This window comes from Humulus lupulus, chromosome 2 (genome assembly GCF_963169125.1).
Source record: "Humulus lupulus chromosome 2, drHumLupu1.1, whole genome shotgun sequence".
Lineage (NCBI taxonomy): Eukaryota > Viridiplantae > Streptophyta > Magnoliopsida > Rosales > Cannabaceae > Humulus > Humulus lupulus.
In genome coordinates this window covers 291,962,267-292,034,355 of record NC_084794.1, presented here as the reverse complement: position 1 = coordinate 292,034,355, position 72,089 = coordinate 291,962,267, and the positions used below count along the sequence as shown (strand labels likewise).

At 30.8% G+C, this 72,089-nt stretch overlaps 4 protein-coding genes and 1 non-coding gene across 6 annotated transcripts in view; 2 read left to right on the top strand and 3 right to left on the bottom strand.

Moving 5' to 3' along the window:
• LOC133819786 (protein disulfide isomerase pTAC5, chloroplastic) overlaps positions 1-2,921 on the top strand; it is a 3,362-nt gene extending 441 nt beyond the window's left edge. The window contains exons 1-7 of one of the 2 annotated variants that reach the window (XM_062253123.1): positions 1-204; positions 435-530; positions 724-831; positions 1,255-1,501; positions 1,627-1,664; positions 1,757-1,858; positions 2,585-2,921. The exon at positions 1-204 is cut by the window's left edge and continues 433 nt beyond it. In XM_062253123.1, the coding sequence (XP_062109107.1) occupies positions 1-204; positions 435-530; positions 724-831; positions 1,255-1,501; positions 1,627-1,664; positions 1,757-1,858 (795 nt within the window). In that variant the 3' untranslated portion in view covers positions 2,585-2,921. The remainder of the gene's footprint in view (positions 205-434; positions 531-723; positions 832-1,254; positions 1,502-1,626; positions 1,665-1,756; positions 1,859-2,584) is intronic. The other variant, XM_062253124.1, reaches the window with a different exon arrangement.
• A 1,907-nt stretch (positions 2,922-4,828) lies between these two features.
• Positions 4,829-13,914, bottom strand: LOC133819785 (glutathione reductase, chloroplastic). Its single transcript, XM_062253122.1, has 17 exons — positions 13,727-13,914; positions 13,009-13,149; positions 12,291-12,355; positions 12,082-12,151; positions 11,041-11,112; positions 9,936-10,139; positions 9,247-9,320; positions 9,042-9,125; positions 8,429-8,516; positions 8,229-8,310; positions 7,571-7,644; positions 7,363-7,470; positions 7,194-7,258; positions 6,660-6,773; positions 5,952-6,051; positions 5,250-5,303; positions 4,829-5,167 (listed from the first exon to the last, which is right to left on the bottom strand). Exons 2-17 carry the CDS (start codon positions 13,147-13,149, stop codon positions 5,072-5,074), a joined length of 1,491 nt encoding a protein of 496 aa, XP_062109106.1. The 5' UTR covers positions 13,727-13,914; the 3' UTR covers positions 4,829-5,071.
• Positions 13,915-37,487: 23,573 nt separating this feature from the next.
• Positions 37,488-47,316, bottom strand: LOC133819784 (uncharacterized). Its single transcript, XM_062253121.1, has 18 exons — positions 46,585-47,316; positions 45,569-45,679; positions 45,375-45,431; positions 45,158-45,234; positions 44,964-45,063; positions 44,358-44,428; positions 44,154-44,254; positions 43,968-44,071; positions 43,445-43,498; positions 43,294-43,349; positions 43,150-43,188; positions 41,737-41,878; positions 40,961-41,145; positions 40,639-40,706; positions 40,401-40,473; positions 39,537-39,598; positions 38,229-39,405; positions 37,488-38,037 (listed from the first exon to the last, which is right to left on the bottom strand). Exons 1-18 carry the CDS (start codon positions 46,663-46,665, stop codon positions 37,767-37,769), a joined length of 2,829 nt encoding a protein of 942 aa, XP_062109105.1. The 5' UTR covers positions 46,666-47,316; the 3' UTR covers positions 37,488-37,766.
• A 14,798-nt stretch (positions 47,317-62,114) lies between these two features.
• On the top strand, positions 62,115-64,501 carry LOC133819783 (uncharacterized). Its single transcript, XM_062253120.1, has 5 exons — positions 62,115-62,352; positions 62,455-62,554; positions 62,820-63,042; positions 64,128-64,250; positions 64,367-64,501. Exons 1-5 carry the CDS (start codon positions 62,270-62,272, stop codon positions 64,489-64,491), a joined length of 654 nt encoding a protein of 217 aa, XP_062109104.1. The 5' UTR covers positions 62,115-62,269; the 3' UTR covers positions 64,492-64,501.
• Positions 64,502-65,004: 503 nt separating this feature from the next.
• On the bottom strand, positions 65,005-65,091 carry TRNAM-CAU (transfer RNA methionine (anticodon CAU)). Its single transcript is given in 2 exon segments — positions 65,005-65,040; positions 65,054-65,091. It is a non-coding gene; the product is annotated as a tRNA-Met (tRNA).
• Between the last annotated feature and the right edge of the window lie 6,998 nt (positions 65,092-72,089).

Here is a 72,089-nt window from a genome sequence, read left to right as displayed (position 1 = left end):
ATTTTGAAGGAGAAGAATCGAATCGCGGAGACGGGGTCGAGTGCGACTCCGATGGTGTTGGAGGAGAATAAGAGCGTGGAGAAGGAGGAGGTGGTGGTGGAGCGAGTAATTAGAGTTGTGGAGGAAGAGAGTAAGAAGATGAAGGAGAAGAAGAGGAGTACTTTGAGGATGGGATCGGAAGGAGAAGAAGTTCAAGCTATGCAGGTCTGCTTTTGCAATCTGAAATCAAATTAGAAAGGCGAGTGTTTAATTTATTTATTATTTTGAAAAAATATATTTGTGCCTAATTTTTCTTGTTCGCGTATAGATGTAGCTTTAACAATTCTAAGACATTTATATATATATATATATATATATTATATACACATTCGAGTTCAGGTGTATTGAATTTTGAATTTGACTTGGTTTTCTTTCTTAACATGAAACGATGACAGGAAGCATTGGGAAACTTAGGATTTTACTCTGGTGAGGAAGACATTGAATTCTCAAGCTTTTCAACTGGGACTGAGCGAGCTGTGAAGACATGGCAAGTAAGTGGCAAGTTTCTTTATATGTGGCTTTTTATGAACACATTGAAGTAATGGCAGTTAATTTAATCGTAATTAATAAGATGAGAAAAAAAGAAGCTATAGAGTAGATTTTCTTGAATGAAAAAAAAAAGCCATAGAATTGGTCCAATGTAGATATAGTGGCCATTATTGAGTTCATGCTCTTGCGTGACAGTCCACTTTTGGTGCTCCTGAAGATGGGATTATGACTGCCGAGCTTCTTGAAAGACTCTATGAGGAGATAATTCAGGGTCCTGAGTCAAGCATCAATGCGAAGCCAAAGGTCTGTTTCCATTACAATGTCTCCCAACGGTACAAATATGTAGTTTAGTAATATTGCATTACTTTAGAATACACTTAAAGCTTCTTGAAAAAACATTGTCAAAGACGCTAAGCTTCAAAACCCCAAAAACTGGTACATAGAACATCCACTCCATCAGAAAACTGTATCCAATACAAACACCACAACAGAAAATTTCACATAGCACAATTCAAGCTACTCTGCAGTTCTGCACATTAATGTTTCTGCGTGACTTTCCAACCTAGATGTCGATAGAGATGGACTAATTAGATCCTTGTTTTTAGTTTTATACACCCTTGTTGGGGTTGCCTTAATGACTAATATAAGCCTTGCTTTAACACCACTTTAGAGTAATAGTCATAGAGGTCTATTAAACTCCTAACTGGGTTTTTTCTTTCTTTCTAGGAAGGTGAAAATGGAGCTCCAGTTTCATCTGTAACAGAAGTTTCAAACATTCAGCAAACAGTAGTGAAAGAAGAAGGCATTAACAAAGCAGAGGTAACACGGAACCGAGTTTTTCTTCTCGGAGAAAACCGTTGGGAAGATTCTTCTAGACTCATTGGAATCAATAAAAAGGACAGTGAGAGCAAGACCAATGAAGCCACAACCAAGTGTATCACTTGCCGTGGGGAGGGTCGTTTATTGTGTTTAGGTACACTCAGTTCTTGCTCCCCATTTGTCTTTATAGAATTAATTTGAAACCTTGATCAACTTATAGTATTAGTATATACGCGTTACGGGAAAAAAACTTAGAAATAGCTTCTACTTTGTTTACAGAATGTGATGGTACAGGGGAGCCGAATGTTGAACCTCAGGTGAGAATTTTTCTCACTTAGCACACGAGTAAGTAGTGGATAAGCTCATAAACAAGAAATATAAATACCAATGTTTTGATTTGACTATGCAGTTCTTGGAATGGGTGGGTGGTGAGGAGAATGCAAAATGTCCATACTGTGAAGGGCTTGGGTATACAATTTGCGATGTATGCGATGGAAAGACAGTGGTATAGGTAGGTATTATTTATTAGGGTCTCTTGTCAAAAATGACATTATTTTGCCTTCTAGTCTAATTTTAATAATTATTTTTAAAATATTTTTTTATAATTTAGACATTTAGTCGAAAATTTGAGAGAATTGGTAAAAAATTGTAGATAACTACTAGAATTTCACATAGATGTTATTTTGCAAAAAAAATATTAAAAGTAGACCAGATCACAGTATCACTTAAAAAAAAATATCAATTTTACTAATTTCTCTATTTATTATTTTATTTATGAGTGTATAATGCATACTATAATTCTTCTTACTTGGTACACGTAAGTATTAGGATTGTATGGTATACTTTATTTTTGTACACGAAATAAGATCATCTAGGTGTTATTTATTAGAGTTCCTTGTCAAAATAACGTCATAATATTGCACTATAGTTTAGTTTTAATAATTATTTTGAAAACGATTTTTTATAATTTAGATAGTTATTTAAACAATTACTAAAATTTTAGATTGGTATTATTTTACAAAAAATTATGAAAAATAACTAGGGTTCAAAATCACTTATAAAAAAAAAGTAATTTTCACTAATTTCTCAATTTTTTAGTTTACTTATGAGTGCATACTGCATACTGTACTTCTTCTTACTTAGTACACGTAAGTATTAGGATTGTATGGTATACCTTCTTTTTGTACACGAAATAAGATCATCCAGTGATTTTTTTTTTTTTTTTTTTTTTTGATAGAAATGCCGTGCAGCCCTTTTTTTTCCCTCTAATATATATCTTTGACGTGAGAGCCTAGCCAATGCCAATCAGTAACTCCCTCCGCTTCTAGTACTAGTAAGCTGGTTTTCTGCTTTACACTGTTCGTTTTTTTTAAATAAATAAAAATGCCAATTGTTTTATATTTATTTTAGAGTAAATGTAATGATTAGTTCACTTAAAATTTGTGATGTAATTTTTAATTATTTATATATTACTAGGTGAGAGTTTATAGTATATTTATAAACATGAGATACAATCTCCCACAAATTTATTCAGTTTTATTTATAGAATTTATTAATTATTTTTATTAAATTTATATTATTGTCATATAAATTTTAAATAAATAAACAATATTATATATAAAAGAATTATATTAAATAAAAAATTAAAACAAAATATTGTTTATAATTTTTTTTAAAAATATATATTTTTTTATAAAAATTTAGATTATGTATTATATATATTATTATAATGATGCTTCATAATATTTAAATTTATACTAATATAATTATTATAATATTTGAATTCATATTAATATAATTAGTAAAATAATAAGATTATATATTATTATCATATTAATATTTTACAATATTTAAATTTTTATTAATATAATTATTAAATATTTAATTTCGTATTATATATTATTATAATAATATATAATAATGTAATTTTACAACATTTGAATTTGTTTAATAAATATGTATTTTTAATTAGTTTTAAAAATATAATTCATTAAATAATTAAAATAGTTTCTTCAAGTTAATAAAACAAATTGTTAAAATAAAAAAATTCATTATTTACACACTTTTTATAAATATAATATATGATTGAAAAATGTTATATTAAGATTGAGGGCAATACTTGTATGTAAATTTGATGTCTCCGCAATTTCTTGATTTATGTTTTATCTCACCATTCCAGTATTTTTTCTTTTCTTTTTTCAAGGTGAGCTGAAAATTACTACACATTCTTGAAAAATTGGTTCCCAAAATAGCATCAGTCTGCCCGTAGCATCATGAAAGTTTTCAATTTTCAGTAATTAAAATTTGATTTTTTTCCTCCAATTCGATAAATCAAAGAAATGTTTATAGGACTGAGCGTGCGCTTTTTTAAAAAATAAAATTAAAAATTAGTGATTGTATTAGATTGAAATGACGAAAAACAGAATAGAACTAAGCTTTGATTGTAAAGAAGTGATAAATTGGTAGAGTAACAAAGATCTTGTGAATCTAATTTGATTGCCGACTACGTTCTTTTTTTATTTTTTAATACACTGCCCAGGTTAATTTCGTTTCATAAATATTCTTTCCTAACAAGTAAAGAATTTGGTTTTTTTTTAAAAAAAACTATATACATCGTCTTTACACTCTAATACTTGTGAAAATGCTAGATTCTGTGTTTGTTTATTCATTTAACAATAACAATTGATGCGAAAAAGAATACTGAAAGAAAAATGGGTTGTATTTTGGTATTGTTTTTTTGTTTTTAAAATTGTGTTTTAAAAAATAAGAACAGAATATAGTTTTTGTAGTTTTTAAAAAGTATGTATTTGATTAATATTTTCTAAAAATAATATTTTAGTTTTATTTTAAAAAAAATTAATAAATATATTTATAAAGATAAATTTTTTTAAAAAATTTATAATAAATAATGAGATAAAATAATATAAAAGAAAAAATGATGAAAAATAAAAAAAGAAAAAAGAAATACAAATTTTTTTTAAAAATAAAACAAAAGAGAAATTGATGTAAAAAACATAATAAGATAATAAGTGATGAGAAAGAAAATGATATTAAAGAAAGTGAAGAGAGATAAATTAATATGAGAAAAAATGATGTAAGATAATAATAATAAATAAAAAATTATGTGAAAAAAAAATTAAGAACTAAAAATAATTTTTTATCCTCACAATTTTTTGTTTTATGTAACTTTATTTTTAAAATTTGTTTTCCGAAAAAATGACAAACAACCTAGTTATTTTCAGAAAATAATTTATAGATTTTAAAAGCAAAAAACATTTTTTTTTAAGTAAGAGCCAATCACGCTAGTAAGTTCGACTTTGACCCCTACACATATAGATTTTTAAAAACCGCCCTACGTAGAAAATCCTACTTTTATAAATATTATATATAAACATATGATATGAAAGTGAAACAAAACAAAAACAAGAATACACGAAAGAAGAGGATAAACAACGAAATTCTTACTCGAATGTACAGATCATCACAGAAGAGAAATAATTATATATATATTAAGTTGAAATACCTGATCAAATGATGAGATAACAAATAAGAGAACAATATTGCAGCATCGCCTATACACTGCAATGCAGTAATTATAATAATATGATAACAACCTTTCGCTGCAAAATTAAATAAACAATATTTAACTTTTGCTTTCCTGATTATTACGCAATGTGCATGCCACTACCGTGAGATTGTCTGTCTCTCAACATAATCTCTGTTCTTACAAATTTGTTTTCGGCTTCTTCGCCCCCGCAACACGTCTCGACACTGATCGCATGGTTACAAATTCCTCAGCAGCAGAAGGGTGAATTCCCACCTGTAAAAGTGAATTCAAATATAATTTCCTTCCTGAATTCGGGATGTTACCAACCGAGCGCTAACCAAACAGAAGAACTTACCGTGCTGTCGAATTGTTTTTTGGTAGCTCCGCACTTGAGTGCAATACCAATGCCCTGTGAGATAAAACCAACAATGAGAGTTATTGCAAAGGTAGCACATATTTCGAAAAAAATATCTCAGCACCTACGATTCTTGACTAGATGAATTATAAGTGAAGATGTTGAGACTAGGGAAGTATATAAAGATATGCTCCGACCCGCCCTGATAAGGCATTTGATGGTCGGGTCAAACTCGTCCCGGATGTGAAGGAGCGGGTTAGACCCGACCCAGTAAGGTTTTTTTTTTTTTTTAATAAAAGAAAGACTAAATTTTTAAAATATGTTGCAATATAAAAATAAATGACAAAAAAAGCTCATTTTTTAAAATATGAACTAACTAAATATTTTTATAAATGGGCTTGCGTACTAAAATTAAAATAAATTAATATACTTCAAAACAAAACATCAATTTTTTCATCTATCTCTCTTAAATGTACTTCGTGGATTATCCTAAATAGTGGTAGTAATTAGTTTTAAAAAACGGGTCAGGTCGTGATTTGACTCGTTTCAATTGTTAGCGAGTCGGATCTCGACCCACCCATTTTTGTCCTGGTTATAATTGGATCAGGGGCTTCGACCCGGCCCGATCCGCCGGGTTTTTTTGCCATCGAGACCGTGATGGAATAGAGATTATTATTCTCAAGTTGGAGCAAGAAATGATACCTGCATAATTTCAGCAGCGTCTGGTCCACACATGGATGCTCCAAGAACTTTATCAGTCTCGGCATCAACAACAAGCTTCATAACTGTCTTTTCTTGTCGTCTAAAGAGAAAGAAAAATATAGAAAAGTCGAGTTAATCAATGCAGTAACAGAAAAGAAAAATCGAATGTAGCGACATGATCGAAAGATAAAAGGCATGATGGCAATTCCAATAACAACACAATTACAAATTAACAAAAGAAAAGAAACAATCTTAATAAGTGAATCTCAAGTCTCATCATAACTTGGAAGATACTTTCGCCTCTAGAAAGCTAAGCTGCTCTTATTCTTCATAAATCATGTATTTCAAAACATTAAATAAAAACAAATGAAAATGAAAGGGTTGCGTGGGTTAGCTAATAAGAAGTGTGTATACTGAGAATTGAGATATAAAAAAGGTCACTTTTAACTTGATAAATACCAATAGCTATGTGTTATTATTTTTATTTCCTGATCAAACAAGGCCTAATAGGGGTGAAAAAAATCAAATGAAGAAGTACTCTCTAAGTAGAGTTGGAAGCCCAGTCAATAAATTCCAAATAAAAAGGTTTAATTCCAGTATTATGAATTTTATGATGTTATTTAAATATGGAATATATAGTACTCAATATCATTGGTCATAATTTATAAACATATTTAAAACAATATGATATCAAATTACTAAGATTACCCAGAAACTGTGTTCTTCATAGGATTGAAGTTTGATGTGAAAACCAAAATATCACCATCTGACTGCTCTATTGCTTCCTCTTCACTGAGGCCCACAACAGAAAGAGGTGGTATGCTGCAAATAAGCAGAACACACAAGCTCATCATGCACAAAGAAAGTCCAAATTAAAGAAGCAGAACTTTAGTAAATCTCAAACATGGGAATAAAAAAGGAACATTACTACGGCACCACTATGTCGGTGTGAGTTTTCTAACATGAGAAATGGTCCCAGGTAGCAAAGACCACTACTTTATAGGTTATACCACCAATCTAATTTAATTTTGTGGTTCATTAAATGACAATAATTTATCATCTAGTGCTCCGGTGTTCTTAAAGTACGTTTTAGATTGAAGTTATTGCCCGAACGATTATTTGAGATGGAATATACTGAAACAAACCCCACCACAATCATATTTGCAGAAACAGCTAACTTTGTCGCAAATTTAACAAATAACTAATGATCCCCCTGTTTAAAAAAGGGAAAGAAAACGTTACCTAAACACTGCACAGGGTATATCCTTGTAATCTGCTTTCGTAGGTTCCCCACCAAAAACAGTTTTCTGTACACATTGAGAAGACAAATATTTAATAAAAAAGGACACATTTAATGAAGATAATTTTAAAAAAGAGGGGAAAAAAAAGACTGTGGAAAGCGGACACATACAGCAAAAGATGTCCCCTCCATCAAGGCCACAGGGGTAAGATTCACTCGATTTGTAACATCACCAATAGCCCATATGCTAGGAATATTTGTACGTGAGAACTCATCCACCTAGAAGAGAAAAAAGAAACAAAGATCAATGTCATTAAGGCATCAGATAACATACAATTTAATTGTATGATTGTGAATAATTCCTTGCAAGAGAAATCACCTTCACAGCTCCAGCTTTATCAAGTTCAACACCAACGGCATCCAAATTCAGCCTCTTTGAGTTGGGAGCCCGGCCTATAGTCAACAAAATAATACTGATATGAGTAAAACAAATATCACAAGTATCAGTCAGATGTTTGCAAGTAGAAGCTCAGTAGCTCCTTGTTTTGAGAACAATTAACAATTTGCACTATGTTATATACTAAGGCGATTTAATTAACGATTAACTCGCACCTTAACTTCAAGTCAGAAAGTGTGCAAGTCTCAGTGTTTCTGTGTGTGTGTGTCACATAGAGAGACAGAGAAAAACCGAGAGACAGAAAGAGAGAGCGATTGATGTGAATGTTATGAGAAGGAAGAATGGGGACGTTGTGAAGAATTTCACGGTGAAAAGGATCTACTTCACAGAAAACAAAATGAAGCAATGACAAACCAAAGGAAAAAATGTGAAACTGTCAATACTAAAACAAAGAAGATCTCCTTTGACTGTATATTTCGTTATTTTCAAAAGCATATGAAAAATAGAATTAATACACACAGTTATGCTTAAATATCCAAGAATCACCAAGTTCTCTGACTAACCCAGCTTAGTTACAATTAACCTAAAAACTTAACTCCAAATATAAAACCATTATATCTAGGACAGATTCGTTAAATACCAGTGGCAAACAATACAGCATCAGCTATCAACTCTTCACCATGATCAGTAATAACTTTTACACCATCCTCAGTTTTTATCACCTGAATTCACAAAGAAAAGTGTTCATGAAGATAAGCATTTATCAGAAAGTAATGAAAAAACGATACACATATTTATTCAAGATAACTCTGCACAAGCCCTAGGGAACATAAAAAGTACCTCTGTCAAACTTGTCCTTGGATGTAAATTAACTCCCCTAGCTTCTAGATTTCTTGCAACGGCTGCCCTCATTTCATCATCGAAACCTCTATAGAAGAAAATTTTCAAGACAAACATTAGCAACCAAACTTGAAACTAGTTAAATGAAAGTATAAACAGATAACAAGTAAACAATTTCCGAACTGTACTAAATTAAATGTATCTAATATCCACAATTGCGCAAACTCTTGGTCATATAAAAGTTAGCACTACCGACCTAAGTGATTTTAGTATCCCTTATGTCTCCCCTTTTCTTTTTTTGTTTACAGTACACAGCAGGAACCAATAAGGTCCACAGTTAAAATAGAAATGTATAACAGTTACAGTTTTAAAGTCTCATTTTTTGAGGATCCAAAATCTGCAAATTTAAAATTTTGCATCCAAATTAAAAGTATGAGCGAGAAGAGCATGCTAAATATCAAGACACAGAAAATCCTGAGATTTAAAGCTTGAACCTCCCAAAAGGAGACCATTAAATAGTTACAAATATTCTGAAGAGGATAGAGAAATTCCCATCTCATCTAGAAATTCAACAGCCAAGCAATCTAGATGCAAAAATAATGACCACGTATACCTCAGTGGAAGTTCCCTCCTGAAGCAAAGGTCGACAGTAACACCCATTCCACGCCATATTGAAGCAAACTCAACTGCAATGTACCTAAATAAACAAGATGATGATAAGTCTCTAGAAAAAAAAAGTAGACAAGAGGATAATCGTGTGCAGTGATGAGTACGCATAGCAGCTAACAAGTAAAGCTAAAAGACAGATTGAAACAAACCCTCCTCCAAGCACCACAACACGTTTAGGAAGCTCCTCTAAACTCAGTGCTTCATCAGAGGTTATACCGAATTCCTGGCAAAAGAAAGGAGAAAAAGAATAAAAAATAAAGATACTGCAGGTATAATCCAAGTCCACAATAGGCACATGGAATTTGGTTTTCTGTAAATTTAGATAGTGCAAAAACTTCCAAGAAAACAACATTGAATTTGGACTGAGAATTGAAAGAAGATGACTCCCCATAGAATTGCCACAGAAGGTAAACATAAACCAAAAAAGATGTATTAAAATTCCATTGTTTTCATAATTGCCACATTACTACAATGGAAATAAACGCCGGGTAGAAACTACCAGTTTCCATCCTACCCACAATATTTTATTTATGTACACTACAAACCTAAGACATCGTCTTAGACAAAAGGCATTAACTAGGAATGAGTAAGTATATCAATAATAAACAAGAGCTTATAGTTCCCTGTTTTGGGCTGGGAACAGGTAGACTAAACATATCATTAACAGATATCCCTTTCATGAAACATTAATGATTAAATGAAATTTTAGAGATTTAAAGGCTGATGTAAAATTAAAAACTACAACAAGAATATAGAAGCTATCAATATCTTATGAATTATAAAACAGCACAACAAGGATAATTAAAAAAAGACTATTCCAAACATGCAGAATTTTTACCTGGCCGGGAATTGGAGGGCGTTGTGCCCTACTTCCAGTTGCAATCAAGATATGCTTTGCTGAATAACTCAATTTTGTGCCATCCAGCTGAGTCACCTCAACTTCATTAGGCCCAACTAGCTTCCCCTCTCCCTCAAACAATTTTACTCCAGCATTCGACAATAACCTCTTGTATATTCCATTCAACCTGTGTATTTCCTCAGTCTGCAGTTTCCAGAAAAACAATAACAAAAAAAGAGGAAAATTACACAAACTATGTAACCAAGTAACCAAATCTTCTTCTATTTGGATGCTCAGCATGACTTTATACAAGTTTTCGAAAATAAAAAATTTAGAAACTCTGGGTCTAGGTTACCAAAATAATTAAATAGAGATTCAAGCTTTTCATGAACATATAACAACACCACAAACACTGAAAAAGCACCAGCGTGTTACACTTAGTGGTTTGAACTTCAAATATAGTCTCACATGAAAGAAAATACATAAAACTATTTTCAATATACATTTCAGGAGAAACTTCTAGCCATATTATTTCTCTAGTTACATACATACACTGAAAAAACACCAGTGTGTTACATTTAGTGGTTTGAACTTCAAATATAGTCTCACATGAAAGAAAATACATAAAACCATTTTCAATATACATTTCAGGAGAAACTTCTAGCCATATTATTTCTCTAGTTAATTCGAAATCAATTTTTAGTCACACCGCTTTTCACCATCGACAAAAAGAAAAAATATATGCAGACACAAATATACTTGAGTTATTGTATTAAGGCCTAGTACAGCAAGTAATCCCTTTTTTTCATTACATCTTTATCCTTTAAATTTAGTTGAAAAAAAAACTGACAGAGGATGCAATGACTGAAGCTCTAAGAAAATAAAAAATAATACAAATGATGGTGGATCTTGGAAATCTGTGGAATAAGGTTAGATATTGAGAAGGTATTTGGTTATTTAAAGTAAAAGATTTTGAGGGAATTTTATTTGCTGATAAAGCTGGAGAATGAAGTTTTTTGTCGTAAACTACTACTCTTGTATTTTTTTAACCATTTACACAAGTTCAGTTAATGATCAAATAATAATAAATAAATAAAAATCCAACCTTCTTATGCAGAAGTTTCTTCCAGTTGAAGTCTACTTTCTCATTCACCTCCCATCCATAATTCCTGGCGTCCTGTACATTGAAAACCAAACATCTATTAGGGACCAAAATTAACAAATAATTGTGCATCTCATGTGCACACCATGCTCTCTAAAATGCATAAAAATTTTCTTTTGTGTGCTGCATCAAAAAAATTTACATCACACTTCGAGGCATGCAAACTATGTAGTTCAAGGAAATACATCCTATTCAGGAATGTAATGTTACTTCAGCTTATTAAAATTACTCACAAGTTAACAGTCACCAATATTTGACCAAAAGTAGATGGCATGATTAACCAAATTCACGTTTACTGATTTGCATAGATTAATATGACCATCATTCCCAATATTTATACCTGCAATATGTTCCCAGTCACAGCTTGTAATCTTTTTTAAGGCTAAAGCCTCTTTTTTCTATCTATGTCACATCAGACACAACTTCCAACACTAGCATCTACAGTAATAACATTACCACTGCTAAAGCTTTCTTTGTCACGGCCTATAGTCTTTGCTGCTCATGTCAGAATTTTTGTATTTATGGGCTTATGGCATTACACATCAGTAGTTAAAAAACTTCAAATACTCTTTGATAGGGGGCTTGAATGTCAATTCTATACTCTGACTATCTAAATTTCATAATTTATATTTTAGCAGCACTAATTTAAACATGAATTTTATTTTTCAGTTACAATTTATGAACACTTAAAAAAAGATTGTATTGATCTACACACAAAGACAAAGCAAGATATAAATCTTTAACCTTACAATAACTTGAAGCGGCCTAGTGCATTTCACCAAAATAAAAACCAGTCAAACGTTTAAACTCCATATTCTTAAAACAAAAAACCCTTGTATAAAATTATTAATTTCCAAGTCTTCATTCACATGTATGCCACAAGAGACAAGAAAAGCTAGACCTGAGATTCCACAACCTTAACAAGCAAATACACTAGAACACAAATATTTTATCCAGTAAAAGACATATAGAACACCTTCTCACCTCAATTTCACCTCCAAAAGTTGCTCCATACACCAAAATCTTTTTGGGAACACAACCACGAATAACACATCTACAAAGCCAAAAAAAGATATAGATGTCATCAATGTCATGAGTACGAGCACGAGCACTTTGATTTTAGAAGTAGCAGTCTCTGGACTATGATTTACCAAAAGGAAAAAAAAATGAAATGAAAGTTTTTATGAACTCACGTTCCACCAACTCCTCCAATCGTTTCTGAACTAATGGGATGAAATGGAAGCTCACATATACCAACCTATAGCATTTCAAAAACCATCATCAGTAGGATAACAAATAAATACTTTTTCCAGATAAGGATTTGAAACGTATCAGGTAAAAACAATGATGATCAATGGATCAAGCAAAACAAAAGAAGCAAACATAGATAGATACCAGCTTAAAAAAAATAATGTGCACCAATTAGATAAATACAAAATAATAATAATAATAATAAATAGAAAGAAACAGATAGACAACTAAGGATTCCTTGATCCTACTATAAGCGAAACGCTGATGCTGCTTTTTATTTTCATTAACAAAATTTTATACTGATAAATTAACTTCAAACAATTGAAAGTCCCTCGAAGCATCCCAGCAACTTTTTAAAATAAAACCAACCAGGCAAAGAAGCTCTTAAGAAAACATCCAAATTAGCAGTGGAAATAAAAAAAAAATTAAAAAACAAGGAAAAAAACATAGATTAGGAATTCATATACCAACCAGGCAAAGAAGCTCTTAAATTAGCAGTGGAAATAAAAAAAAAATTAAAAAACAAGGAAAAAAACATAGATTAGGAGTTCATATACCAACCAGGCAAAGAAGCTCTTAAGAAAACATCCAAATTAGCAGTGGAAATAAAAAAAAGATTAAAAAACAAGGAAAAAAAACATAGATTAGGAGTTCATATACCTTAGCTCCATAATTAGCTGAAAATCTAGAAGCACGAACACCGCCACTTCCCGCCCCAATAACAAATAAGTCAAAGTCGTAGTGTGCCTCTTCCTCATTAGTTTGGCTTACTTCCCCATCGATTAGCATCTTCCTTGCCATCTTTATAGAGTAAATCAAAGTAGATCAACATAAGCAACAAAAACACTAAAGAAGATCCAGAATACAACAAATCACTGTTTTTGGCTGCTAAGAAACATTAACAGGTAAATAATAAAACAAAGAATCGTTGCATCATTATATCTAAAATCAAACAAGTCTAATTCAACACTAAAACCATCGTAAGCGAATTTTCATCGAGCAAAACTTACATAATACTTGGTTCAATTCAATCATAAACGAAAAAAATAAATATCAATAACAAATGAATTTCCTAGGATCCAAATAACCACTTGTCTGAAGAAACAAATTAATAAATATATATATATATATCAACGTACTCAAATGACGCAATCCAGATACAGTGATAAACGAGAAACTATAATCGAATCACCACATATTTGACTATTCTAAAAAAAAAAAACCTTATAGAAACCTTATTAATACCAGCGTTATGATCCTAAAAAGTCTCCAATGAAATAAAATAAAAAGAATGAATAAACAGAGATTTGGCATTCGAATCAACAAAACTTCCAAGCATTTTCCCGATAACCAAACAGAAAGTAATCGGAGACCGTACCTTCGCAGAGAAAGGAGGTGGCAGAAGAAATCAGCAGAAACAGTAGCGGTGGTAGAAGGTAGAACTGAGACGAAGCTTGCTAGGGTTTTAAGAGAGAAGATAAGAAAATGGTTTCGAATCAATGACTGTTGAATGTTTCAGAGACTGTCTCTCTATTATATCAAATCGTTTTATAGGAATTTTTTTTTTTTAACTTTTACAGATTTGATTTTTCTTAAGAGAGGTGTGAACTGGAGTAGAAATGTAGAAGACGAAGGACAAAACGGTGCGTTTCAAATCCGTGAACGTGTCAGATCAGATCGTGGTACGATCTTTGCACTTTTTTTTTTCAACCACTATTTTATTTTATTTGATTTTTTTAATGAAATATATATATATATTTTTATTGGAATGAAATCGTATTAATGAAATAAATAAATTGAACTGTTTGGTTTAACCATTTTTTTATTTCTCATCTCACCAAATATTCTTTTTCTTGTTTGTTAGTTTAAATTAAGGATTTCTCACTTGATACATTATTACAAATATAATTTTTTTAATATAAAATCATTAGCTTAAATTTAGTCAACAATTAATATAAAAATAAGTGTAAATTTTTATTTTTAGCTATGGACTTAGTTCGTGAGACTAAAAAGAAATATTCAGATTGTAAAGATGAATTATTTTTTTACTAATTGTAAAGATGAATTATTACAAGAATCATCAGTCTTTGGATCTCGTACAGTTTGACACACTTTTTAGATTGGTGTGAATCGAATGTCTGCTAGAGAATTGATTCTTGATACTATGACAAGAATCATGAGGCTGCATCTAAAAATCAATTGGTAATTAGTGGAGTTACACATCTTCTTATTAAAGATTCAATATTCTTACACTTATTACATGTGGTACACCATAATCTAATAATAATGTATTATAAAAATAATAAAAGAATAAAAAATTATATAAGCTCTTTTTCTTATAACATAAAGATAGTATTTGCTAATTTGATACAACAAAAAATTATATAAATTGCAAAATTATTTTTTAAATAATATTTTGATGTATATATATAAATTTATATATATATATATAACAAGAAAAGCAGCTAGTATAAGAGAAGTCAAACACATAATCGTATTCTTCAAGCAAAGTATATTACATGCATTAACAATCTGGCAAATTCCATTTTGGTTAATGCCATTTAATTTGAACATTACAAAATTAAAAGTTTGAACCAAATTAATGAGTGAAAAGAATGCCAAGTCCAAGTTGAACACTAGTATTCAATGAAAAAAATAAAAAATAAAAATTGTGTGGCCACATTCTTAATAATTTATCTTTTTGTGGATTGATATTGAATTGACCACATTATTGACCTCCACAATAGCTCATTCTTTTTCCTTTTAAAATAGTGTCACAATATATATTTGCTTTTACTATGTATTCTTATTTTGGAAATTAAAAAAAATTAATACCCTATCTACCTAACAGCCCTATGATCATCAAATGCAAAGGTTAATTGATTTTTCAAAAAGTAATACTCATTATTTTATTTTATTTTTTATGAAAAGGGTAAAAATTTCATTGATTAAGGGGCAAAAACCTCCAATACCCATAGGGTCAAACATCATACATTTAGTATTCCCAAACAGTGTATAAAAACACAATCTCAACCTGAAACATAACACATCTCGGAGCCTAACTTTATCACAGTATTGGGTCACTTGAACCAGTGACATGATAGGTGGTACCTACCTGTACCATAGATGGTGATCTACACCCACCCACACTGGGGATATTTTTAACAAAACAAAATCATAAACATAAACATAAACTAAACAAAAACAAAGGATAACCTAAAGCAACCCACATCTGATACAAAAGTGTCGAGCACAACCACTTTCGACCCCGACCCCTCCCAACTAGGAACCACCACTGATTCGCCAGCCACACCCAGACCCATACCAACCCTCCACTGTTCGCACACCCCCGATAGCCGCACTCACCAACACCCACACAGGCCTGCAGCCCCAGCGTATGGCCACCCACCCAACCGTAACAGCACCCCCACATAGCCTTGTGGTACCAAGACGAAATCCATGAAGATAAGAGAGAAAAGCTGCACCCACCCTCCCCCATCAGATCTAAGCGCAAGCACCGACCTCCCCCGACTAGAGCATCACCGACCCCACGCCAAATCTGACGGTGGTTGTCCTAGCCAAGGGAGAAAACAAAGAAGAAAGAAGAAGAAACCCTTGCAGCGGCTAGGGATTCACCAAATAGAGACAGAGAATTTTCAAAAGTAATACTCATTATTTTTACTTTATTAATAGAGTCGTGAGGAATGTTAAAGAAACTCCCTACTACAATATATTTTACTCTTACTTCTATGCATAATATGTTAATATTATTCAATTTTTTATATTTTAATATCATTTTAAATCATTAATGTAATAACACATATAATTAATTATTTAATTTAAGAAAGTGTAATATAAAATGTTCCTCACGTTGTGAAATATTTGATCAAATTGCTTATTTTAGTAGTTGTCATATTTATCTAATCAATATAGTACCTCACTTTTTATAAACTTGGATTGGTATTCTTTTGATTTTTTTATTGTAATAAAAATCAATTTGGGTATTTATTATTAATAAAACAGATGATTCATTTTTTATAAAAGTGATTGTAAATTTTGTGATAAGGGAATTGAATAATTGATTCGGCCATAGGATTGAAAAGTGATTGTTAAAATATTTTTTATTTGTTCACTAGAAATAGAAGTGGCTTGAAATTGTGCAAGCTCCACTGAAATCAATTCAAGTTATTTTATTGGTTCTTTGTCATTTCATTTTATTTAAAAATAGAAATAAAAAAGCTCATGGGCTTGAAGGTGGTCTATGTTCACTTTTGTCATTTTGCTTAGAAGAAAATAAAATAAAGTAAATGGTCCCAAAAAGAGCATGATTAGCAGAAAAATATATATCACGTATCTTTCACTTTCTATCTTATGTTTATTTTCCTTATTCTTAAAAATGATTAAATATATGTATATCTTTATATATTATAAATTTGAATTTAACAAAATTGTTAGTTTTCTTAAATTTAACATTTTTTTATTATTTTTTAACATTATTAGTTTTAAAGTTATTTAAATAAGATAAATAAATTTAAAAAGTAAAAAAATAATAAAGTTATTTAAATAAGATAAATAAATTGAAAAAAATTAAAAAAATAATAAATAAGTCATAATAATTTCTCACCACATATTTTAAAATTTCATATTAAAGCATTTAAATTATTCTATCAATTATACTTTAAAAACTATAACCAACAAATATTTGTGTGTTTAAATTTATTTTTTTCTTTCTTTTATTAATTATTTATTTTGTCACTTAATATATTTTGTTTATCCAAACATATATGTAATAGTGACATAAGACATAAATATACATATTTCTTATTTTATTGTTTAGTTTTTTGATAAGAAATTATTTATTTTAATTGCACTAATCATTAATTGAATAATATATATCTATATATAAATTTTGTTTGCTTTAAATTTTTTTAATTAAATAATTAGAATTGAATCAAATAAACTTTTTAAATTATATGTAAAAATTGTGTATTTAACGGATTCTTGGTTTAATGATTTTTTTTTATAAAAATTATTTTATTATTTATTTCTTTTAAAACTATAGAAAATGTTTTAGCTTAATATTTTTAAATATGTTTCTGTCATTCTTTTATAATATATGACATTTTTTATTTATTTAAAATTTAAATGATAATTAAAAATATAATAATTTTTAAATAAAACTAAGCAAATGTGCATTGCACGTTGCTTATACCTAGTATACACACTATGCCCTTACATAGGAGCAATCTCTATTTTTTGTACGTTAAGAAATTACAACTTAATTTTTTATATGACGGTATACATTATAGTTATAGTAGAAATCTCACCAGTTTTTGGAAAATTTCAAATAATTTATGATGCTGAAATCAATATTCAAATAGTCCGATCATACACGTGTAAAATAATTTTTTTTGGCACCATAAATTATTTCAAATTTTCCGAAAACTAGTAGGATACACGCTATAACTACAATGTACACAGCCATATAAAAAAATTTGGTTATAATTTATTTGTGCCGACAACATAAATGCTCATGCTGGTAGGGGCAAAAGTGACACTCCTACCATAGAATTGTCATATATTATTTATATATATATATTTATATGAAGTTCTTTGGTGGGGGCTCACTTTTGCCTTACAGGTAGGAGTGTCTCTATTTTTGACATGTGGAAAAATTATAACATAATTTTTTATATGATGGTGTACATTGTAGTTGTAGCATCCATCCCACCAGTTTTTGTGAAATTTTGAATAATTTACGGTACCAAAATCAAGGTTCAAACAGTCAATTGCACGCATGCCTATTTTCAGGGTTTAGGGGCAAAATAGAAACAGGCATATGTGCAACTTACTATTTGAACCCTGATTTTATGAAAAATATGGGATGTCTACTATAACTATAATGTACAACATCATAAAAAAATTGTGTTATAGTTTCTCTACATGCCAAAAATAGAGACACTCATACCAATAGGGCAGAAGTGACGCCCCGACCAAATAATTTTCCTATATATACAAAGGGAAAGATTACGGCAGGTCTCCTATTTTGGACCTACTCGTAGATTTTTTTCTATTTTCCTAATTTTTTTATATGACAGTGTACATTGTAGTTATAAGTGATCTCCCACAATTTTTTAGGATGCTAGATTCAAACAATTTGTTGCACATGCGTATAAAATCCAAAATAGACATTCGTGCAATAGACTATTTGAATCAATAATTTTGACACCCTAAAAAAAGTACCTACCAATAGGTCCAAAAAAAAAGAACCTATCACAATCTTTCCCTATATATATCATAAAAATGGAATAACTTTTCATGTATTGGAACCAATTTAGTACCCTATTGTTTAATTAATACTATCTTAATATTTTGTATATGGTAAATTGGTTTAAAATAATACATTTTCACTAATTTTAGGAAATATTTAAAACATATTTATAATTTTTTTGATAAAAAAATGATTATCAAAATTAGTGTACAATTTTGAATTTTTTTGTTAGAATATTATTTAACTAATTAGAGTTACCAAAAACCATAATTTTAATTAATTATGATTAAAGTCAATGATTAATTGACAAATATTCTCAATATGGTCAATATTAATTCAATTACTCAATTCCATATATTGATTTATCTAATATTTCATATTCTATTGAGTGTCAAATATTCTGATATCAATTGTGGCAGAAACCTTGATGAAATGTCTCATTTATATAAATACATGGTTCTAGTCCCTAAGTCCACAACGCTCATTCTCATACTCCATCTAAAGAGCTAGTGAGAGTTTGGAAGTCTTTTACCCTCACTAATACTCTTTTATTTTCTTTTTGCAGATCTAAAAGCTATTAGATCAATATTATCAAAATCAATGATTGGAGGTATACTCTAACGATCATCTTTATTTTGTAACAATCATATATAGTCTATTTCGCATATTATGATTGTTATGCATATAGAAAAATTATCTTACATTTTTAACAAATGATTTATATATTTTTGGATCTTGTATTTTGCATCATTACTTGTTTTGAACCTGGATTTTGATTGTGTTTTGTAAAATTGATCAAATAAACCTCTAAACTCAATTTTGGTCAAAGTTTTTTTTAATTAAAATCACAAAAAATTCACCAAACTAACAGTTCTATACAAAAACACAATCATTTTGCTTAATAACTGTGTTACCGTATTTAATTTTTTTCTTCATCAAAATTGAATTTAGGAGTCTATTTGAACAATTTTACAAAACAGAGGGTTCAAACTGTAATGAGACAAAACCAATAGTCTATAAAGGCATAAATCCTTTAACAAATAAAGATATTGAAATTATATTAATTAAGCAATAAAATACTAAGTTGATTCCAAAACAAATATCAGGATTCTTAAATAATATACTTTAATAAATAATATAAGGGAAAACTACATTCTTCACGGTAATTGAAAAAAAAAATTGATTTATACGGTAATATAAACTAATTACTAAAATACAGTGGTTTTACACCATAGTCATAAGTTTTCTCTAATATCAACTATCTTCTACTTTTTTATTTTATTGTCTTAGTATCATACATAAAATTTCTAATTAAATATGTAATTTATCACTTTTTTTTTTCTCTCCATTAATATTACTTTTTATATTTAATTTGTTTATAGTCCTATTTTTATTTAAATTGATATAAATAATCTTTCAATTTTATTATATATATATTCATAAATTTTTGTAACATATATTTGTTGGAAAAACTTATACAGGATCTTTATTTATTTTCATGTATATCTAATATTAAACAAATTAATACGAGATAGCCTAAAACATGTTTCTAAAATTGAATTCAAAGAGAAACTAAAATAGAATACTTACAGTATACGCAGCGGAATTAAGAGTCCTTCTTTCAGTTTCTCTAACTCTTGTATCCTCTCTGTCGCAGAGTATTATCAAGAAACTGAACCGATCTTCTATTTTCTTCACGATCTTCCAATGTATCCTTAGAACCACCTAGACTAGTGTGGGCAATTCTCAACACATGAGATAGATATAGAGAGAATAAGAAAAAATACAAAGAGGCTTAGAAAATGACTTGTGTTTAGAGAGAATATAAAACTATCAGAAAATCTGACTTATCAAAAACCCTTATTTTGACTTCTCTATAAGCACTCATTTTATAGACTCAATTAGGCCATTTAATTTAATTAAAAAATCAATAAAATAACAGCCATTTTGAAGCCCTAAGTCGAAATTATCATGGGCTATAGGCCTGTGAAATTTCTCATTTGATTATAAGCCCATTGGACTTAAAATCAAGGCTTGTATTATTTTCTATTGATTTAATTAATTAAATAATTATTTAAATCCTTTATCAAATTAATTATTTATAATTTGAACCTTGATTTAAATTTATTTATTAATTTAGATACCAATTTATCTTAATTAATAAATCTGCCATAATTTCTCTTTTCTTCTCAAAATTACACAACTCTGTGAAACTATCCAAAATTGACCTGGTCAACTTTGACAATTCTAATTGATGATTAAATCAATTAATTGAGACTATCTAGATGATTTTATCCAAGGTACAATGGGGACCATGGGCCTATGAAATCAAGCTCCAATAAGTTTTCATAAATCTAACAAATAAATTTACTAACTTATTAATTCCTCGTAACTCCACTATAGACTTGGAATTGCACTCTTGAATTCATAGAACGCTCTATAACAAATATAGATACGCTATTAATTATCCATTGTTACAACCATAATTGTCACTCAATCCTCTATAGACGGTCTACAATGAGATAGGACTAAAATACCGTTTTACCCCTCATTGTATTTTATCCTTAAAGCACTTAGTTCCTTGTAAATGATATTTCAGTAAACTAATTTAATTACTGAAATGAGATCTCTATCATTTAACACCTTGAACCAAACTAAAAGGAAACCATCGTTTCACTTCTTCATCAGAAGCTATAGATGTTCATATCTATGATTAACACTCCCACTCAATTATACTACCGAGTTCCCAAGATGTAAGTATGGGCTAGTCCGTAGGGTAAGCTGGTAACGAACAAGTCAAAGAACTCAAATAATACAATCAGTTTGAATACTAACCACTCAGAATTGAGATTGAATTGACCTATGGTCAACTATATGATATGACTATAATAGATAATAACGGTATGTTTACTTATCTTATCAACTGTCAATATCGGTCCTGTCCGATGTAACAAATACATCCGATCTTATCTACTTTGCTAATGTTCTGGAAAGAACATAACACTGTAATGTGTAAGTAGATCATATCGTAGATTGGCAAGTCAGTGTAAATCCGGTGCACTGACTAATCTTAGGACTAACTTATTTTTGAACATATAATCATATTTATATTCCACTGTGATTACGTCACTATAAATAAGATTAGCTATATGCTCGGGATTTAATAGAAGTTTATATTAAATAAATAATCATGAAAATAAAACATGTGAGCAAAGTGATTGACCAAGTCAAAAAATGATTTCTATTCTTTTATTGATAATAAAATGAGATTACAAAGAATTTGGGTTTTAATTAGGGCATAAAACCCCAACAATATTAATAGTAGTAGGAGAGATAGTGACAAAAAATATTATATTGTTTTGAAAATCATAGCTAGTCAAATCTCAACACTCAATGTTAAACTAAAATCTTAATCTAGTCAAAGTTTAAGCTTTGTTGTAAAAATATATTTTAAAGTTAAACAATTAATTTTGTAAATTTTTGTAACAATCATGTTAAATAAATTTATAAATATTTATGTAAATTTTAGTTATAAAAATAAACTTCTTGATTGTGAAATTAGTTTTGCAAACTGTTGTTACAAAAATGTAAAACTTGTATATAAAATTATTGTAATTCACTACTCTCTAACTGTATTTTTATATAAATATATATATATATAATAAAGTGTTTTATAAATAATGAATATCTTAAATTTATATTTTTAAGTTGTATAATATAAATATGATGTTTACTGTAATTTTTTGGTACAATATTATAACATATAGAAAATTATAATATTTTTATGTAAATTTTGGTTACGATTTCTTAACTATAAATTATTTTTGTAAATGTTAGTTACAAAAATATATTTTATAGTTATGAAACTAGATTTGAAAACTATTGTTACAAAAATAAAAAATTAGTTACGATTTTGTTCGTAAGTTTTATGTACAAAATAATACAATTCTAAAACTAATTTTTGTAAATATTATTTACAAACACGTAAAAGATATTTACAACTTTGTAACAGATATTTACAAGTTTGTAAACGTTGATCACAAAAAATTATATTTTACCGCTTTTATTTAAGATTTAAAAGCCACTCCATATTTACACTTTTGCCACTCCGTATTTTTATCCAAAAATTCCGTATTTTTGTAATATACCATATTTTTCATATTTTTTTTAACTTTTAGTGCATTTTTATAAATTTCCCATAATTTAATTGGCTTTTTTTTTTTGCTAATCACTCCAGGTTCAATAAATGACTTATTTCCATCAATAATAATAATAATGGAAATTGCAGCGAAAGTCGAGTCACATTTTATATCAATTTGTTGCATCGAAAATCAATAAATATTCCATTGATTTAACGATGGGTGACTAACGTGTCACCAAATTGATGTAAAATGTAATTTTTACCGGAAAAAAAATTACTTAGTGGCTGAAGTCTTAAGTGCAACATCTTAAACTACTCTTTGAATTTTGTTGCCAAAAAAACTATTTAGTAATTGAAGAACAATATTTCAAACTACTTATTAATTTTCATCATAAATATTTATAATATTAATATTACAAATAAATCTTGACAATAAAAAATTAACATGTATTATATATGGAAGAATAATGATCAAAACACACCAAATTTACATTTAAAACTTATATTATATAATAGGATCTATTGCATAAATTTATAAGTAATTTATATATAATTTTGGTGTTCCTTTAGCATTATTCATATTAAATGCTTTAATAAATTTCCAAAAAATAGAACCATGAAATGAGAGGTATCACTTCACTTGGAATCTTATGAATCTAAACTTTATTATATGAGTTGATTTTTTTTAAGATAATGATAAATTTACCATAAAAGTGGACTTTTGAACAAGATAAGCACTTTAAGAACTAGAAAAAGTACAATATCTAGAAATGGATAGGAATGAAAACAAATAATCCAAATGTATCTATAAATAGATAAAAAAAAAAGTGGAAATTAGACCCAGTACTAATTTTAAATGACTCACTTTAATTTTTACCTACTATTTTTAACTTTTATTTTAGTACCCAAATTTTTAATTAATGTACCCATTATATATTTTTTTTTCCCTTAAACACGCTACGCTACAATTATAATGTATTTCCAATTTAACTATAATATGACACATATATTACACATTATAACAACACTTAGAACCATGTGCTCAAATAAGATTAATTTGGGGAGTCTCATGATAATAATATGTAAAGTTCAACTAAATATATTTAGTGTCTAATTTTAGTTAACTATTCCTAAAAGTAAGTAGTTCTCAACTTTTACCAAAAAAAAATCCCAATGGACTTGAAGCTATGAACATATGATTTTTCATATGGAGAAAAAAAATCCTAAGTCTCTCCAATAAGATAGAAGCTAAAGAGTTAATAAGAGGCTCATGAAAAGAAAAAAAAACTTCAAAAATGAAAATAAGTGTTGATATTTTTTGTTGTATATACTACAAGAATTAAGTAATAATTGGAAAGTTCCAAGAGTAACAAGGTCTTAAACAAAATATATTATTGGTCCAATTTTTGTATTTTATTAAGAGTCAAACCAATAAAAATATGATACTTACAAAATACAATAAAATGCTAAAAAATTAAATATAAAAAAAAATGATTATGCTTCCTTTTTAAATGACCTAACATATATTCATTAGCAGCAATGATTATGAGTATTTTTATTTTTTGATTTGAATTAGTGGGGTCAAAAAAATTATTGGGGCGGAGAATGGTCGTTGTATAATTAAATTTGTTATGTATTTTTTTTTTTTTTTGAGGAAATGTTATTGTTATCCCCATTTCCTCTCAGGGTTTTGGGCTCTCGCCCCGGCCCACGGTCAGAGGGACCGGTTCGGTATTTGGGCCCAATCCGCGGACTACGGACTGGGCCTGTGTAGAATGGTCCGGGAGGTACCTCCGGGTTCATAATTCGGCTCGAACGGTCCCGGCACTGTCCGGAGTGCCCCGGACCATCGCGTCCCGCTCCCGGGCCCAGAATGGTCCGGGCCCGAAGTAAACGCAGCAGGCCCATGGTAAACGAACCTGGACCGCCTCATCCCCAGGCTATGGGCCAGGCGTCCAGGACACTGAAGCCGCCTCATTTCGCGTGGGTCTTGTCCCCCCACTTTTCACCTGCAGAAAGGGTCTCCTTGGGATTGTCTGCTGGCGTGTCAGGACTGCGCAGCCAAGTACTCTGACCGGTCTTGTCCCCTGAATCTGCCTCGTGATTCGAAGTGGTCAGAGCCAAAGTGTCGTTTTGTCGGGAGAATGCTTGCATCTCTGGGTAACTAATTGGGCCTGAGCTGGTTTGGGTTTGATGTACTATATATCTTGTTAGCTCGGGCCTCTACTAGGAAGGCCCCCTGTACACATATTTCAAATGGGCCCGGGTCAGGCCCGGCCCAAACCTGATGTCCCCCTCACTCTATAAATATAAGTTGTAATGCAACGTAGAAAGGGGAGAGAAGGCAGAAACTCTGCTCAAATACAGTTAAACAACTCCATTGTAAAAGCTTATTCTAGCTCTAATACAGACTTATATACAGACTCGTGGACTAAGGCTAGTTAACGCCCCAACCACGTAAAAATCTTGTGTCGATCCTCTATTCTCTTTATTATAATCAGTAAATATCCTTCTTTAAGATAGTTGCCGAAAATCTCGGTTAACAGTTATGTTTTTGCTTCACTAATAATAAATTACTTTGAATATTTATTTACTCTTTTATTATATTCATATATTATAAAAAATAACACATTACTACGAAAAGTAAAATATTTTTTTAATGCTTTATTGTATTTTATTTGATAACTTTTAATCTATATATATATATATATATATACTTAATGTAGTTGGATTTTGAGTTTGACATACAATTTAGAATTTTGTACTATTTAATGAAATTAAATTATAGAAAATTTAAAATAAATAATAATTAATTCATTTAGTACAAATTTTGTATCTTTTCTTTTGTTATCATCAACGGACTTGTACCAATATTTATATATATAAATATTTTGTTATATATTAGTTGATACTCGAGTTGCCTCTAACCATTAACAATGATATACTTTTATAATTAACGAGATAAGTTGAAAATTAGCCAGTTTAATGAATACTTAACTAAAATTATCCTCTAAATATATTTAGTTTAATTCTACCAATTTTTATCACTAACACTTCCAAAAATAACCTTGACCACGTGGTTATCTTCTAAAAAGAAAAACAGTATCACCGATTACCATTCTCTCTATCATTCACACCACCACGATGGACTCAAAACCAGCCTCCAACCTTCTACGACCACCACTCTGCCACCACGCCTCCACCACAGCTCCACCACAGCCTTGTCACTGCCACTGTGTGTGCCTCTGTCATTGACACCCTAACCTTGTCATCTAATTGGTGAGTTCTTCAAAATTTTGAATTGTTGTCTATGCTATTGTCACTGCACCTCCCTACATAGAAGAATCATTCATCTGCCACTGCCATTAGGATCCTTATCATTATCACGGTGAGTTTTTCTTCATTTTCATAAATTTATACTGCTAGGTATTTGATAAAATGCCTCTATATAAACTAGTAATTTGGAATATGATGATTACTCGTTTACTATTGTTTTGAGTGTGTGTTCTTCAAGTGAATTCTACTTCAAAGTCAAACGATGAAGCTCATTTGGAAGAAAGTATAGCTAAGGGTTGGCCACTGTCTTCGTTGATCTTTGTGTTTTATGACTTTTGGATTTACATGTTCTTATTTTAATGTTATATTTGGCTCTTTGTTTTGGAATTGGATCTGCTGTAATGAATTGGATTTACATGTTCTTATTTGAATTGGATTCATAACTATGGATTTAAATATTTATTCGAATACTGAAGAATTTTTGTTTCTATGTTACAGTGGATTTCCTACTTTGAAGCTCTTTGTGCATGGTGCTCCATTGGACTATAATGGACCAAGGAAAGCATATTTACTTGTTAATTATCTAAAGAAATTGGTGGACCCTGATGTCTCCATACTTGATTCTGACACTGTGTTGCGATATTTTAAGGCTACGCAAGTATACGTAATCGCTTTTGCAGTTTATTCCGGTAAGACCGGTATCGTTCCCACGGAGACTGATTTATCAATTACCAAATAATTAATTTTTGATTTCTATTTGACTAATGAAAATTAGATTTGTGAATTTTTAGAACAAGAAAACAGAATTAAATAAAAATTGCAGAAATCAAATAATAACAAGAACTCAAGGATTAAATTCACCGTAAAATAATTAGGAATCCTAATCTTCTCTACTATCCACTCTATTAATCTTTAATGCAATTACTACTGAAACTCTTCTCACTGAAATGATAGGCATGCAAAAGTGTAAACTATTCGAGTTAAGAGATAGAAAACTCGACCTAATGTGAATTCCCTATATTTCTATGGTCAATTCAAACAATAGGAAGCAATGAATACAGCCATAAATCACATAAACCAATTTGATACTCTCGTTCTAAATTGAAATCTATGTCTATTCAATTTTAGCATATTCAAATCTCACTTTTCAGATTTTGATTCAAATTCATAAATCGTATGTAAAAGTTGATCAATCAATCACATACACAATGAACACAAACTAAATAGATTTCAGATGAAGAAGAAATAGGTAAATGCATTAAATCATAATAGAGTTTCAAGAGAGTCAATTAGAAAACCTAAACAGAAATTTAGTTCATGAACATGACTAAATCAAACATAAACATAGAATTTAACATAATCAAAATCAAAAGATAAAGAAAAGAACTCTAGGTTTTTGTTTCTTCTCTAGCCTCCTTGCTTAATCTGATCTCCTCCTCTAAAAACGTCATTAAAGAAGCTTTTATAGACCTTAATTCATTTTTGCATGAAAAGACAAGATTACCCTTGAAAAGTCCCTTAAATTGTGTTTCCGTACGGACCCTAGCGCTGGGGCGCTGAAACGTAGCGCCTAGGCGCTGTAACCCGTGTCAAAATATGCTCTCTGTTTCTCGACAGCGCTGGGGCGCTGGTTTGTGGCGCTGGGGCGCTGGTTTGTGGCGCTGGGGCGCTACTTTGCACAGAATAAAACTGACTCGTTTTGAACAGCTTGCAGCGTCAACTCATCGTATTTTGATCATAACTCCTTCAATATAACTCCGAATTGAATGATTCAAAAATATGTGGAAAGCTAAGCGAAATATCTACAACTTATATTTCTAGACATGTTTCCAGAAAGTGAATAAATCCTTGTCAAAATGTGGCATAAAGTCTCAGGCTTGCGTTATAGAACATAAACGACATGTACTGAGCCTCTTTAATGTTGTATCTTCCGCACATGATGTCTTGAAACTCCAAAATCAACACTAAATCCAACTTATCCATCCTTTTTAACATGTTTCTTCTCATCTCATGCCATAGTATGCACTCGACCATTAAAACCTGAAACAAAAAGAAAACAAGCGTAAATCTGCACTAAACAATCCTAAATAACTAAAAACACAACCTAAAACAATCTCTAAAAAAAACCTAAAATGACCCTAACACACTGCTATCAGAGGCATTGTTAAGGCAGCTGGAGCTGACTTTCCCATATATATTGGTTTTGGATTGAATGGATCTGTTTTATCAGATCTGGCAACGAAGTACACAAAAAAAGCATGGTTTTCTGTCGCAAAGGATTTCTCAGAGAACATGATGGTCTTGTATGATTTTGACAAAGTTCCGGCTTTGGTTGTCCGTCATCCTAGGTACACTAAACAGAGCGTCTTCTATGGCCCCTTTGAAGGTTTATTTTTCTATAACTGCTGTCCTATTGAATTTTCTTCTTAAATTAAGTTGGTACTAACAACTTTTGTTTTCTTTCAACATTCTATTAAATGGAGTTAGTTTTATTAATGTATTATTTTGTCCATTCTGTGCATTTGGAGGGACTGCATTTTGCTTTAGAAACCTTTTCCATATATTTTGAGATGCTTTGAAAGGCATTTCAAACAGGAAGTCATCAGCTGTAATCACATTTAGCTAATCAAAATTTTAGAATTGATCATCATTGGATAGTGTGTTCTGTTTCTAATTAAGAAATATAAGTATGCATTTACCTGAGAATATAGATGTGGAAAAGGCACGGTTTTTTTTTTCATTTTATAATTGAATTTCTTTGAGGGAGCCAATTTATTAGGTTGGTGTACTGTTTCCTATTTATTTTATATTTTAAAAATCAAAGGTTTGGATAATTTAGTTCATACATTACTTGCAAATAAGTTGTTTCATAGTCCTCAGTTTTGAATAGGGTGGAAGTTAAAAAGAAATATGTAATGTTTTTAGGCTAGCCTTTTAGGAAGCTTGTACATTTTGTCCTTCCAAGCACTTTAGCCTATTAGGAAGCTTTTACATTCTGTCCTTCCAAGCACAGTGCACAAAGGGTTGAACTAGCAATCAAATAGTGTTTTATGAAGACTCATGAAATCAATGTAGTGAACTCCACATGGCACTGGTTCATATCCATCTGAAGGATATATTAAACATCATTCTAATTTAAGAATGTCCTCCCTATATCCAGGGTCCTAGAACCATTCTCAAGTGTGAACAAGAAAATGAATTGTTAGACAAGTTACCAACCAATGTATTAGATTCACACACTACATTATATAGATTAAAAGAGAGTATGTTTATGATTTAAGCCTAAAGGATTAAAACTTAAACCTTGTGGATTAAATTTTGATGCCATTTAAGATTAGTGGTTCATATTTTAAGTCATTTAAGGCTTGCAGTTTAAATTTTAAGGCAAGTGGTTTAAATTTTAAGCCTCGTGGTTTAAATTTAAAGCCTAGTGATTTAAATTTGAAACCTAGGAGTTTAAAGATACTTGATTTATAATTTAAGCTTAAATGAATAAGAATTTGTAAATTGTAGTTTAAATTTGATGCCATTTAAACCTTGTAGTTCAAATTTATAAATAGTGGTTTAAATTTTAAGCCATTTGGTTTAAAATTATAAAAAATTTGTATTAGATTCACACATTACATTATATAGATTAAAAGAGAGTATGTTTATGATTTAAGCCTAAAGGCTTAAAACTTAAACCTTGTGGATTATATTTTGATGTCATTTAAGATTAGTGGTTCATATTTTAAGTCATTTAAGGCTTGCAGTTTAAATTTTAAGGCAAGTGGTTTAAATTTTAAGCCTCGTGATTTAAATTTAAGGCTTAGTGGTTTAAATTTAAGGCTCGTGGTTTAAATTTAAGGCTTAGTGGTTTAAATTTAAAATATTGTGGTTTAAAAAGACTTGGATTATAATTAAAGCTTAATGGATAAAATTTTATAAATTGTGATTTAAATTTGATGCCATTTAGCCTTGTAGTTCAAAATTGGATACCATTTGGTTCAAAATTATAAAGATTTTGGATTAGACTCACATATTACATTATATAGATTAAAGAGAGTATGTTTATTGTTTAAGCCTAAATGATTAAAACTTAAACCTTGTAGATTGAATTTTGATGTCATTTAAGTTTAGCTGTTCATAGTTTAAACCATTTAAGGCTTACGGTTTAAATTTTAAGGTAAGTGATTTAAATTTTAAACGTTGTGGTTTAAATTTAAAACTTAGTGTTTTAAATTTAAGCTTAGTGTTTTAAATTTAAAATATTGTAGTTTAAATGTTCTTGATTTATAATTGAAACTTGATGGATAAAAATTTATAAATTGTGGTTTAAATTTGATGTCATTTAGCCTTGTAGTTCAAAATTTGATGCCATTTGGTTTAAATTATAAGCCATTTGGTTTAAAATTATAAAGATTTTGAATTACATTCATACATTAAATTATATATATTAAAATAGAGTATGTTTATGACTTAAGCCTAAATGATTAAAACTTAAACCTTGTGGATTAAATTTTGATGCCATTTAAGATTAGTGGTTCATATTTTAAGCCATTTAAGACTTGCGGTTTAAATTTTAAGGCAAGTGGTTTAAATTTTAAGCCTCGTGGTTTAAATTTAAAGCCCAGTGGTTTAAATTTAAAACATAGGAGTTTAAAGATACTTCATTTATAATTTAAGCTTAAATGGATAAAAAATTATAAATTGTAGTTTAAATTTGATGCCATTTAAGCTTTGTAGTTCAAATTTATAAATAGTAGTTTAAATTTTAAGTCATTTGGTGTAAATTTTAAGCCATTTGGTTTAAAATTATAAATATTTTGTATTAGATTCACACATTACATTATATAGATTAAAAGAGAGTATATTTATGATTTAAGCCTAAAGGTTTAAAACTTAAACCTTGTGGATTATATTTTGATATCATTTAAGATTAGTAGTTTATATTTTAAGTCATTTAAGGTTTGCGGTTTAAATTTTAAGGCAAGTGGTTTAAATTTTAAGCCTCGTGATTTAAATTTAAGGCTTAGTGGTTTAAATTTAAAGCTTAGTGGTTTAAATTTAAAATATTGTGGTTTAAAAAGACTTGGATTATAATTAAATCTTAATGAATAAAAATTTATAAATTGTGATTTAAATTTGATGCCATTTAGCATTGTGGTTCAAAATTTGATGCCATTTGATTTAAAATTATAAAGATTTTGGATTACACTCACATATTACATTATATAGATTAAAGAGAGTATGTTTATCATTTAAGCCTAAATGATTAAAACTTAAACTTTGTGGATTGAATTTTATTGCCATTTAAGTTTAGTTGTTTATAGTTTAAGTCATTTAAGGCTTGCGGTTTAAATGTTAAGGTAAGTGGTTTAAATTTAAAGCTTAGTGGTTTAAATTTAAGCTTAGTGGTTTAAATTTAAAATATTGTGGTTTAAATGTTCTTGATTTATAATTAAAGCTTGATGGATAAAATTTATAAATTGTGGTTTAAATTTGATGTCATTTAGCCTTGTGGTTCAAAATTTGATGTCATTTGGTTTAAATTTTAAGCCATTTGGTTTAAAATTATAAAGATTTTGAATTACATTCACACATTAAATTATATATATTAAAAGAGAGTATGTTTATGATTTAAGCCTAAAGGATTACAACTTAATCCTTGTGGATTAAATTTTGATGCCATTTAAGATTAGTGGTTCATATTTTAAGCCATTTAAGACTTGCGGTTTGAATTTTAAGGTAAGTGGTTTAAATTTTAAGCCTCGTGATTTAAATTTAAAGCCTAATGGTTTAAATTTCAAACCTAGGGGTTTAAAGATACTTGATTTATAATTTAAGCTTAAATGGATAAAAAATTATAAATTATAGTTTAAATTTGATGTCATTTAAGCCTTGTAGTTCAAATTTATAAATAGTGGTTTAAATTTTAAGCCATTTGGTTTAAAATTATAAAGAATTTGAATTACATTCACACATTAAATTATGTATATTAAGAGAGAGTATGTTTATGATTTAAGCCTAAATGATTAAAACTTAAACCTTGTGGATTAAATTTTGATGTCATTTAAGTTTAGTGGTTCATATTTTAAGCCATTTAAGGCTCGCGGTTTAAATTTTAAGGTAAGTGGTTTAAATTTTAAGTCTCGTGATTTAAATTTAAGGCTTAGTGGTTTAAATTTAAAATATTGTGGTTTAAAAATACTTGGATTATAATTAAAGCTTAATGGATAAAAATTTATAAATTGTGATTTAAATTTAATGCCATTTAGCCTTGTGGTTCAAAATTTGATGCCGTTTGGTTTAAAATTATAAAGATTTGGGATTAGACTCACATATTACATTATATAGATTAAAGAGAGTATGTTTATCATTTAAGCCTAAAGGATTAAAATTTAAACCTTGTGGATTGAATTTTGATGCCATTTAAGTTTAGTTGTTCAGAGTTTAAGCCATTTAAGGTTTGCGGTTTAAATTTTAAGGTAAGTGTTTTAAATTTTAAGCCTTGTAGTTTAAATTTAAAGCTTAGTAGTTTAAATTTCAAACCGAAAGGGTTAAAGATGCTTTATTTATAATTTAAGCTTAAATGGATAAAAATTTATAAATTATAGTTTTAATTTGATGCCATTAAACCCTTGCCAACAAATTGAATTAATCACATAACCTGCATTTTCCAATACCAGGTGCTCAACTTATGAAACAAACGAAAAAGACAACAGTATCTTTAGACTCATAAAATGTAAATAAAATTCTACCACATATATATTCTGTTGAATCACTCCGACCACCACATAAAGTTAAAATAGAGTCATAAAATATAATGAATCTTGATTACATAACTTATAGTTTGATAGCACTTGGGGTTGAGGTAGCCTCAAGTGGCTGGGTGAGTGTGCGGGTGCGTGAGAGTAAGAGTAAGAGGTTTGGGGTTCTAACAACATCTGGGTCTAACTAAAAAGAGTGTCTTGCTTGGGCGGAGAGAGGGAAATAGATATGGGGTCTGTGACATGACTCAAGTACTTGCTGAGTGTTTGAACAAGAGAAAGGGTACAATGGGGATATGAACTATTAAAGTGGGTATAAATGAAAGAGAGTAGAAAGGTGGGTAATAATTAAAAGGATTATTTTAAAATGGGTATAATTAACATAGGGAAATAAGAATAATAATTGAAAAATAGTCTCCAATCCAGATTTGTCACTCCCAATTTAGTAGGATAAACTTAACATTTTTAATTTTCAAGAGACACGTTTAGTATACTCAAAGCATCTCATTAAAAAGTGAGAAAACTCAATTCTTTGTATTAATTAAAAGTTACTTTCCAAAATACTCATTTAGCTTGTATGAATGGAGATTGGAATGGAATTATGGTTCCTATTCCTATGTTTGGTTTGGAATTTAGAGCATGGTAACCAAATCCCATAGGAATAATAATTCTTATGTTTTAGTGGAATTTTCATTGCACTCTAATTGGAAAATGAATCATTTCCAAAATAATATTAGAAAAAAAAAGTTAAATAACTATTTTGTTGTAAATCTTTTCATTGAATATTAAAAAAAAAAAGATATTTTTGTCAATACACCACTTATTTCATTCAATTCCTACACAAAAGAATTATAATTCCAAAATTAAATCAATTATAATAATTTTATCTTTATTCCATTATATTACTATTTTAATTTCATTTCACTGAACCAAACACAATATAGGGCTCTTGTCATGGTTACTCTAGACAAAACTTTAAATAGTAATCTTTTATTCTCAATGGACTCGAAAAAAGAACTAGATTGTAAAATGGTAATAAAAAAAATACTTACAAAAAATATATAATCATTTTTTAAATGGAGCCTATTGTGGAAAAATTAAAGAATTGTTTTCACTTTCAATTCAAAATGAAATTACAAAAAAAAAATGACATAGAAAGAGGTTGGATAAATAAAATTTAGTCTCCTTCTTGTTATAAATTATTTAGAATTTAAACAAAAAAAAAGACAAAAACTGATAAAAAATAACTGAAAAAAGAAACTCTGGCTCGAGCACGAATCAACCGAACCAAATATACTCATATAAAAAAATTAATATACTATCCATATCCACACATATATGAATAATTCTATATAAGTAAAAATTTACCATTTTAGTTTATTTTCGGAGTTTCAACAATCAGTCATAGTTTTGTCAAATAAAAAATAGGATTGTTCTTGTGATTAAGGTGAGAATTTGCCAATATCTTAAATTCACCAACACGTGATAAGCATTGTTACAAAACATTAAATGGTGCTCGTGGTATATTATGAATAGTTACATTTAATCATTTTAATATTTTAAGCTATAGTGAATAGTGTCTTATTTTAAATTTAATCATTCATAATATGTCATCTCAAATTATGACGACACCATATAATAATATTATTGTATTAATACACATATTAAAGATGAATGATCCAATCATTATTCATCAAATTTGTTTTTTTTTGTGTTAGTTGTGGACCATGTTTTGTTCTTCACGATCTCATCACTTCTCAAAATACAAAATTCAAGATCATATACTGTTAGTTGTTGGTTCACATAACTACAAACTAGGCTTTCTATTCTTTAAAGTTAGTTATTTTTCTGTTACTACTATTCAGTAAAACCGTTAGGATAGCTAGTTATATAAAAGATCTCTCGGTCTCAGACTTAGAGCACTCCCAATGGATAAGCTAAAATGTGTTATACTTTATGATATAGAGAAAAAAATGGTTTAGTAGTCTTCCAATGGATAATGTAAAGTTATTGTTTTACTTAAATGAATAATATTTATCTATATGTAGTGAAATACTATTCATCAAGCTATAAATATTTTATTATTTTTTTTATAAACTTTTGTATATATATATATGAATGTGATACTATTATATTTAATTATTTTATTTCTTAAAATGAATAAAATATTTTTAAAAATTTAATATATAAATGATGTAGAGAAAAAATAGAAAAGCAGATGTATGGTATAATGTATAGCTTAGAGATAAAATAGAAAAATGTGTGTTTTAATGAGGTATTTTAAAAAATGAAGTAGAACATCCATTGTGAGTGCTCTTAGATGAACATATTTATTTTTCTTTAGTTTTTTACTTGAGCCGTAACTCTGTACTAAGAGAGAGCATAGCGAATTTCTGTAACTAAGATTGATACAAGATCAATAAAGTGACTATTCAAGAATCACTTATGTCTTTTGTGTGTATTTTCTGTGTATTCTGTTTTCTTCTTGCTAAACTATTGAGATTTGTTTATAGTTCTGCTATTGTGTTTTCTGTTTTTACTTTACACTACATATACTTTTTATAAATTTAAAATTAATATAATTAAAGCTTAAATAAATCAAATGATTAATTAATAAAAATAAAATCACTAATATCTATAAACTAAAGTGTTGTTTGGTAACACTTCAAAAAACAGTATTTATTTAATTAATTAAAAATTTGACAATTAAACATAAATATCTTTGGTAACTCTATTTTTATTTATTATTTTTTTAAATTTTAATTAAAATTTTATCACTTTCAAAAAAATTTTAAACTATTTTTGACTTTTTTTTTATTCTCTTTTTCAAATCAACAACTCATATTATTAAACAAAAAATAATAATAAAAGTTATCAAAAGTGTTTATTATTTTTTATTTTTAAAAACAAAAAATAAAAATAGTTACTAAACATATTTTTATTTTTTAAAAATAAAAAAACAAAATAAAATAATATTTCCATTTTTAAATTAAAAAACAAAAAATTTACCAAAACACAACCTATGTTTTCCATATTACCATTATAATTTTGTATGTATGTAGAAATAGAGTTAGAAAATTACATGTTTATGGGTATAGAGATAGAGCCAATTATTATTTGATTTAGGTATATACTACTTTACCCCTTTGATTTAAATTTTTGATGACCAACAACCGACCTCATTTCGAGGGATTAATATTTTACATATTCGTTATTTAATTAGTTATATTTGTTTTTTTTTTGTCATAAATTTATAATAAAGTTGTAATAGTTGCATGTAAGTGAAAAATTAATAGAGTAATTTATATTCATGTTAAATTTTGATAATAACAATAAAATGTTATGAAATTACGAATAAAAACAGTAGTGAGAATGAAAATAAAAATAGAAATAAAATAAAATAAAATAATATTTTATATGAATAAAAAAATTTGAATAATTTTTGTTTTATCTTTATTTGAAATGACTCTTCTTCTTATTTTTGGAAGGTATAGTTATTCCACTACAATAGTAAAGAAGACATTCTAATATTTTTAAATGCTACCAAATGAAGGAATGAATAAAAATTGATACATTTTTATTTCATTTCATTATCCCAATCAAATATATTACAAATTTTATTAACAAGAGTAACTTTCAAAACATGTCAATTCCAATGTTGGATATTGTACATGTCCAATACGTTGAGAAAGAGTACGAAAAATCGGAAAAAACCGCTCACAAAGAAATTACCACCGAAAATCTTTCATGAGCACATTGATCACATTGGTGTTGTATTGTTTGAGGATTTCATAATTTAGTGAGTTTTTATTGCTTTATGTTTATTTTGAACATATTTGTATTTGATTATTTACTGAACAAAAATGAGACATTCATTATATTTAGGATTTATACTTTTTTAGGTCTTATATATTGACTCATTGTCTGTTTGGATCCTATGTTTTGTCAAATTATTTTTTGGATCATATGTTTTGTAAAATAGTTCAAATATACCCATAAACCTGATTTTGATGAACAAAAATTGACTGTATTTTTTTCTGAGTTGATAGTTTGATGAATTATTTGTGATTTTAGTTAAAAAAAACTTTAATCAAAATCGAATTTAGGGGTCTATTTGAACTATTTTAAAAAATGCAAGGTCCAAAAAATAATTTATCAAAACACAGAGTTCAAACAGGTAATGAGTCAAAACACAGAGTCTAAAAAGGTATGAACCATTATATTTACTCTGGTTGTAGTGAGACATAAGACTATTGATGTGTTTAGTCGTATTGAATTTGATGAGATAGTTTGAGAATGCATTTATTTCTAGAGACAATTTTGGAGCTCAAGAGGAGAATGGACCAAATTAGAAATACCTAAAACTAATAAACTTATTAGCTGAATAACGGAGTAGTGGTCCCAAAAAACAAATGAGAGAGAGAGAGAAACAAGGGGAAAAAACGTGTGTTCTTTGAAGATCATCACCTTCAAGACCATCTCCAACAGTGGAATAATGTGCTTGTATGTTCGATTAATGATGTTTATGCAGACCTGCGTGTTGAATTAATAGCATATATATATATGCAAATTAATGAATATTATTGGAGACTTGTACGTTGGATTAATGACATTTACAAATTTTGAACGAGTGTTTTAGAACTCTCACTTTCGTTCACTTTTTTTCCTCTTTCAAATTCCTAAAACATGTCAACCTCAAGTGTCAGATACAATGCTAAGAAATTAATTAATGAATATTTATAAGAATCGTTACACAAAATTTTGTAATATGTTAAAGAGAGACTAATCTATATAACATGCAAGTGAAATTAGTTGCTCCATTATCACCCAGTTTTTTTTATTGCTTCTATTTCTACACGATTTCCTCTGTAAGCCTCTCCCTCAGTTCTTACTGAGAGAGAGGGGTCAAAGGAAAGTGAAAAATGACTATATAAGCATTAAAAAAATTCTTTACAACATGATGAACTTACATGTTACAAATTTAGCAGGAACAATTGAAAACTGAATTCCCAAAGCATTTCGGTTTTGTCGTGATCTTTCGAACTCCATTTTCGCCATGAGTGTGGGATGTTCTTAAGCCATTAGTAGGAGATAAGTGGATTCTGTCCATTACATTGATCTTAGGGGCCTCAAGAATCGCCTTAGGCATAGATAAGGCCCACTGCATTCCCCATATAGACAAAGGCCTCATATATATAAGTGATCGGAAGTGACCATCGGTAGTCCATCCCTCTGGGGTCTGAAACCAGTACCTGTAAAAGTCAGAAAACAAGATTTCAAGTCAGTCAGATGAACATATGTTAGCTAAAAGAAAAGGCATTTAACTCTCAATTCTAAACAAGCCACAAAAGCCCTAGAATCAAATGACCCTTCTAATCTGTTTTCTTACTCTTTTCAACTTAAAATATCAGCAATCCTTTAATTACTCGAGTGCAGTACTTACCCATAACCATCTTCCGACCAACCTGCTGTAAAAATGCCTTCAGCAGTAGTGAATGCTTGTTCTTCCATTCCCGCGAGAATCATTGTAGCTGCCACACCATAGGTGACACCGGTCCATATTTCACGCGACTGCATACAGGTCTCATCGACCTTCCCATTGGGATGCATACCATTCACAGCACCCATTCTGCCTCCTTTGACTTTCATCACATTGAAATCATAAATCTTTTGAAGTGCGCTTTTGATTTTAAAATCATCAAATAGTGAAGGCAAACCCGAGGATGCAGTGTACCACTGCCCGGCCAGTTGATCTGCCTGTATAGACTTACTGTTATTACTTGACCCACTGTCATAATTAAAATAAGAACCATTCCATAACATCGATTCAAATACTGGTTTAGCCTTCAAATACTTGGTTTTGCACCATTCAGCAAAATCTTTGTCACCTAGTTGAAGGGCCATGGCAGCTGCAGCTTGGAGTGCCGCTAGCCACAAGCAGCCACAATAAGCACTCACACCATGTACGGTCCAGGCATCATAGGTTTGATCTGGAAAACCATCATTTTCAATTAGACCATCATTATCTCGATCGAACTGTTCCATGTATTCCATTGCAGCACGAACAGAAGGCCATACATCAACTCCAAAAGCCATATCCCCTGTTGCAGCAAAGTCTCTATACACCTGAAGCACAAACTTCGGGTTCAGATCTTTCCATTTACTTGTATCATGAATGTTATATGCATTCATTTCGCTCCAAGGATCATGTGTTCCCAAATCATGAGGTACAGCACCTCTAACTTTACGAATCCCCCAATTTCCCTCCGCCAGAAACTTTACTTTTCTTCCATCCTCAGATAAGATAGCTTTTGCAAAATCCTTTTGTATACTGAGTTCAATTTTGGGGAACAACTCAAGAAGGGCAAATGATGCGTAGAAGTGCACATCATATGTGCACCACATGATATATTCCACACCTTCCAAATACAAAAACCTACCAACATCTTCGTCATAATCGTGGCATGAATATTCTTTACTATCGCTTTCCAAACCAAAATTAGCAGCAGTACTATAACAACTAGTAGTTGATGCATGCTTATTAACTGCTCTGCAGTCTGTTGCTTCAACGTTTGTTAACTGTTGCTGATTATTTCTTACGTTAGCTGACAAGGAAGAATCTGTACAAGATCAGAAAGTGATAGTTAATGCCGCTTGTTAACAGAATAATAAAAGCATATGATAATATAGCACTAAAACAAATAAGAAACCAGAATACTAAAAGTACGAAGTCAGGATTGCAAGAGAATACCAATCCAAACTGTTCCACCAGCAACCAAGAAGTAGAGCTCATTAAATAATGTAAACTTGTACCTGCAGCCATCAAATGGAAGTTTACACAATGATTTTGATAGGAAACAATTTAGAACAAAAACATCATTGAAGGAAAGATGAGTACAGAGACCCAGAACTCTAGTACAAGCCCCGGATCACTAGATCAGTGAAATAACTTGCTCTAGTGTATAAGCGACTTAAAAACAGAAACTGAATTGGTATTTGAGACATGTAATATAATATAGATGGATATAAATGTAAATTTAGGTGTCAGGACTCAGCTGATCCAATAAAATAAAGGGAAGAAATGGCTTATATGGAGTTTAAACATTAAAATGTATGAAAATACAAGACTCTAATAGAATGATGTATCTGAACCCCATAAGTTTGCAAGAGCTTAATGCAGAGGACTTCTGAAATTGTAAATCCTGGAAGGACGCAGATATATGTGTTGCTTAGTTCTACATGCAAATAAACAACAAGTAGTAGTAAGCAGATGCCTTATAAAAGTGCTCCCATCAAACACGATATGAAAATGGCAACTTAATGCTGAAATAGATGGGCCCTTCAAACTAATTCAATAAAATGCAGCAGAAAATATCAGGGGCCTACAGATTTCTATATATTGGTAAGAATACAAGGATCAGTCTCATCAGGCAAGATTTTCCAGTTTCCATTACCACATAAATGTCTCAGTGCACTTGGAATTGTGAAACACGTACAAATGTAAAAGAGCAACATTAAACTTTTAAGGTTTCTTAAGTAATGTTGCTCTACACGAACAAGCTAGCTAATTGTTTTTAAGAAAGTTATAATAGGATAATCATAAATAACTATTTACCATTCTGGAAGCCTGTCATCATTAAGAATGGGACTTTGCCATTTCTCAATATCTTCTTCCCACCGTTTATAATCTGTTCAAATTTTAAGATAAAGCCAGCTCAGAATTTAGTTTAAGGAAACTTAAGCATGTAGCTACTGTAAAACCTTTCTTTTTTTTTTTCCTTTTTTTTTTTGAGGATATAATTTATCAAAGAAAATCATTCAGTAGTATCAGATGCATTAACAGAGATACATACTTGTTAGAGAATCATGTGCCAACTCTTTAGCTGCTAGTTCAGAGGTACCATAGAACTTTGTGTACCTCCTGCAGAAGATAACAGACACCAAGACACGTGTAAAAGATAGTTCACGCAACTTTTCATTCTAAATAATGATCAAGTAAAACAATATGCCCACATTTATTATGCAGTTATACTTCTGTAATTATCATTCTATCACTTGCAAAAGGCAGAAAAATATGACTAAGCACAATACAGCTGACAAGCAGTGTGCATCTTTTCTGCATGCCTGACACAAAACAAAGCTATATGATTGAAATGTGAAATACAATAGATTTACCTATGATATGAACTTCCTTTTGAAAACTTAATTTTCGGAGATGACCATGCTAAAGAAAATGCAACAGTACATTTCCCATGAGGCTCCACCCATGCAGAAGCTGAAACTGCTGCACAGAGTGTCTCTCCAGGTGCTGAAGGCATGCATGGCCCGGAATTAAAATTCTCCTGAGGAAATTGTCCTTCCTATAGCAGAAATGCATGAGTTAAACTTAACCCAGCATAGTTGGATATCAAGAACTTTAAAATGGAAATAATGAAAATCGAACCAGGTAGAGTTACATTCAATAAACGTTGATTAAATGACAAATTAGAAATTAGTAGGTGATTCCAACTAAGACACAACCTAAGCTAATGCAAATCCAGTAAGGTCTTTCAAAAACCAAGGAAAGTTTCTTTAAGTTTTAAAGAATATTTAATATTTTATCCATTTTCTATGCTCCAAAGACATTGTAGCTCCCCAAAAGCTGCCAATTCCTCCCTTTATGCTTTACTCTGTCTTAGGAGTTAACTGGAGGGATTCATATTTTCTCTAGATAGAAACCTCAGCCTAAATGAAAGGCTGATTTTGTATGAGAATCAAATAGATTTCCTATTTAATCCTCATTCGAATAAAAAAAATAATAATTAAATACAGTTAAGCCTTTGTCTTTTGTGATTTGAAAGAATATTATTCAAAAAATAACCAAAACAAGGATTTTACATTTCTTTTTCTACTGTCTACAGATAAAAGTGAAACCTATTTCAAACAGTCCCTATATAGAAACATATAACTACCTTAACCATCTTAGTCCACATTTCTTTTGCAGTAGTATGACTTCCTTCAGACAATCCAAAACATGGCAAAACTGTCACATTTACATTTTGAGTTTCGCATGCAGCTATTGCAAAAGTTACAGGAGGGTTCCCTTTTGCAGTCCTGCACCAAATATATAATATGTAGAAAATTATAAATCCAGTCACAGTTTCTCAACTTCTAATACCGAGAGCAATGAAGCATTAAAGAACTTGAAACAAAATCCCAAGAAGAATAAGTATTGTTTTAGAATAACCAAACAGAAAGATACAAAGGTCACAGCATCAATAAATTATGTGTGGGTGATGCCTATACTCCCAATAAACACAAATGTAACATCTAGCAGTAAATAACACGAGTCTAATCACGGAAAACAGAAATCAGAAGTACTTGGCAAAAAAGGCATGAATGGCCAAGTAAAGTCATATCTCAACCTTTTTCTAGAGATTTTCTAGTCAGAAGCTATCTCCTTTAACATCTATTTTTTTTTAAAAAAACCTGAGAGCCATAGATAGTTTTCCAAACCATGAAATAGTCTTAGGAAGGGTACAATAATTAAATTTAGAGCACCATAACACCAGCTGCGGAAATTATTGTTAACTGGACATTTTTTTCCTTTGAAAAAGAGACTAATGAAAAAATATTATTTTGTCAGTTAGGGACAAGTGAAGACAGCCATCTAATAGCAACACTGAAATAACTAAAGAACCATATTTTGCTCTCAGAACTGCAATATGAGTTATGCTAAATACACCAGAGCATACATTTAGTTCAAATATTGTTAGATATTAAATGTTTCATGACAGCCATATATGTGATAATCAGGAAAACTCCACTTTGAACTTTGTCACAGTTGTCTCAAACAAAATGAAGAAAAATTTATATAAGTTTCATGCAAGCCAATACCTGAAATCAAGCATTTCAACATCTAGGTGTAGACGGCTTAATTTTAACCAAGTGCTAATTTTAAAGTCCACTGAGTGCTAATTTGCTGCCGTGTTCTTTAAACATAAACTAAATACATCTAAATAATGAATTTGTCATTGATATAATAATGGCAACTGGCAGGTTCATGCAGAAATATCCTGCTTCATTGTGTTTATCCTCCTTTCTCTATGTTGGGGGTTTATTATGTGTTATTTTGCAGTTTTCTATTTTAGTTTTGTCTTGTTATTGTATTGCTAGAGATGTGTTACCAAGGTTTTCCTTCGCCATAGAGGGTTTTTAATAAACTTGGGAAGAAGTCACTCATAAACATGTGACCTTTGTCTTTTTTTTGTTTTGAAAAAGAGGAGGTGGTACTCTTTAAGATTTCCTAACCAATTTTTTCATTGGGTCCGAGAGAAATACGCAAACCAACCATCAAAAATAGCTAGTAAGGTTTGATGACTTGCTTGTGATGTAGAAGAACTCCAGAGACTCCATCTTTGCCGCTAATAAAAAAAAAGAAATAAATTAAAAGGAAAAAGACAACAATAGCTTCAATAATATACATTCTAAAATCCACAGGAGGTCAAGAATAAGCAAAAATTACTCACATAAATGGTTCGTTCACATGATCTCCAGACATATGTGAGAACCCCCCAATTGAGTTCTAGACACAAGTCACGATTGATATTTAACGATCTTGCAATGGTTAAATTTCTAGGAGTAATTATACACAATTATGTTAGAAAAAGAGATGCTTACCGCCCATGTAAAAAGAAGGCTGACTTTTGCCCTTTCCTTTCCTGTGTTCACCAACTGAAAACAGACAAAGTCTACTAAGTAACTTTATAACAACAATATCAAATTTGTAAATTTATGACTACAATGTCATATTCTAGATCAAGCTGAAATATTCACATACAGTTTATTTAAGTTACACTTATACAGAATTTAAAAATTAATAACAAAATCAATTCACACGGGAGAAAATACAAGGAATGATATTCAACATATAATCACACCGAACAACATACATGAGCAGGGGAATTAATTTCAATAATAAAGAAGGGCAGGACGAAGCATCGTCTATTTAAAAACTGTAATAAAGGACTCATTTAACAATATACCCAAGTAGTAACCTGATACTCGCTTCTCTACTCATGCTTGACATAAACAACTCAGCAGAAATTTTAAGCGACTTACTGATTGTTCAACATAGCAAAACAGTTTTCTGAAAGCGTTTATGTCATTTAGTTGTCTTTAAGAATATGTTGATTGAACATACCGTATAAACAAAAACAGAAGTAGGAAGACTGCTATCTTTATAATTATGTGGTATGAATGGAGATATTTGCCGACAAGAAATTTTCAGTTCTGGATCCGGTTCACCTAAAATACAAGCCAACATAATTTACAAAAAGGATTCGAGGGAAAAGAACTTCTGTGAAAATAGAAAAAAATATGTTAATACCATCATATATCGTCCATGCCCTTGGGAATAGAGCATGATATGTGGAATGCTGGCCATTAAGATTCCAGTCCCACGAAGATATACCCTGATCACCCACTTTCCTGTAAAAACAGCAAAAGCACACAAGAGCCATTTTATCAGTTGGAATAAGAATGTATATCCTTCAATCTTCTTTTACTGGAGATGAAAGATGATGAATTCTACCCTATTCCTTCATGTTGACCTGGAGCCAAAACGGATGAGTAATTTTTATGTCCGTCTCTTGATATGAAAATCTGTAGCACAGCATAAATAAAGTAAATCGTGAAAACAGAATAAAGATTAAATTTAATAGGCCAACAATTATGTGCTGCTTATGAAAAGATAACAAATGCAATTGTTCAAAGTATTTAAGTACAAGCAAAGAATTAAGATATTCTTTAATAAAGAAAGACTTATAAGACCATCATTTTAGGCGCCATTGTTGCACCCATTAATCTGTGAACCTATCTCAGCTACATATTACAACTTCCATTTAGAACACTCATAGTAAATATTTAAGTTCTTTCTAAAGAAAAGTAGTAATGTTAGCAAAGAATACATCTACGTTCAACTTCAGCAACAATATATGGTCTGATACAAAATTTACACTTAAAATAATTAAATCAAGTGGAATTCCATCAACTCCACAGTGCTCATGTTACTTTCACATAAAAAGCAGCATTCACCCACTACCTCACAATAATATCGTACTGGATATTGCTGAAATTTTTATTTCTTAAAAAATAAAAAATAAAGAAAACCGAGCATAGATGAAGAGAAGATCTTTACAGAAAATTGATTGGCCATGACAGGAGAACCTTCACATATACCAGGAACAATTTGAAATTGCCTGAATTCACCTCTAAAACCTCTAGATATGCTGCCACTTCTGTATGAGAGATAAACAAACAAGCACATCAGTTTGATCAAATAAAAAAGAACAAAGTTGAAAATTTGTAGCAACAAGCTTGTACACCACAGACCCCATGCCTCCAAGTGGAACACCTTGAGATGCAGATGGCTTGCAACTTTCACGAGTGAAAGGATCAATTGGAGCTTTCTGCAAAGATACACAATTAGGCAATTAACTTTCAAACTCCTATGCATAAAGATTATTTCATCCAAGTGTTAATACTCACAACACCGTACAACATATCATTACTAAGGTAAAATAAAATAAATGAAGGAATGAAAATTTACCCTTCCATGAGAGGCTTCTTCTCTCACATATGACCATAGCCGTATACCTAGTCGAACCTAAAATCAACGTCCATACACAAGTTAGAAGTTGAGCAAGACAAAAATCAACAAGCGAGCAAGAAAACTAAGAGAATCTACCGATACAAGCTATCATACAAAACAATGAGCACGTGTTGAGGAAAGACATTACTTACCATTTTTATTGCTTCTGTAAACGTGACACTAAATTCTTTGAGAATATTTGCATGGCTGTTTAACCTCCTCCTCCAGGCTTGTTCTGGTGGGGCTGCACTATCAAAATCAAACTGCATAGAGTATTAAAACATACATGTGTCAATTTAGTAGAGCTAACCACCATGTTTTTCACAAAATAAATAGCTATAAGAATTTTAGATGATTCAAATGCAGTTGGGAAGATTGATTATTGGAATTATCTTCAATCCACAAAAGACATGTAACAGAGTAATTGAGAACCCAATTTAATTTCCTTCCTAGCCATATTGCAACTAAAAGGAGCAATGTACAATTCAATACCCAACTAAAATTACTAGTGTCAAATAATGAGGTTTTAGTCAATTTCAGAAACCAAATAATCTTCGCTTTGTAAGAATACGCTCCAAGTTGTGAAACATTGTCTATAATTCCAAAATGAAAACGATACAGTTCTATAATTCTTAATGATCTGCAGCAATGGATTTTTTAATGTTATACTACATTCATCAAAACAAACCACAACTCAACTCCATTGAACCAAAATCAGTGCTCATTCCTCTCAAAGCTAAAACAAGTTTGAAGGCATGAAGAACCAAGCGCAAATTCATGGTCGCCACTAACAATTGTGGGTACCCATCAAAATAATACTAGTAAGTACAAAATTGAGTTGAGTTCAAGCAGTCAAACAAATAGACAAGCAAATTCGTTTGACTTAATTTGACTATCCTCGCAAACAAACAAACAAGAAGAAAAATTAATTTCCTTCGATTATTCTAAGCATGGCAACTGCATGTGAATAGATTATTCTCTGTTTAAGCGAGTCAATAATAGCATTATTTTTCCTTCTCCAAACCAAACTTCAGAATTCTTCAATTTTCACAGATTTTCTCGGCAACCAAAAACAGAACTTTATGAAAAAACACCTGAAATATGAGTGTATGTCTGTATAATATATAAACATAATAAATATAGAGGGAGAAATGGAAAGAGAGCTGACCAACTGCAAGGCTGTCCTGCTAATGTACTCCTCAGGCGGCCATGAATTCTTTCTACAGTGAAACAAATTACCACTAACCATATCTACTACTGCCGATTCTCTCAATACAGACAAACCGAATACACCCGCTCCAAATAGGCAAAATCCAAATCAAAACCTCGAGATCAACCAAGATTCTCAGTCTACGAAAAATACATAAATAAATAAAATAACCTCTTCAATTATTTAAAAAAACCGTATAAAGTATCAAACGGTTGCCTCCTCTCAAAGCAAAAAATTTCTTGGCATCCAAACAACACCCATCACCAACCAAACCAAGTGTACATCCAAAGCCAAAGCAAGTGGTTTAACTTGCTCCGAAATATCTTCAAAAGCATCAACCATGCATGCACCTCTACCAAAAATATAGCCGAAACCGATCGAAGGAATCGAATCGAATCGAATTGCACAACACCTGGGTACGTACTTTATCTTTACGCACAACAGAAATCGACAACGAGCAAAAAGCCGAAACAATCAAGAGAAAGTGATTTCAAACTGAGATTGATTTGATTCGATTGATGCAATTGGTTGAAATTTCAAAGGTAAGAGGAAGAGAGGAGGTGCAATGGCGTGGCGAGCAGAGGAATGGGCGCCTGTAACTTCAAATTGCTTGCAGCTCCGTCTCCGAAATCGCCAGGTGGAAGAAGAGAGAAATGCCTCCTTTTCTCTTTTTCTTTTCTCTCTCTAGAAAAAGATAAACAAATAACACTAAAGAAAAGTAACACTTAACGTCCGTGCTCGTGGCGCGTTCGCGTGAGCGCGTTGGTTTACCTTTCGATTTTTTTATTATTTTTTAAGGATTTCGAATTTGATTTTGATGTCGGTTTTTTTTTTCTTATTTTTTACAAAACGAAATTATGCGTATATTTGGACTAATATAACTAACTGTTGCTGATAAGTACTTTTTTTTATTTATTTGATGAGTAATCGGTGAAAATGTTTTTTTTTATTATTTAGGATGGTTTATATTTGTTTGTAGACGGTATTTTTTCTCATTATTTGTTTGGATATTGTGTTTTGACAAATTATATTTTGGACTCTATGTTTTGTAAAATGGTTAAAATAGAACCTTAAACCCGATTTTGGTCAATGTTTTCTCAACTAAAATCAAAAATAATTTACCAAACTAACAATTCAAAACAAAAATAAAATCATTCTGCTTAAAAATGGTGTTGTTATATTTAATTTTTTCTTCATTAAAATTGAATTTATGGTTCTATTTTAACAATTTTACTAAACGTAGGGTCTAAAAAAATAATTTGTAAAAACACAGGATCCAAATAGGTAATAAGAAAAAACACAAGGTCCAAAAATAAATAAACCCTATTTAGAATTCTAATTTAGATTTGATAATTTTTTATAAAATATTCTTTATCTACAAATTTCATAATGCCCTTTAAAAAAATTTGAACAGTCAATTGAATTGTTGAAGATTATTTTACAAAATAATTATCAAAATTAGACGATAATATAAAATGAAATATACTCCTTCAAAAAATTATAATGCTCTTCTTCTCTCCCCAATTAATATTATATATTTTTAAATGTTCAGGGTCTTTTATTAAAAGACTTTCATTAATTGACAAAACAAATATGTAATTGGTATATTAGTTGTGAAAATATTTTTTTTAATTATATCAAATAAAAAATTTAATATGCAAAAAAAATTTTTTTGAATAGATGAAAAAAAATCTTTTACGGGAATACGAATATTGTTATTTTGATTTATCTGTTATTACACTTGATTAGCAAAACTAACAGATAAATCAAAACAATAATGTTTGATATTTAAAATAAATAAAAAAATATTTATTTTGATAGTCATTTAAAAAATATTAATTATTAAAAAAATTAATGTTACTGATTTTGAAGATTTAAAAAATATATAAAATTGAAAAAAAAATACCCAATAAATATTATTATTTAAAAAAATGTAACTAATTAAAAACCTTTAATATCCTATATTCAATTCCAAAATTCATTTTAAATTCTTGAACATGAGTGAATGAGGGATTTTGCAATTTTTAATTAATCACTCCTTAGAGTTTTTTTTTTTAATTAATGAGATTTTTTATGTTTTAATTAATTAGACTTCAATTTTTATTTATTTATTTGTATGTTATTTTTTATTTTGTTTTAAATAATAAATATATATTTTTTAAATATCTAAAAATTAGAAGAAAACTTTTTGCTGGTAATATATTTTTAAATAATGAAAATTTGTATAAGGTGCTGACACATCTGTCACTAAATAATATGTTCCTAGTGGATATACCAAAACAATAACTTTTGTTCCTTTTCTTTCCCATCAATTAATTAAGTGCTACAATTTAAAAATAATTACTTCCCTCTTTAATATCCTAAAATGAATTTATATTAATTTTGATTTTAAAGCTTCAACTAACTTTTTGGGTGCCCTCCTCCTATCATTTTTCTTTTCCTTTTTCTTTTTTTGTTGAGATTATTTCCTATGTGGGATGTAGACAACTGACCAATGTGTAAAAACAATAGAGATTAAAGTAAGAGCACTCACAATAGCTCCTTTAAATGAGCTACTACTTTAGAAATTTGAATAATCTTTATTTTTGAGTTTCTCTTTTTTTTTTTTTTTTTGTGTACTTATAAATTTTTTAAAGCTCTTTTAAATATTTTTCTTATTTTTTTATTCATTTTTCTTTCTTTCTCTCTCCAAATTTATTAGTTTTTTAATTTATTTTTATTATTTTAATTAATAAAAATGTTTAGAGATATAATATTTAAATAATATAAAGAAATATATAGAAACATTGATGTATGGTGTACTTTAAAATTTGGATGTAAAATAAAGAAAGTAAAATTTTAGTGATGTATCTTAAATTATAAAATAGAAAAACTATTAGGAGTGCTCTAAGCATTTTTCTTGATAGAAATAAAGTGTGGTTATTATTGTGTTATAATTACAAAATTCATTAAATATCCTAATTTTAAATTAATTTATACGAACTTGATTGGACTGATGGAATTAAAAAATACATGGACTCATGATCTATACAGAATTTCATAAAAATTTGTAAGATGATTTAAATAAATTCAATGTACATAATTATAAAAAAAATTATGCCGAAAATCATTCCAATAACAAAAAAAAAATACACTGGTGCTCCAAAAAATATGGGGTGCACTCTACAATTCTCCAAAACAAATACTCTTACTTTTTTCATACACATAATTATGAAATACTTGATAATTTTTTTGCAACGACATACTTGATAGTTGACTGATCTAACTAACTGTGATACCAAATAAAAAATAAGCAGACTGTCTAAATCTAATCACAAATATTTTTTTTATTTCACCTAAAAAAAAACCCAATTGTTTAGATCTAACTAACATTTATCATTTTTTTATAAAGTTAGGGATATAACAAATAAAATTTTAATTAAGTAAGAAAATATTAATTAAGGGAGCAGTTATTTGGGAGGCGACTAATAATAATAATAATAATGAATACAAATGGGGCGGTGCGTGCTGCTGATTGCTGAATCCACTGTCATCCATGTTAGAATTTTCAATGTTGTTGTTCCTGGTCCAAAGCCAGACAAGCTACCGACTTCAAACAAAAGCCAAACGACGGCGTTTGGCGGTGGTCAACGCTGTACATGAACAGATTAAAACTACACAACTCGGCTTTACTTGAGTCAAACACTGTAGTACCATAACATTGACTCGTTCTGATTAAAAGTAGAGCAAAATAAGGAGAAGAAATATGATATTTTACTTCATATTTAAAACATTAGGGATATTTGTGTAAAAAATGTATAAATTATTGTGTTTGTAGCACTTAAATACTTAAATTATTTTTTTGAAAGTAAAACTATCTTTGTTTCGCTGTTAAGTTCACCATCATGACGTGAAATTTACTTATAACTTGGGTATTTTTACTGCAAATATCTATTAAATTTGTTACTTTCACTACATATATCTCTTAAATTATGTATTTTTGCTGCAAATATTAATTTAATTTGACATTTTCGCATATGTGTCACAATAGAACTTAATTGTGAGAATTGACGATTGTATTAAACTGTATGTTATACCCAGATTTCGAGCCATGGTAAATATGACCTCGAAAGTTGTATTCGCAACAAATGGTCTCGTAAGGATTGAAGTATGCTCCAGGATTGTATATCAGGCCTGCAAAGTACGATATATGACATCGAATATATGAGCTCGAAATGGTCTCGATCTCGAAAGGTAGCTCCGAGAACACACTCATCTTCGGGGACGACTTCAGATCGGGGGTCTCGAGCTAGATGTACGTACGATCTCGAAAGACACGTGATCTCGGGAGATGCCATTAGCTCGAACAATGATGTGAGACCTGGGATGCTAAAGCCTTAGAGATACGCGATAATCACCTTGAATATCTACAAGTATTATAAATATGAGATGTAATCCTCATTTATTAATGTAAATCCCCAAGAATCGTGGGATATTATTTGGTCAGTTATGCGTTTCCTAGTCTTCAGGGACGTTTCCTTTTATATCTGATTATAGGCATTTAAAGCCATTTATTTTATTCACAAAAGAGTAACTACCCAAAATATGTGGGATAGTATTCTGCATCCTTCTCTATAAATAGAGAAGTCATGCACCATTGTAAGGACGGAAAATTCTGATCCTTGAGAGAAAACTCTGAAGAATTCATGCTAAGGAATTTTCAGAGATAATCTTAAGATTAATAACAGAGACTCGTGGAGTAGGCAGATTTAACTGCTGAACCACGTAAAAATCGCGTGTTTGATTTGTTTTATTTCGTTTAGCCATTATCATTCATTGTTTACGTGCTCTTCTTTTACTGTTTGACGAGAAACGGCGTCAACACTGTACCAAAACATAGACGGAATGTACTTTCGCTGCTAAAAAAATAACTTGGGTACTTGAGTGCTACAAACATAATAAATTAAGTACTTTCACCGCAAATATCTCAAACACCAAAAAATAGGTTTGGTTTAATTTATGATCATTTATAATTTGTTTTAAGGGTTTATACTAATTGTATTGCAGCAACTGAAGATGTTAATTATGGGTTTGAGGTAAGGATTTTCAGTTTAAATTTCAAGGTTTTTACTCTGTTTTTAGGTGGTTTGAATGCTCGATATTTTGATCTTAGGATTGGGTATTTGATGGTGTTTTAGGTGTTGAAAGGCTTAGGTTTTATAGCTAGATTGGTGATAATGTGACTTTGATGTTTGGTTTTAATATTGGGATTTGTTTGATGAGTTTTGGCTGAGTTTGATTTGAGGAAAATGCAGGGGAGCTGGGTTTGCAGGGTTAAGTCGCGACCGAGTTCATGCAAGTCGCGACTTGAGTGAACCCCAGGGCCTTCTTTGGGCTTTGCCTGGCAGGGGTGCCGCGACCCTTAGGAGCAAGTCGCGGCCCGCCCCTGGCACCAAGACAGGGGGCCTATCTGTCTGGGAGGTGCGCCGCGACCCTTGGGGGCAGGTCGCGACCCGCCTGTCCTCTATGAGCCAGGCTAGGTTTTGTTTAGTTTTAGGTGCAGATTTTCAAATTTCAAGGCTCGAGATCGAATCTACTAAGCCTTTTAGTAGGATTCGAGATCCCAGGGGTTGGGTTTTAGTCCACAAACCTTTTATTACTCATTTTATTGATGGGATTTCCTAATTGGTTATGAGTAGGTGACCACTTAAGGCCTAAGGACAGGATCATTCTCAAGGGTCATTCTTTATTTATTTTACGCTCAAGTCTGAGGTAAGAAAATTGCACTCAGTATGTGGCATACATGATTATTGATGATGCATGTTGTGTGCTCTATATATGGACATTGGTTGCATTGTAAATGTTGGAAGCATTGCTTACTTGTAAATGACACTGACTTATTAGTCAGAAACGACAATGGTGTTTTGTATTGGTCGTGAAGCTCTGACTTATCAGTCATGATCGGCAATGGTACTAAGCATTGGTCATATGGAATTGAATTATGAGTCAAGAGCGGCATTAGCATATTGAATGCAGGCTAAAACGATTAGATATAATCAACATGAGCATTAAATGCTTGACCGACCTCTTAGTCGAAGATAACTAAAGTGTTTGGCTAGTTACTCAGAGCCAGGGCTAAAAAGGCTCAGGTGACTTGATAGTCACATGGCTTGGGGCACAGGTCTCCAGAAAGACTTATTAGTCATCTATTTAGGGCATAGGACCCCAGAAAGGCTTATTAATCATTTATCCAGTGCACAAAACCCCATATTGACTTACTAGTCATCATCTGATTAGGGCTGCGAGCCGCATAGTGATTTCATGATCATTTATTTATATTGTATACATGTAGTAATAAGCTTTCTTGCTGAGCCTTGAGTCGCGGGTGCTATGTGATGCAGGTAAAGGGAAAAAAAAACTTACCCAACCTTGAGTGGAGAGCTTAGGTCACGAGGTGTACATTTGCAATCGCTTGACCACTACGGCCAATGTGTTTCTAAGGGGAACTAGGGTTTAACCCTATTTTTGCCACTTAGGTCAGCGGATTGTAACTTTTGAATTGTAATGTCAATTTTGGATTGTAAACAACTTTGTAAACACTTTTATGGGATCTCATGTACAGTTTGACGTTTTTAATAAAATGTATTCATTCCTTTTGACCGATATTTTAACCATGGCCTTTAATAACATCTAGATGCACATTTATGGTCTAATGACTCGTTTAGCGAGTTAAGCACTATTTAAAGTACATTGTATGACGGTCTTGACTAACTAGGACGTTACAATTAATATGCTTTAAAAAAAATTTACTGAATCTTTCATTTTGTAATTAGTAGAATATAATAATTGTTTTTTTAATGGAGAATATAATAATTGTTATAAAATAATATTATTTTTGTAAGAAAATATCTTCTCTTTTTTGTTATATGTAATATTAATGTTGTGTTTGGAGTTGTGGAAAACAAAACGTATCAAAATTATAACACAAAATAATATTTTTTGAGTTGGAGATGGTATAAATCCAACTAACCATTACACAAAGCAAAATAAGCAAATTTATGGGATAAAATTAATTAGCAAAATCAACCAAACATAACAAACAAATTGAAGCAAATAACCTAATTAATTAATTATAGACTAAAAACAGTAGGTTCGGTTTCTAGGAGGTTGTATAATTGGACTTTTCTATTAGTGAGAATTCAACTGAAAAATATACATAAATTTATTTGTATTTTTTTATTGTAAATAAAATAGAAATCATTAAGCACGTTTATAGAAGCGTGGAAAACTTTGAAAATACCATGTGATTGTGATAAGGTGCACAAATATGACAATGTACTAATAATAAATATCCATTGATTAAAACTTTAAATTATTGTTAAGGGTATTAGTGGTGCCTAACATCACAATAATGTAGTATATTGTTATTGATATAATTTAATATGAGATTACACATATTTTAATTTAATAAGTATTATGAGATTTCTCTAATCAATCATAGGGTGTCATCTCATGTGGCATTAGACATTTTTAAGGTGTCAAATAGCAACACATTTTTTAAGGTAAAAGAAATATTCATTAATAAGTAAACGAGACATAGTCCATTACAAGAAGATAACGCTTATAGAGCAAAATCAACCAACATAGACATATCATGTCGTTTACAATAATCAATAGAAATAAAATCTTAACATAAACTTCAACTAAATTTATAATTAGCCACAAGCAATCAAGCTTTTGACGAATGTGAAGTAAATTAGGTTTCATTTCCAAATAGACATATGATAGATCAACCCCACCAATGGCCATCAACCAATAATCTTCCAATAGAAGGCATGAGATAACGACTCCATTATTCAAACTAGGACTAAGAAAAATGAAACAACGACAAACAGTGTTCATAAGCCCCGACACTAGATATTAGAATGCCACGTAGCACATGGCCAATAGGGATCGAGGAATCCCCGGATCTGACAGCCAATGAGAGAAAAATCGAGACTCTTAAAGAAGCGATTTGTGCAGATTGAGGAACCACCAACCACCCAATAGGAATCAAAATCATCCTTCCTCGCCAACTAATCCCACTAATCTAGTAGAGCGGTGGTTGAAAGCCACCGTTATTTTAAAATTTAAACAAAATAAAGCCAACAAAACTAAAATAAAAATCAACCACCAAACAAGTATAGTTTCAAATTTGCTACATCTCGTCCACCTCCATGGAGTTATTCCAAACAAAACACAAGAAGTAGAAGATCTAAAGCAGCCACCTTCTATGCTCAACCCCACCAACCCAATATGCAGAGACATCCTACAAGCCAGGCATGACCAGACGTAAAACGACGTCGACACCCCTGGCTGAGAAGAGAAGATGAAGAAAAAAAAAACTCAAAAAGCCCTGGCCGAGAAAAAAGGAAACCCCCACCAAAATTATTTTTTGTATCACTTTTGAGTACAATCACCAAAAAATTGAAAAAAATAATCACTCAAATTCTAATAAATAAATAATTGCTAATTAAAAAGTATATTAAAAAAATTAACAACTTAATTCATTGATATGTTAAAAGATAATTTGGGCTTAAATATTAGAAAGAAAAAAACTTAATAAAAAAATGAATAATTAAAATGAAATTTTTTTAAAATTAATTTTATTATTAATTAAAACTTATTTTTATGTATGTATTCAGAACCCTGTACATAAGAAATGAAAAACTTACAGCATTCTTTTTAAAAATAAATAATAGGTAATGTATACATATAATCAGATTTATACTTGGAACCAACCAAGTATCTTCTTGAGTAATGAAAATAATACTTTCATTAAAAAGTTTGGACAATATGATTGGACATTTTCTTTGGTCACTCTCTAATTAGTATCAAGTCTTTTTCTCAAGTTCCTCATGTGATCGAGTCGAGAATCTAGATTGACAACTTTCATAATGCCAATCATATAAATCCAATTTTAAAATAATGGCCCTCTTCTACTCAATTATTATTACCCATAACCTAAATCATTGCAATTTTATAGTTTTATAAATGTGACGTGACATAAATTTTAAAGTTTTACCAATGGCTTTTTTTTTAGTGTTGTTGTATTAGTAACAGGGATGGGGTAATTGGCATGGTGCTCCTTCTATTTCGAATCAAGATTTCTTGTTAAATTAATGTGTTTTATATTGTGTCTAATTAATGTAATTGTGACACTTCATATTAAAACTTAATTTGTTGTAAAAGAATCGTAGTAGTTTTTTTATAAATGAAATATTAAATATGAAGTGTCACAATTACATTTGTTAGACACAATATAAGACACTAATTTGATAGGATATCTTGATTCTTCCATTTCATCCCCGTTAACTATTTTAATCTCCATCCCTATATATTCTCCCCGTCAGGAGTGGGATTGGGACGGAAAATCCTCGTTGGTTTTTATTTATCTAAAAATAAAATAAATAAAAATAGATTACCTAAATTTAATATATGTTACACTATTTTTATCGCTCAAAGTATTAAATATGCTAAAAATAAAATTAAAAATCTTTAAAAATATAATAATATGCTACAAAATTACATAAAAAAACATGTAAAATAAATAAAAAATTAAATAAGCACTATTGGGACAAGAAGTGTTATCTATGTCCCCAACCCACTTAACATTTAGGATTAGAAAAGAGCCTTCGTCCTCGATCTGTTCCCCATTTAGGCAAATAATCCTCGTCCCATTAAAGACGTATACCCTTGAAAAAAAAATTCATCCCTAACAAATAATTTACTAAAAATATTTTGAAGTGGATGCGTTGTGTGCAAACCACACAAAAGTTGGTTTGTCCAATTTGATATATTAATTAAAAAAATAAATAAAAAGAATAACACTTATTTATATATTTTTTTAAAGAAAAATGAATAACTTACATTAATAGTGAAACCATGTTATTTATGTGGGTATATTAGATGACTATGCGTAATTAAAACGACAAGGCTACTTATATTCTTCTTGCACCATAGAAGAATCACAGAATATATAAATAAATAAATAATAATAATAAAAATAATTTATTCTGCCGTATTAATTATGATTACTATGAGAATACATGTGTTTATATGTTATAAAGTTAAGACAGAAACAAGTTTAATTAAATTTAATGCGAATAAGAATAAGAATTTTATTTATTTTTTGACAAAGAATAAGAAATTAATTACTAGCATAAAATTAAGATAAATGAAGGATACTGAAGTTAACTAACATATAAATTTCAAATATTGTATTGTAACTTAATTTTCTCTTTGAGCCCACCTAAATAAATTATTTCATGTATATTTTTTTGAATAATTATTAAAAAAAAAATTTATTTCATGTATATATACACTGAAATTTAGCAAATATGTTTGTGAATAAGTAGTTAGTGGGACACATGGATTAAGGAGAACTCGAAGAAAATACTTCTTCTATCATCTCATGAAGGAATGACTTTCAAACGGTTTTTTTCTTCTTTTTTTATATATAAATAATAAAAGATATATTTATCCTAAAATCAAATAAAATAATTATTCTTTTTAAAATTACAATTTAGTCAATAAGCATGCTAATTATATTTTCTGTTTATGGAAACGGGATAAATTATTTAAATTATATTTTTAGTTAATTTTAAGAGAATTGCTAAAGAACATCATTGATGTCCAACACTACAAGTAGGTAGGGACGGAGCCACTCATGACTATGTGTAGGCTCAAGCCTACACTGAAATATAAAAAAAAATCATAACCATAAATATGTATATAATATTTAATTATTGAGTCTATATTTACTTGTTTTATATTTTTAGTATAAGGAGACCTCACTTTCAAATTAGTAGTCCATTAATTAGATTAAGACAAATGTATATATAAATTATTGTCTTTTAAAATTATAATCAAATTTATTTATATTGTCATATTATTAAAATTTGAAAAATATGGTAAAATGATATTGTAAGAATATATAAGATTAATCAATTTTTAGTTATAAGAAGGATGAATTATAAAGTTAACCTATGTGGATTTAACGTAAATCCTCAATATTTTGAAAATGACTAGAATTGAGAACATTAATTTCAAATTATTCTAAAAAAAATTGTGATGAAGTTCAATAAGCATGCATACAAAAAATTCTTTATAAACCTTACCTCAAGACATTTCTATTGATAAAATGTAGAATTCAATCAAGAGCATTAAACAAAGTTTGGTTAGAGGAATTTTAAAATTGATACTATTATAGTAGATAAAATATCATTTATTCTATGATTATTTTGAAGAATCAATTGTAAAATAAAATAGAAGTTTAATATATTGTTTACTTGTGTACATTGAATTTTTTTTTTTTTTTTTATATCTTGACAATAACGTAATCATCCAATGATTTTTAAACATGAATATTCATAAATACAAATTTTAGTTTATTCTTATGACAATGTTTTTTTTTCTTTAAATGAACATATATATGAATATTTGAAAAGATAAATTTAGTATTAAAATATATTAATTGTGAATTAATTTTTTTGTTCAAGCTATCACTGAGTACAATTTCTAGCTTCGTCACTGCAAGTAGGTGACATACCGCTATTAGTGTAATCTAATGTCGGGTCTCACTTATTTGAATTTAATAAGTATTATGATGTATCGCTAAACAATCATAGAGTGTCATGTGTTGGACACCTTAAAGTGTCAAATAGCAACACTCTAATTTTAATAAACAACCTAATTAAAATAATAATTTTGATTTTTTATATTTTATTATCATTAATTTTTTTTAATTTACTTCAATTACGATTACACTTTAATAAATGTATAAGGGATTCAAAAGGTCAAGTTTTTACATAACACAAATGTAAAGGATATTTACAAAATACATTTATTGATGAGTTGTACTTTTTAAAATCTCATATTGAAAAACATATGTGGTTTAAAAATAAGACTAATCAATATAAGTACATTTTGAAAATATATTATTATTATTATTATTCCCCAAATGTCAAACTTAACATCAAAAAGAAAAGATGACAAATGAGTTTATTGCATTTGCAACCAATATGCAATGACATATCATCTTCTCACTTGGATGGTATTGAACTTTCCACATACACTCAATCACAAAGAGAGAAAACCAATATTATCTACAAACAGTCCTTGTCTACAAATGTCTTTTTTTTTTCATGGTGTTGATTAGGAGGCTTATTCATCAATCAATTCCATTACTTTCTTTCTAGACCATAAGTACTACTTTTTAATCTAATGGTCAGAAAAATACCACTTATTTTCATTATATATATAAATATATTTATATGGAACAAAGGGAAACAGTCAACTAAGATGGTGCTTCCAATTGGGAAAGAAGAAAAAAAAAAAGTGTAGGTCACTTTCTCGGAAACTGACATTTTCCTACCTAACAAACAGAAAGTTGTAATATAACACATAATGTAGTGGGCTATAGTGGCCCAACAATGTGAACAAAATAGATAGTTCATAAACATCATGCCAATAATTTCAATATCAAACTGATTAATCCTATAGAATACAAGTATATGAAGTTTTTATACTTTTTTTTTTTTTACTTTTTGAGGAGGAGACACAATAATTAATGCATGGTCTGATGATGGGGTCAATTGTCGACCGTTGGGATCTTAAGATTTTGTAGCAAAATACAAACACATGTGATTGAAATATTTTGTGAAACATTCTTCTAAATGACACAATTGAGATTATGGCTCGATTTGGTTAGATTTTAACACTTTTTTTCTTCTTCTTCTTGAACACACTTTATTTTACATTAATAGCTCACCTATTGATTTGGTACTATTCTTAAATCTTGAGCTAACGTGTGCTTATTTAGTTTTGTTTGTGGTACCAATTTTAGGCTTGCTTTCACTTTCTTTAGTTTTTTGTTTTCTTTTATATATACATAAATGAACAATTATATTATATGCTTTTATATAAGGTATATAAAGTAATGTTTACGTTGAAATGGATTTAATAGTAATTTTGTAATCTTTGAAATTAAATTGTTAGTTTTGCAAAAGTTTGAATAATAAAAATTATATCATTTTCTTGTATAACAAAATCTCATGAATTTTTATAATATAATACAATATTATCTTTTTTTAATGGATATAATACAAGATTATCATGTACTATCTATTGCAACTACAAATTTTTGATAATTACATCACCCTCCTCCACAAAAGAGAAAAAAAAAAGTGTCATTTATTGGGTGGATTTTAGGTTGAAAAAAACCAGCCGAAATTATCTTCGTCAATTGAAAAGGTTTAAGGTTATGATGAGTTGATAATTTTCATATCTTTTCTACTTATTTTGTACCTTATGTTTTCAATAATGTTTATAAGATTAATATGACTAAACTAATCTCAATTATATGTAATTAATTAATTAGATTTGAAACTCATATAATTGATAACAGTTTTATCATATTGATCAAATTTGAATACATGGTACCAAAGTATATACGATTTCAAATTACAAACACTAGATAAACATTATTAAAAATATAAATTACCAAATATGTATTTAAATAAAATACATAGTACCAAATAAGTATTTAACCACTAAGATACATTTGATTTAGAATTACATACGAGTCCCACAAATTTATAATATAAAGCTAAAACCAAGTATGATTTTGATAAACATTGGGAGGAGTAAATCCTTGTAACTTAACTAACACAAGACTATTTTGAGATTTTCATTCTTATGCAAATATTAAGTTATTAACTCATCTTTGCCCTTACTTAAATGTTATAATAGTAACAACGATCTATTACGAAGTGTGTTCAATTTTTATAACACCAAGAAAGCAATTCAACACTTTCTTTATTCTTCACAAAGCAATTTTATGAATATCAACTTTGCAACACTTTCTCTTTTGGGCCATTGAGGGATCTCTCTCACTAGCTGCAGTGAGATTGAAATTATTACCTCTCCGGTGGGTTTACCTGTTGAATTCTTAAGTTAAAGTGACCTCTAATACTTGGTAGACTTCTTGGATAGCTGTTACCCCCTCATCAGGCCAGGCGCACATAGGTGCGTGCAGACAGGCATGTGCGCGCACGTCAAGGTGCACATGCGCGTGCATGGGCGCGGGGCTTGGGTCGAACGGATACGATCGAGCCAAACAAATATTCCTTGGGCAGTTTATGGTTGAAAAGTATCTTAGAGGGGTCTAGGATGTGAGGTTAAAAAGACTTGAGGATTTGAGCTGGGGAAAGGTTCCAAAAATGGAAATATGTCTCCCAAGCAAAAATCATATAAGTTCCTGCCAGAGGGCTAAATCTCCAGAATCCTCTATATAGGGGGTGACCTTGGTGCCTCCAAGGAGGGTCTTCGGCCATGGCCTAGGGACGATGTCTAGGCCATATTTAGGTGTTGCTACGCTTCGAAAAAGGTGAGAAATCAAGTGTTGGGTTATTGGCGCCATATGGCGCCAAGAGGGTTGGTGCGCGCGCGCGCGCATCTGACGGGTGGCGTGCTCCTGGGCGTCCACCAGTTGATTGATGATGGTGTCCCTACGAACATGTGTAATTGGGCAGTTACATGACGGTTATTAGGGAAGATCTGAGGACGATTCAAGTGGAACGTCGCGACCCTTGGAGGAGAATCCAACAATAGATGTCCCAAGAGCTTAGTTGGGCGACAGGTGTCCAGTTGTGGGGCAAGTGGTTTGCCTGGTGGACGTGTTGCATGCTGGTTGGTCCAGCTAACACCTAGGTGGTTGGGGTTGTCAACCATTGCCACTGTTGGCATATTATTTATATGGCTTAGGCGCCTGAGACATCGGGATGTGATGTCCAGCGCATGTACACTTGTGTTCTTTGTAATTTGTGAGTAATATACAAAGTTGGGAGAGGGATCCTGTAATTGTGGTGTGTGCCTTTACTTGTGTTCATGCATGTTTATTTACCTGATACACGCGAGTGTGTGAGTTTGTGATCCGAGTATTGTTTGTGTGCGTATTAGTGTTGGGTTGGCTGACTAAGTTGGGGAACTTAGGCCATCACAGGAAACAAAATACATAGTGTAGATTGACCCTGTGACACTAGCCATTGAGAAAATACGGGACATGTCCCTTTCCACTTCATGTACAGTTCTAGGAGATTTCTATTTTTTGAAGTCATTTTGCACTCTGGCATAGTTTTGATATTTTTTTACAAAATAGTCTCCGACACTCTCGGCTGGTCGAAATTTTTCAGACATCTGGTCGAAATTTTTAGACAGCTAGTCGAAAATTTAGATAGATGTTATTTTACAAAATATTATCAAAACTAGGCCAAAGTTGAAAATAACTTAAAAAAAAAGTCAATTTTCGCCAATTACTCATAAAAATAATAATAAATAAAGATGACTATTTTTTAAACAAAATTGTACATATCTAAATAACATTTAAAGTTGCTATTATTAAAAGAAAAATTAAAAACTTGCATGGTGTTGTAAAGTTAACAAAATCGATCGGCCCATGGGCCAAATTGGACCGGGTACAAAATGCTTACAATCTTATACAAAAAGTTTGAATTTGGCGCTAAATTGAGAAAATTTTAGACAACAGTACAGCAATTTTAATCTCAACGAAGAAGAAAATATTTGTAGCTAAGAAGGAAAAGAAAAACCCATTGAAATTTTAGTAATGAAATCGAAGCAAACTCCTTTCAGAGTAGTTGGCCAACGCTCTATCGTTTCTTCATTCCTCACCCCATCTTCTTCCAATCCGTAAGACTGACTAAGTTTTTATTTTTCGTTATTTATTATTATTAATTTTCAATTTGATTTTCAATTTTTGTTTGTGCGTGGTTATGGAATTTCTTGTTTTAGGGTTCCAAAAGAAGATTCGGAGAAAGGGTCGAGCATTTCGCTCTCGGACTTCCTCCAACGGAAGCTCAACGACGATTCTGGACTCCCCAGGACGGTCAAAGTAGTTTTTTTTTTTCACTTTTTCTTTCGTTTTGGGATAAATCATAAAACCCCCCTGTATTTATTTTTTCAAATAGCTTGAATATAGAAAGTTGAAGTAATGAATTTTGAAATTTTATTTAATTTTTGCCATGAGTTTGATTAGCGTTTGGATAGATTAAGAGGATTTTTTAAAAAAAAAAAAATTATCTGTGTAACTTTTGTTGTTGAATTTGCTTAAAGTTCGTTTTGATGATGTTGGGGTTAAAAGCTATATTTTATAACAGGGCAAAGCTAAGCCTTTTTCGTCTTTGTTGGGACTCAAAGATGGGTCTCTTGATGAAAAAATTGGGGCTCCGAATGTTGTTGAGAAAGTGGTTCTTGAACAATTCAAGCATATAGAAACTGTGAACAAAGAAGATTTGGTTGGTTCAAGTAGTAATGGCTCCAATGGCGAAGTTGAAAACATAGCCGCTGTGCCAGAATCAAGAAAGAGGAAAAGCTTTGAAGGTTTGTAATCTTTTTCTTGTTATTCAATGTCCTCTTTATATTGAATATTTTAATCCAGCATTAAAATAGTTTAAAGACCTAATCCAACTCTAAACCTTAATTGATTTACACTGCTTCAAATTTAGAAGAGAAGATTGTAACATGCCTTATCAAAAGAAAAACTCAATAATGTTATTTACAATACTGTGCTTTGGTTTTATAAAATTTTGGGCATTACTTTGTTTTAATTGATTGACGAGAATCTGGCTGTGTAATTCATTTTAGCTTTGTGAGAAAAACATACCAGCCAGCAAATAATGTGCTCAAAAGGGTGTTGAATGTAATCACTCTTGCATGATTTTAAGTGGGATTATCATGCTTATTAATGTACCATATCAAGCAAGATAACAAAGGTTGACCAGACCATACCATATCTGTTCTAACGTATCATGTCATGTGTTTTTATTAAATGGTAGCATAAAGTATGGGCGGTGTAAGTGTTTGCCTAGCTCGAGCGGTTGGGTGCACGAGTGTTTGTATGTGTGATTTAGAGTTCAAATCTTGTAATTTTCTTGCATTGTGTTCCCTTTCTGAAAAAAAGGTACTCTTTGATGATTACTAAATTAACAAATGAAGCACGAGACAGAAGTAATGTAAGAGGTGGACACTGGACACTATCCATCAAAAGTATTATATCAACCTTAGTACTTATCACCTTAGCTATTTAGTTTGTTGCCTTGCGCTTATTATAGAAAATAGTTCGGTAAAGCTACTTGTTATCATTTTTCTTCTTACTTTTTACTTCAGTGTTGTGCTATTTTAGCCTTTAATCTGAATTTAATGGTGGTCATGAGAAACATATTACTCAAAAAACATTTGGTAGTTTCTATCATATTTGCTGGATGGTTTCCAGATAGAACATTGTAGGTTTTATCCTTAGAAAGAATCACAGTAATAAATACCAGCAGTCTATAATCTTTGAGCAATGCTGGTTTGTTGGAATCAAACACTTTCGATAGGGACATCTCCAAGTAAGTCCCTCCTCAGGTTCCAGTTTCTACCATAGTTAACTGCAGATATTTGCTCTTCTGAATCTGAACTCACAGGCAGGAATGAGAAGCAAATTACTCGAAGACATGTGGTAGTTCTTGGTGGAAATCCAAAACCCAAGCAACAAAGAAGGGACAAGTATATTAGGAACGAGAATCAAGTTCCTACTTACAACCACTGTTAGTATTCACAGCCACTTAGATGTCAACAAACTTTGACTAAAACTCTTTACATCACTTGTTTTCTCTTTATGGTGGATAAGAGTAATTTGGTTCTTGAACTTTTTGGCTTGCAGATGCAAATGGTGGTGGCTGGTGGGACTCCAACATGGAGGGGGTTGACAATGAAGAAGTTGGCTTTAGCGAGGTATGGGAAGGAGTGGGTTCGACAACTTTTGGAGGGTGTCTAGACTGGCATTGACCTTCAATACTTGATTTTCCCTTACTTCACTACCATGTTTGAAGCTCAAAGTAATAGACTATTGGACTTTTCCAATCCTGCTGGTGCTTTCTTTAGAGCCTTAGCCTGTACAGAACAGCCCTTTATAAAAAATATTATGTCTGCATGGTTGAACACGAATCAGTTCTCCATTTATGCTTATCTTATTATTGTAACTTGTAGAATGGAAAATTGTGTAAAATGCATTTTCTTTTTTGAACTGTCTTGACTTACTTTTCTAGGACTAAAGACCTTGAAAATATCTATGGTGATTTAATCAATGAAAATTTATGTATAAACTAATAACTTTGGTGTAATGTGAATCTTAAAAAAACTTTTGGTGACTTAGTTAATGTATTTTTTTTTAATAAACTAATTAATTTTGGTCTCAATCAATGTGAATGTTAATCCAAGCGAAAACCTAAATAGAATAAACGTCCCAAAAAAACATGAAAATACTTGATCGAAACAAAAGCCAAAAGAATAAAAAAATGTTGGGGTGAGAGAGGCTCGAACTCTCGACCTCAGGATCACTCAATGTAGCTATGAGACCTACGCGCTAGCCAACTGCGCCACCACCCCGTTGTGATAGTTACCTTCATATAACTTATAATATAGAAAATATTAAGTTTAAATAAGTGAAGAAATAAATTAGTTTAGATAGTTAGAGTTTTCATGTTATTATTTTGGGAAGCAAATTATTTTTTCAATTTTCATATCATTCAATTTTTTTTTTATTTAGTTAGGATGCATAAAATAACTAACTTTGTCAAATATTTTAAAATTTAAATTAGTGTTTGATTATTCAATTTGATGGACACATGAAAAGAGAACATAGATTAGAGGGAGAGGGTTACACATTTCTTCTAGTTGTCCTAATATTTTTGCTTCAAAATTTTGAACTTCCTTAAAACTAGGGTGGACATTCATTATAATTCAATCCAATTTTTTTGTACTAATCCAATACAATTAAATGTTGGATTTTGAAAATCATCATCCAATCTAATCCAATTAGTAATTGGATTAGTTTGATTTTTTAATTGTATTTCGAGTTGGAATGATTTTTTTTTAAACTGAGTTGTAACTTGATTTTTAATATCAACTTAAAAATATACAAAAAAAATAACTTAAAAACTAAATAACACTATTTATTTAGGTTCAAACTATATAAAATTATCAACCTAACAAAATTAATCCAAGTAAAAACTTGAAGTAGTATTGAAAATGAGAGAGAATTAAGAGAATAGATGCATATTTTTAGTGTTTTCTCCTTTAATTAGATGTGGAAGTGTATAAAGAAATACTAATAGTTAGCCAATAATAACTTATTAAAAGAAATATATATATTTTAAATATATTTAAAAAAATATAAATAATTAAATACTTTTTAATATATATTATATGTAATTGGATTGAATCGGTTTTTAATTGGATTTTGACATTGTCATCCGTTATTCGATCCAATCAAATTATTCAAATATAATCCAATCCAATCGAATTGTAGCTTTTTGTAATTAGATTGGATTGTATTATATTAGTTCGGTGTAATTGGATTGGTTTGAATATTGCCCACTCCTACTTAAAATGCTTGAAAAGCCATTGAATAAGATATTGATAATTTACCTATATTTGTATTTAACTTTTGGCTAATTTTCTATCTCTTGTATTTGTAATTTGTATCTATAATCTGTTCAAAAGGTTTCATCTCAAGTAAATTAGTATATGGACTATGTTTGAAAAAGTAATGAGCGTGGCAATCCTAAATTTTTATCGTTCATAATCATTATTAAGCGTGATAAGGTAATGGCCATTCTATATGTGATTTTTCTTCACCAAGATAATCAAATTCATTAGAACAATGATAATTTCTTTCACATGTAACCTTGAAGAGCGATTATCTCTAAATATTAAAATTTGTGTATGATAAGTTTTGAAGAATAATCATGTGAATTTATAACAAGTTTTAAATAAATAATCTTTTTTTGTTTCTATATTTTGAAATCACAATAATGCTAATTTAGTACCTTATATTTTGAAATCACACATATTTAATACTATGTATATTAAAATCGTACATATTTGGTACCCTAAACTTAAATTTAATTAATAAATTTTTATCAATTTAATCAAACTGCTCTCAATTATATGAGTTCCAAATTCAAATGTAATTACTTAATTACATATAACAGATGACAATTTGATCATATTGATAGATTTTTATTAATCAAATATGAGTTAAGGATACCAAATATGTATGATTTTAAAATACAGAGTATTATATGAGCATTATTGAAAAAAGATGGTACTAAAATGATATTTTGCAAAAACATAGGGTGCTAAATGAGTAATTTCTCTTGATTAAATAAAATTAAAACTTAATAACCAAAATACAAGTAAATGTAGAAATAAGAGGAAGGAGAGAATTATAACAACTACAACTCTAAAACAAAAGATAAAAATAAATATGTAAAGAGAAAATAGAAAAAAAGAAGATAAAAGCAATAGTAGAAATAAGACATAACAAGAACAATAAGAAAACTCTCTCACTCACACAATCACAGTGAATAGCATTGAGGATCATCAACTTGAACAAGATTTACAACTTTTGCCCAAAAGCTTATTTCTCCAATCTCAAGCACTAAGAGATTCTCTCAATATTGGAAATAACTATCTGGAATAATCAAGCATTTTTTGTGTATTTCTAGCCAAGTGCTCTAGTGGATAAAAATAATGTTGTCTTACAAGTGAGCATTATACTCCTCTTTATAGAGTTTGAGATACCCTTTAAATTTCAAATTCCACCAAATCCCATGATTGTTACCAATTTTTAATTGGATGTTAATGGAAACATAAAAAAATTCCTCAAACCCACATTTGTGAAGTGTAACACTTGAAAAAAAATACAAAAATGCAAACATACATCATGTTTTGGTACGTTTTTAAGTTTTAAATTTCTCAAATGTGTATATGAACATGTTAAATGTGTAGATCTTGAAAAAATATCCAAAATAAAAAAAATCATCCTAAACGGACACCCGAGTGAAAAATTGTCTCTTGTAAGAATCGCATCGAGTACCATCGAACTACCATCGAACCACTATCGAATCATTATCGAGCAAAGTCGTTTTTTCATGAAAATTTTAATTTTGAAGGCCCCAATGAATGGTTGCTTGATGCCAGCTCGATGGTGCTAGATGGGGTCTTCAAAACCAAGATTTTCATGGAAAAATGACTTTGCTCGATGGTGGTTCGATGATGCTCGATGCGATTATTGCAAGAGACATAATTTTTTACTTGAATGTCCGTTTGGGGTGATTTTTTTTTTAATTTTGGGTATTTTTTCAAGAACTACACTTTTGACATGTTCATATGCACATTAGGGAAGTTTGAAACTTGAAAACATACCAAAACATGTCTTAAACATGAGGTATGCTTGCATTTTTGTATTTCTTAACTACTATTTTAGAGGTAGGTTTAGACACAACTATAGTTTACGATAACGATAAAAATCTCGGGATTTGCTATCTAAGCAACCATATTTCCCAAGCGACTAAAAACATAAAAAGAAGATACATACAAACACTTAGCACATAAAATCTAACTTATTTTCCATACCAAAACTAGAATATTGGAGACAAGTGCAGAATCAGAAACTCCTAAAACCAAACAGTAAAACCATAAGTTTCCTAAAGAGAAGAAGATGAAGAGAAGATCTAAACCATCGAAATAAGGACTTACCGAAAATCTTAAGTTCAAAGAAATCGAGTTTCTAACCAAAAACCATTATAACGAGTTAGGATTTGAAGTAAAAGAAAAAGAATAAGAAACCTAAGGATTAAGAGTACCTTAGATAGCTTAGAGCTTCGATCTATACCTCAACACCGAAATCACACTGTAGCTTACTTCCAAAGTGTTTAGAATAGCTTAGATTTGAAAGGTTTAACCTCGAAACCCTAGTGTTTCTCTCTAGAACGAAAATAGTAGCTTAGAGGCTCTGAAATGTATTTGAAAGATGATGAAAATAATTGAGTGAAGGGTCCCTTGTATAGAGTTCAATGAGTGAAACTAACTCCCATTAAAATGAATAAAAATGACATTTGCCGCTCAACAAATGCCTAGAACTCGGTCAAAATCGTTCAAGAATAAGTCTAAGTTGTTGAGGATTGATTCTAGCTTCGGATTCCAAGAAAATTCAAAAGTGACTCACGGAGCCGATATATCGCCCCCTATAGGTGATATATCGCTTGCCCTGTATTCCCGAGGGTCTGTGGTTTCGTTCATGCAAAGTCGACGTGTTTTTCCATATTAGTATAGGCGATATATCGTCTCCTATAGCTGCGATATATCGGCTTACACTTATGTACTAAACCATGTGTTTGCACATTTTAAGCACACTTAAAGTTGTTTAAACCACTTTGACTGAGTAATACGAGATCCTAGCATCCAAGGGAAGGTTCTAAACTTCCTAGGCTTATCCTTGATTATTTTATTTATCTAAAATTCTTAAATCCTTAATAAATATACCCGTGACAAATGTCACATTATTAATTATTATATCTAATCCTTAGGTTATAATAAATAATATTTGTAGGACCTGTTATCCCCATTTCCTCTCAGGGTTTTGGGCCCTCGCCCCGGCCCACGGTCAGAGGGACCGGTTCGGTATTTGGGCCCAATCCGCGGACTACGGACTGGGCCTGTAGAATGGTCCGGGAAGTACCTCCGGGTTCATGATTCGGCTCGAGCGGTCCCGGCACTGTCCGGAGTGCCCCGGACCATCGCGTCCCGCTCCCGGGCCCAGAATGGTCCGGGTCCGAAGTAAACGCAGCGGGCCCATGGTAAACGAACCTGGACCGCCTCATCCCCAGGCTATGGGCCAGGCGTCCAGGACACTGAAGCCGCCTCATTTCGCGTGGGTCTTGTCCCCCCACTTTTCACCTGCAGAAAGGGTCTCCTTGGGATTGTCTGCTGGCGTGTCAGGACTGCGCAGCCAAGTACTCTGACCGGTCTTGTCCCCTGAATCTGCCTCGTGATTCGAAGTGGTCAGAGCCAAAGTGCCGTTTTGTTGGGAGAATGCTTGCATCTCTGGGTAACTAATTGGGCCTGAGCTGGTTTGGGTTTGATGTACTATATATCTTGTTAGCTCAGGCCTCTACTAGGAAGGCCCCCTGTACACATATTTCAAATGGGCCCGGGTCAGGCCCAGCCCAAACCTGATGTCCCCCTCACTCTATAAATATAAGTTGTAATGCAACGTAGAAAGAGAAAAAAGAAGGCAGAAACTCTGCTCAAATACAGTTAAACAACTCCATTGTAAAAGCTTATTCTAGCTCTAATACAGACTTATATACAGACTTGTGGACTAAGGCTAGTTAACGCCCCAACCACGTAAAAATCTTGTGTCGATCCTCTATTCTCTTTATTATAATCAGTAAATATCCTTCTTTAAGATAGTTGCCGAAAATCTCGGTTAACAGGACCAACTACATTAATTAAACTTTATGATAAAATTAATATTTCTAAACAATAGGCTATGTTGACCCAAGATTTGGCCAACTGACACGGAGTCATAATATGCTTGATATGAATGAATGTATGAGAAGAACGTAATGACGAAATTAAATAAGACACAGTATTTTATAGTGGTTCGGCCCCAGGATCTGGTAATGACCTACGTCCACTTAGACTGATATTGATATAAAAATCAGAAGAGTGATCAAAGAACTAGGATTCAATGAGTTTCACTAATCTCTGAAGAACAATACAATATTGCTAGGAGAATTACTATAGTCTCAAATGATTCAAAAGCCAAAAAGTCCCCTCCCTTGAGCTATCTCTTGCTATTTATAGGCTCAAGGGGGATTACAAAAGATTGTTACAGATATTCTTTCCTGAATAATCGGATACTCAGGAGATTGTGTGAGATAAATTCGGGATTCACAAAGATCTTCCCATTAATGTTGCCTTGTATGCGGAACTATCGATCAGACTGGTCACAGGTAAGACAGGTTCGTACTGCTTCTAATGTGTCTTCTGGTCGATACTCTAGCAGAACGTTTCCAGGTGTCAGCCACGTGTCCAGGGATCACTTGCCACGTCACAAATGCTAATTTTTTGGATAACATTTGCCCCCCAAGTTTATTTACTACGAGCAGTAAATAAACTTTTGAACGAACGACTCTTTGGTTACCCCGCCTGACGTGTCAGAACCCTTCGTGTGTTCTTGAAAAAAGTAACCCACTTCTGTCTAATCATGTCCTTTCGGTTCCCCAGAAAAGTTTTTGACGGCCATCCCGCTTCCCCATACTTTGAAAAAAGGGAAACTGATGATTACATCTTTTTAATGCCACAGACAAACTTATATAAGACATTCGAAGTCTTTATTTTCTTTTTACGCACGCCATCGTCTTCACCAGAAAACCTAAAATCCAGAGCTTTTATCGTTCCCGAAGACCATTCCCTCTGTACTTTCAGGACCCCGTCCGAGAGCACCTTGATCTCCGAAGACCTTTCTTCCATTTCCACGATCACTTTTCTTGGTAAGTTTTCGAGTTCCCACGCTTCTAATTTTTCGTGGTGCATGCTTCTGAATGTGTACTGTTTCTGGTTTGAGACGCTTGTAGACAGAATATCTTGTAGGCAAAATAGGGTTACGAGTTAGTTTAAAATCCAGGATCATGCTTTTTAGGACGTAAAATCGAAGTAAAAATTCGATCTTTAAGCTAGTTGAAAAACAAGTTTTTCCCGTCCTAAGGGGAGTTGAAAAAGCTTTTTCAGAAAACTTTTTACTTTCACCCTTTGATCCGTTTTTCAAACTGTTCATGTAGAAAAATTTAGCTTTCTGTTAGAATGCTGTTGTATAAAAACTTAATTTTCATACTCGACCAGCGTTATTCTAAAAAGCTTTTGAAAATTCTTTATCCTCACCTCCCCATTCTTCTGTTTGCAGACCTTAATGCCAGATTTGTGGGGAGGTGAAAGGCCTATTGACGACGACCTTCTCGCCCAACTGCTCGAGGGAGAAGAACAACCAGCTGACCGTGTCCACGAGATCCCTTTTTCGCGATCGTCTTCCAGACCCCATCCTTCTCCTCCAATGGCCCGTTCCAAATCTTCAGGCAAGAAAATACCCGAGTCTGAAAACAACCCAAATTCTCCTGCCCGGCCTGATTCGCAGGCAAGGGCTCCCTCGACCAGTGGTCGAGAAAATCTTGTTCCTGACCCTAATATCCAAATTAAGGCCAGCCCTCGCTATCAAAACTTGCCTGATGTTGAGTGGTATACTTCCTCGGCCAGTTCAGTAACTCTTCGAATGGTTGCTAACTGCTTCAGGAAATTCCCTCTCACAGGGGTTTCCATTATACGTCCTGCCGAAGACCAGAGGGCTAACCTCCCCGGAGGTGCAAACAGCGCCTGGTCTCGGTATCATATTGAGGCGGGAGCTTATCTTCCTCTTCATCCCTTTTTTGTGGGGGTGGCCAATTATTTCGGTGTCGCCCCCTTTCAAATAACACCAAACGGATATAGACTGCTGGCCGCACTCTATATCCTGTATAAACTTAAGAAATGGCCAGAACCTT

Bases quoted from the DNA above. Each gene is read 5' to 3' on its own strand.
- LOC133819785 (XM_062253122.1), bottom strand. From the start codon at position 13,149: ATGGCAAGGAAGATGCTAATCGATGGGGAAGTAAGCCAAACTAATGAG. The intron at 7,645-8,228 runs GTATTTAACGAA...TGTTGACTATAG, and splicing joins TGCTGTATTGTTTGCCACTG to GCCGGGCTCCCAACTCAAAG. The intron at 6,052-6,659 runs GTAATCTTAGTA...CTTTCTCTTTAG, and splicing joins ATGAAGAACACAGTTTCTGG to ACGACAAGAAAAGACAGTTA.
- LOC133819784 (XM_062253121.1), bottom strand. From the start codon at position 46,665: ATGGTTAGTGGTAATTTGTTTCACTGTAGAAAGAATTCATGGCCGCCT. The intron at 43,189-43,293 runs GTGAGTAATTTT...TTTTTTTATTAG, and splicing joins CATGTGAACGAACCATTTAT to CGGCAAAGATGGAGTCTCTG. The intron at 39,599-40,400 runs GTAAATAGTTAT...TGATGGCTGCAG, and splicing joins GATGACAGGCTTCCAGAATG to GTACAAGTTTACATTATTTA.
- LOC133819783 (XM_062253120.1), top strand. From the start codon at position 62,270: ATGAAATCGAAGCAAACTCCTTTCAGAGTAGTTGGCCAACGCTCTATC. The intron at 63,043-64,127 runs GTTTGTAATCTT...CTGAACTCACAG, and splicing joins AAAGAGGAAAAGCTTTGAAG to GCAGGAATGAGAAGCAAATT. The intron at 64,251-64,366 runs GTTAGTATTCAC...TTTGGCTTGCAG, and splicing joins AGTTCCTACTTACAACCACT to ATGCAAATGGTGGTGGCTGG.